This window comes from Eupeodes corollae, chromosome 2 (genome assembly GCF_945859685.1).
Source record: "Eupeodes corollae chromosome 2, idEupCoro1.1, whole genome shotgun sequence".
Lineage (NCBI taxonomy): Eukaryota > Metazoa > Arthropoda > Insecta > Diptera > Syrphidae > Eupeodes > Eupeodes corollae.
Genome location: NC_079148.1, coordinates 156,740,997 through 156,813,085, shown reverse-complemented (window position 1 = coordinate 156,813,085; position 72,089 = coordinate 156,740,997). Strand labels below are relative to the sequence as shown.

At 31.8% G+C, this 72,089-nt stretch overlaps 1 protein-coding gene and 1 long non-coding RNA gene across 7 annotated transcripts in view; both read right to left on the bottom strand.

The window, feature by feature from the left end:
* Window positions 1-29,015: 29,015 nt before the first annotated feature.
* On the bottom strand, window positions 29,016-50,682 carry LOC129948249 (uncharacterized). Of its 6 annotated transcripts, none has more exons than XR_008781850.1 (6): window positions 49,850-50,682; window positions 47,266-47,419; window positions 46,758-46,861; window positions 46,472-46,691; window positions 46,233-46,427; window positions 46,066-46,176 (listed from the first exon to the last, which is right to left on the bottom strand). It is a non-coding gene; the product is annotated as an uncharacterized LOC129948249 (long non-coding RNA). The 6 variants fall into 6 exon arrangements; XR_008781849.1 differs by having other exon boundaries at window positions 47,266-47,367; XR_008781845.1 differs by lacking the exon at window positions 47,266-47,419 and having other exon boundaries at window positions 46,067-46,176.
* A 20,459-nt stretch (window positions 50,683-71,141) lies between these two features.
* LOC129947950 (uncharacterized) overlaps window positions 71,142-72,089 on the bottom strand; it is an 18,964-nt gene continuing 18,016 nt past the window's right edge. The window contains exon 13 of the mRNA XM_056058735.1: window positions 71,142-72,089. This exon is cut by the window's right edge and continues 302 nt beyond it. The gene's annotated coding sequence lies outside the window, so the exon portion shown is untranslated.

Genomic DNA, 72,089 nt, shown 5'->3' with positions numbered 1-72,089 from the left:
TATTTCATTGAAAGAAAAAGTCAGCTCAAGAAATATTTGAAAGAGAGAAGGCTTTTTAATGGCAGGCAAATTACATCTTTCGTAGCAATAGACCTATTAATGATCTGATGGTTAATCCAGCCGAATAGTTAAACAAATCTTTGCATAGTTTTTAAAAAAGTAAAATTATTGACTTAATATTTCAAAAGCATTTGATAGAGTTTGACATAGTTCTCTCTTTTGGAAAATGCATCCCTTCGGGTTTGACGAATCATTCGTTGGATTATAAACCACATTTTAAACCATTAAACACAAAATTGTTTGAACGGATTCAAGTATGCGAAATAAAATAAATTCTGGTGTTCCCCAGGGCTCAGTTCTGTCTCCCACACTCTTTGTCATTTTTAACTTCCCATAGGAAGTTATTGTAATGGGTCCGATTTGTCAAATTGAAAATTTTGACATTTCTCGACGTTTCAAGGTCCCTAGAGTCGAAATAAAAGATTTTTAGAAAGATGTCTGTGCGTGCGTATGTACGTACGTTCGTACATCCGTACGTTTGCGACGTTTTTTTCGTCCTCCATAGCTCAAGAACCAGAAGAGATATCAACTTCAAATAAATTTTGTTAAACAGATAATAAGGCAGAAAGATGCAGAAAGGGCTCTCATGAAAATTGCGTGGGTGGTTTTTTTACCATAGCAGTTTGAAAAAAGGTGAACATTTTGGTTAACCCTAAATATCTTCCGAACCAAAAACGCTAGAGACTTGAATTAAATGTTATATAATATATTGTAACGTGATACCAAACAGGTATATTTTTTGAAAAAAATCAATATAACGGTTTTTTTTATAAATCAATAAAACTAAACAAAAAAATTTTTCACCTCAAAAAATTTTACGACTGAAATATGATTTCATCTCCAAAACAATTTTGTGCAACGAAGAATAATGTTTTTGACATCTGATAAAATTTTGAGAAAAATCTAATTCACAGTTTTTTTTCATAAAAAATAAAAATCTGAAAAAAACATTACTCAAAGTTCGTAAAAATTGAATATCGATACAAATATCTTTTCAAAAACTTGAAATTTAAGTTTCAAGCTTATTTTATCTTAAAAGAAATACTGTTTTCAACATTTGGAAAAATGTTGAGAAAAATCGAATTGACAGTTTTTTTACAAACAATAAAAACCCAAAAAAAAAATGTATAAAAGTTGGTAAAAAATGATTTTCGACTCAAATATCTTTTCAAAACTTTGAGATATTTTCTTTAATTTACTTTTATTTTTCAAAAAATCTTGTTGTCAACATTCAGTTAAAGTTTGAAAAAAAATCAAATCGACAGTTTTTTTTACAAAAACTTAAAAACCGAACAAAAAATTAACAAAAGTTGGTAAAAAATAATTTTCGACTCAAATATCTTTTAAAAACTTTGAGATAATAGCTTCTAACTAATTTTTTCTTATAAGAAATATTGTTTTCAACATTTGGTAAAATTTTAAAAAAATTCGAATTGACAGTTTTTTACAAAAAATAAAACTCTAAAAAAAACAATACTAAATCTTGGTAAAAATTCACTTTCGGCTCAAATAGCTTTTCAAAAATTAAAAATACAGGCTTCAAACTTATTTTATTTCACAGAAAATATTGTGTTCGATATTCAGTAATTTTTATATAAAAATACAACAGTCCGTTTTTTCATAAAAAATAAAATCTACAAAAAATAGGCAAATTTGGTAAAAATTGATACGAGTACATATGGACAAACTTTTAAGCAAGACAAATCGACAGACGGGATGGGAAGTTATCAGTGTTCATATTCGTTTTTAGATTCACAGCTCTGCTCTATGAATGTGGATCTTCAGGGCAATATATGATAAGATCATAACATTCTTACCTAGACAGCATTTTAAAATTGGGAATCAAAAATCAGATAGAATTTAATGACTTCAAAAATCAATGCTGCCTACTGTCGTTAGAAAATACCATACTAGATTAGCCACTTTCTATGAGCTGCAATTGCGTCAATGATAATAAAAAACATTGAAATTGTTAGTATTTGTACCTACAGTTATCTCTTGTGGAAAGATCGCACATGCAATGTCACCAAAAAGCAGCTAGATGTTTGAGTGTCCTAAGGCGAATCAAGAATTTTCAAATATAATACTCAGAAGTCTTATTTAAATGCCCTCGGGATGAACATCGGTCGTTTTGTCAAGAAGAGATATTTGTTCTTTAGCCGGACTACACGAATGTGAAATGTTTAACCCCCAATCATTGCACTTCCTTTTTAATCGTCTCTCATTATGCATATACTGTGTCTAATAAGGTTATAGAAAATCCCCTTTGGTGTGCAAGTATTAACAATAAGAAGTTTTATGTCAATACCTTTATATTTGATCTCAAGACATTCCAGTCAAAAATTAATGTTTCAGAATATTTTGTTTTATTTTTTTATGAATTAACAGACTTTCTTAAAAACGAAAATGAAAAACTATCCAGAAAGTAAAACGATTTGTGATCGAAAAATATTCGAGGTGATAAATATTCAATTTTCTGTTCTAGAAAACATCTCCCCTTCCACTTTCGATTTCTGTTTCAAGTAAATAAAAAAAAACAAACATTGTTTTAGCTAAGCAAGGATGACTATTTTTAGAAATGAATGGAGGTTTCAAAAATACTTACTTTTTTGAAATATGTGCTATGCAAATCTATAGGCTTGTTAAATATAAAATTTCATTGAAACCGACAAACACATTTTTGAAATAAATTCTATAAAAAATGTCAAATCCCAAAATTTCTTCATCAAATCCATTAAGTTAAATAAAATGAAAAAAAAGAAGAAAATATATCTGAAAAAGCCTTAAGGCTCTGGTTACAGACAAACAATGTATACTATAGATAGATTTCTTATCAAAAATATTATATTTACTTGCGATGAAAGTGAAGACAGGTACGACGCGTATTTCGTATACTCGAATATTTGATGATTTGCATTGGTTCAATTTATTATTCAAATATTTATTTATTATTTGAATATTTCAACTGATGTATATTAGAGGCACAGTTGAAGGATGCGACGGGAAGTGTATAAAGAGTAAAAGTTTCCCAAGGTTATTTAAAGATTTCTCAAATATGTGTTATCCATCAATGTGATGATATTCGATATTCATGTCTCAATCTCGAATATACTCATAAAGGTTGTGTGTGTTTTTGAAATTATTTCGAAAGGGAAGGTTTATGTTTACTTTCGATTAAGACACATGGTAAATACTTGTACAGTAATTCTTCAAAGAATGGGTTTAATATGATATGTTCAAAGGTTAGCTTATTAAAAGGATGCCTCTTCAACTTGACATAGTAATTTTTGTGATGCATAAAAGCGTTAAATGGAAATCCTTAAACCATAAGCAGACAATATTTTAGAAAAAACATGAAAAAAAATTGAAAAACTTAATTTTTCGAAATATTTCTAAGGATGTTTAACTGTTTTAACAATGTACACTTTATATCCTTCTTAAGCTTTCATTAAAATAGAGATCTAATAAGACAGCTTTATTGAATACACTTTAAAAATCTTATTTTTCTGACCTTTGGAATTTGAAATTCGAATCACCCTGTTTAGTTAAAAATTATATTTAATCACTTTAAATAAGAGAATTCCATGATAAGTTTACCCTTGCAATAATATGTTTACTTATTTACTCGTGGGTAATGAAAATAATTTCATATCCTGGCACTCAAAATCTCAACAAAAAAAACAAGAAGTCATTTAATTTGATGTTGTGAATATAAGACTCTGACTGGACGACAACGACGACGACGACGACGAATGACAAACGAATGGGTAAACACAAATTTAAATGGCTAGAACTACCAGTTGGAGTCGACGGCAGTCGGCAGTTGGCAGTCATAGTCAGTACTCAGTAAAGGAATGTCAAAAGGAACTGAGCCATGACTTTTACATTTGTAATCTAATATCCTCCATGGAAGAGGAAGACGACTATGAATGACGATGGCAGGACAGAATGAAGTATATTGTTTGTGAAGTCGTGATTATTTTTGACATGATGGCAGTCAGCATAGCCTGGTTAAGGAAAAAAGTAAAGAAAGTAGCATTGTCCTATCTTTTCCTATATAAGTAACAACTATAGAAGCAAACAAACGTGACTTGAAATTTAATTTTTCAAGGCCACTAGTTAATAAAAGATGTCATTTCGATTATTTCTCAGTTGACTATGGCTTTTCGGAGTCATTTATATTTTAGAAATTTCTCATAAATTGTATTATCCTAGAGAATATTGGTTTTGTTGATGTATATGATTGAACCATAAATCCTTTTCAAAATCAAGCTTCAATTCTTCAAAAATCTTAAAAGATTTGAACGAAAATTAAATTTGAAAACACTTTGCAGTCATTTTTCTACAAACCCGTAGAACCCTTAAATTTAAGCATAGAAGAAACCTGAAGAAAACAAAAGGTTCCAAAACATCTGCAAATGACAAACCTATCTTACCTTTATTTGAAAGCCAATAAACTGCTCTAGCCATAACTGTCAATCAATTAATGTCCTTTATTTGGAAGGATTTACTCATTTTTATTTAAAATAAATCGAATGGTTGAGAGAGAGTGAGGTCAAAATTGTTTATCGAATTAAGGACCTCTTTCACAAAAGGACTAGAAAGCTTAAATAAATACGCTCAAGTGTTATATGTGACGGGATGTGTGGGGATCTATTTTTTTGTAGATTGATGAAAATTGATTAGGGTAGGGAATGATGTGTCAATCCATTACAGATATTTATCTTTCGATTGCAGAATTATTGAGATTTATTGAATTTAGTTTTGCATTAGTTTTTTTTTAGTCTACGCATTTGTTTATAGTTTGTCATTAATAATATACAAAATCTACAAAACAGAAGAAGGGAAATAACGTTTTAAAAAATAGCTACGATTTTCACTTAATTTGATGTTTAAAAATTTATTATAAATTAGAAGCTCAAATGCAACCCATTAGTGTCCTATTCTGTATAAAACAATTGTATTATTGAAAAACTTGAAACCATTTTTTGTTTCTTCTTTATAACATATTCGAATTGAAAAACACTTCTAACCAATTTAGTTTTTACAAACAAAAAAGTTCTGGAAATTGAACAATTTTATGTTTAAATGAAACAATTTTGTAGTGCCAGTGCCTTGATTAGTTTTGAAGATAGTTATATTAGCAAACTAGTACTAAAAACCTATCATTTAAGTGTTCCTAAAAATTGAATCAGATGATGAACTTAATTTCCTTCTTTTTCATAACAAAAAACTTAAATTGCGATCGTAAAAAACACCCTCTGCTTATTTTTATCTAAAAGCTTATTCTTTACAGTTTGACTTTATTATCCTTAAGACTAATTTGTTTTGAAATGGATATCTTTATTTTTTCTTGATCTGTGAACTTAGAAAAAAAGTATCAAGTAAAGAAGAATATACCTCTTTCAACCGACCATGAAACATCGAAACATAAAGAAAACTCAACATTTTAAGATTCACAACTCTTGGATCATTGTTAAATCACTAAAACAATGAATACATTTGTATAATAATAAAGTCAAAACAATGAAAAGGAGAACAATAATAAAACTTACAAAGAATCGCGACGGTACAAAGAAGCAAAATGTGTAACCGATCTGATTCCATTTTCTAAAATTGTGTGCTGTACATTTTGAACTTATTACCGCAAAGATTTAATTGTTATATATTCGGTATGTCTACTTTATTTTAGATAAGGACGAAGAAAAAAAAGTATCAAATAAACACATGCATACTTCGACCTTGACACATCGAAACATTAAGATTACTCAACATTTCAAGGCTCACAACTCTACGACTATTAAAAAATTATTAAAATAAAAGGAGAATAATAACAAACCTTACAAGGAAAAGCGACGGAACAAAGAAGACAAATTTGCAACCGATCCTTTTTTCAATAGAAACAATTGAAATTGCGGTAAAAAAAACAACCTCAAATTTTTTTTTCTAAAATTCTATTCTGTACATTTTAATTATCTAATTATCTCTAAAACTTAATTGTTTTGGAATTTGTATCTCTACTCTTTCTTGAAATGTGGAAACAGAAAAACAAAGTATCAAATAAACACAATTATACCTCTTTTCACCGACCTTGACACATCGAAAAATTAAGATTACTCAACATTTTAAGGTTCAAAACTCTTCGATCATTATTAAATCACTAAAACATTGAATGCATTTATATAAAAACAAAGTCAAAAATAAGAAAAGGAGTACAGTATTAAACCTAACTAGGAATTGCGACAGATCAAAGGATCAAAATTTGCAACAGATCCATTTTTGATCAGAAACAATTTAAATTGTGATTGTAAGAAACATTCTCTAATTCTTGTTTATAAAATTTTGTTCTGCACCTTTTGAATTTTTTTTCTCTAAAACTTAATTGTTTTGGAATCTTTATCTCTACTACTTTCTTGAGATGTGGACGAAGAAAAGAAAGTATCAAATAAACACAAGTATACCTTTTTCCACCGACCTTGAAACATCGAAACATTAAGAATACTCAATATTTTAAGGTTTATAACTCTTGGATCATTATTAAATCACTAAAACAATGAATGCATTTGTATAATAATAAAGTCAAAACTAAGAAAAGGAGAACAATAACGAACCTTACAAGGATTCGCGACGGAACAAAGAAGCAAAATTTGCAACCGATCTTTTTTTCATCAAAAAAATGTTCAATCTTCACACACAAACAGCTTTGTGACAGTGCATATGCAACTGAAAAACAAATTATTATTCTTTTAAGGAGTAAAAATTGCTAATAGAATATCCTTTACTTCTTTAAGCCTTTTTTGCTCAGATCCTGTTTTACAATATTCTTGTTTTGTATAATCACCACCAGAAAGATGGAAAATTAATTGCATATTTTTCTTCACTTCACTATAAAAAAAAAAACGGAGGGAAAAACCTCTTTTTTATACATTCTCTTCGTCCACTTGTTTGGCTTTTTGTTTCAGCTATTTTCTTAAGCTATTTTGGTCCAGCAAAGCAGAAAGTGAAATGTTTCCATTTTCATATTTTTTAGTTCTTCTCCAGATTATTCACTCATTTATGCATGCATAAAGGATAAGTTTTCCTTTTTTTATTTGGTTGTTGTTGTGGAAGCTTCTTGTTTTGCAAGATGATGGGTTGAGGCAAATCCTTTATTCAGTAGAAGAGTACTCGCTCTCTACACTTCTTTTGCAACAACAGCTTCCAAAAGAAACAGCAACAAAAGTAATTTCAAAAATCAATTCAAGGATTGCTGCAAATTTAATGCACTACTACAATGTACTGTACTCGGTTCTGTGCATGATGCACTTCTGCTGAATCTTTGATCAAGCAGAAAGAGGATGATGGTGTTCTGTGTTTATTACTGCGTTTAATTAAAAGGATATACGCTGGCTGCTCTGTGTTGATGACACATCATCATATCACTTGTAGAAAACTCTCACATAAAGTACACTTGATTGATTACAGAAATGAAAGTGATATTTCTTTTTTTTAAAAAAAGAGCCCCAGTCCTGGAAAGACCCCAAAGTTATTCAACTAGAACGAAAATATTAAAATGCTTCAGAGAGAGGGTTATTGGACTTGGATACGGCTTCATATATAAAAGTCTTTCTTACGTACCTACAAATGTTGTATTTTTTAAAAGAGGGGAATTCATATTATTTATTTGTAAATTGTCATAAGTGTTTCCGTTTTATTTACTTAAAACACATAGTAAATGCGTTTGTATTTAAAATTATTGATTTCGATAACTTTTTCGAATCCATGGAAATAAGATATTGAGAAAGGGGTAATCGATTCCTCTTTCGTATGCATTAGTTTCGTGAATCTTATAAATCTTAGTGACTCCTTTGAAGAGACCTTTAAGATTCCTTATTTAAATCTCGACCATAAATTACTCCTTTTAATGATGCTTGATACGCATCACAATCATCATCATTAACATCATCAATTCACATACAAATTTTCTTTTTTCTTCTTTTCTTCAAAAAAAAAGAAAAACTTTCATGCAAATTTTATTCACCAAAAACGGGCGTATATATGTATGTACATCCTGTAATGGTGAATAGTTTTGCAAGAAATTGTTACTTCCAGAATCGAAAAATTCAAAAAAAGAAAAAAACCATTGATTTGGTGCCATTTCCGTTGCCTCCTCCAGCACGTCGATGTCGTTTGCGTAATTTGAAAAGTTTTCTTTTCAATTCACAATCCCTTTTCATACTCGCATGTGAATGAGGAATGGCGTCCCGTGCCGATGTCGACGTTTACTTCCGTTTTCAATGCGCCAAATGAAATCGTTTCTGATTGGAATTATTTTTCTTTTTTTCTGTTTGTATTTATAAAGCGTGTTGCAGTAGTAGTGTTGGTAAATTTTTAAACGACCCCAGATGATTGATTTATTCGTGTTACTTTTTTTTAAATTTATTTATAAATTTTTTTTTTATTTTTCAATGTTTATCGATTTAAATACACACTCTACAATAAATCTACTAAATTTATGAAAATTTAATACACTTCCCTACAATAATATTCAAAAGATGGGAAGAACACTGAACACTTCTTTATTTGCCGATGCCGTGCTTGTAAACGGTGATTTTTTAAGAGCTTGAGAACTTTTAAAAAAAAAACGCATAAAATTTGCAAAATCTCATCGATTCTTTATTTGAAACGTTATATTGGTCCATGACATTTATTTTTGAAGATAATTTCATTTAAATGTTGACCACGGCTGCGTCTTAGGTGGTCCATTCGGAAAGTTCAATTTTGGGTAACTTTTTCGAGCATTTCGGCCGGAATAGTCCGAATTTCTTCGGAAATGTTGTCTTCCAAAGCTGGAATAGTTGCTAGCTTATTTGTGTAGACTTTAGACTTGACGTAGCCCCACAAAAAATAGTCTAAAGGCGTCAAATCGCATGATCTTGGTGGCCAACTTACCGGTCCATTCCTTGAGATGAATTGTTCTCCGAAGTTTTCCCTCAAAATGGCCATAGAATCGCGAGCTGTGTGGCATGTAGCGTCATCTTGTTTTAACCACATGTCAACTAAGTTCAGTTCTTCCATTTTTGGCAACAAAAAATTTGTTAGCATTGAACGATAGCGATCGCCATTCACCGTAACGTTGCGTCCAACAGCATCTTTGAAAAAATACGGTCCAATGATTCCACCAGCGTACAAACCACACCAAAGAGTGCATTTTTCGGGATGATTGGGCAGTTCTTGAACGGCTTCTGGTTGCTCTTCACTCCAAATGCGGCAATTTTGCTTATTTACGTAGGCATTCAACCAGAAATGAGCCTCATAGCTGAACAAAATTTGTCGATAAAAAAGCGGATTTCCTGCCAACTTTTCTAGGGCCCATTCACTGAAAATTCGACGTTGTGGCAGATCGTTTGGCTTCAGTTCTTGCACGAGCTGTATTTTATACTGTTTTACACCAAGATCTTTGCGTAAAATCTTCCATGTGGTCGAATAACACAAACCCAATTGCTGCGAACGGCGACGAATCGACATTTCACGGTCTTCAGCAATACTCTCAGAAACAGACGCAATATTCTCTTCTGTACGCACTGTACGCATTCGTGTGGTTGGTTTAATGTCCAATAAAGTAAACTGAGTGCGAAACTTGGTCACAATCGCATTAATTGTTTGTTCACTTGGTCGATTATGTAGACCATAAATCGGACGTAAAGCGCGAAACACATTTCGAACCGAACACTGATTTTGGTAATAAAATTCAATGATTTACAAGCGTTGCTCGTTAGTAAGTCTATTCATGATGAAATGTCAAAGCATACTGAGCATCTTTCTCTTTGACACCTTGTCTGAAATCCCGCGTGATCTGTCAAATACTAATGCATGAAAATCCTAACCTCAAAAAAATCACCCTCTATAAAACATATTGTGGACATTCATGCAAATAAGATCCTTAAATTGCCAAAAATTATAATATTCTGCATAGAATTATGAAAAGGACAAAGTTTACAATTTAATACATTTTTCCTCGGATTCTAAACAACGAAATAAAATAAACTTCGTAACATTTCTTTTAAAGTAAAATCGCAAAAAGGATCAAGGATTTCTTAATTCCATATGTCTTTTGATTTCTTGACATTTACTATCATAGGGTTTATTTGATTTGCTTTTTCTCATGAACTGTCACTGTTTAAAAGTGATCCAACGCACCACTGAAATAAATATGGTTTAAGAAAGTCTTAGAATAATAGTTCGAGGTTTTTTTGGAGAAAAACAAAAAAAAAACATTTTAATGATAAATAAGTAGAACGAACCCGGATTTTCTAAGAAGTTATTTTCGAATTGCCGTCTTTTTAAAATGTTTAATCTTTGGCCTAAAGAGATTTATTTTTAAAGAAGCTCAATTGAAACAAAATATTTTCAACCCCCTTCCAAAAAAGACAATATACGTAAAGAAATAAACTAAACAGCTTTCTAATCTAGAAACATAATCACAAGATATCCTACTAAATAAACCTAACCATCAACAAATAATAAAATCTATCTAAACAACAAAAACAACACCAAAAAATGTGTACCAATGCGTAAACAAAATATTCACTGGGTTCTATTTTACATCAACCGTAAATCCAAAAGCCACTTAAAAGCCTAACACCACACCGATGAAGGATATCGACCCTGACAGTTACACCACGAAATAAATCCACTTAAACTTAAAGGGATTTCAAGGACTTACTTCGCGTAGAGGAGAACAAAAAAAAAAAGGTATGCGAATCTAAAGTTGGTGCAAAGACAAACACAGAGGGGGCTGGAATGGCAATGGTGTTGGCAACGCAGGGAGGTGGGCCAAACAAAATTCTCTCAAAGGACAAGATGTAATCATTTTTGCTTTGTTATGTTAAGCTTAGAAATCCAGGCCAATGTAAATTGATATCGAAATGAAGGATGAAGGTAAGAAGAAAAAGAACAAACAAAAAACTTTATACCACCCCAATTGACTGTACGCTATGTTTGAAAAACAAATCAATTTCTCTTACTTATTTTTTTCTATCACAGGAAGTGAAAGTGATTCTGGTCAAGGGAAAAAGGAACCAAATCCTAACTTAAAGAAATTGATTCTCTGTGATTAGGCACTTAAAAGTATATTGCATTAATCTTTGACTCAAAACCGTGTTGTTTTAAATTAGTTTTTCTTGTTAAAAATGCAAGATTACTTTCTCAGAAGGTCCTTTAAACTCCTATTGTTGCTCAATATTTAACATAATTTAATGCTGTTAAATGCATAGACATTTCCACTTAAAGCCAAAATTGAAGGACTTTCTATAAATTAACCCCCTTTTGTGTGTAACACTACAAATTAGCTAATTCCACTAAAACCGCATAGGCGCACAAATATTTAAATGGCATGGATAATAGAAGGCTTATGTAACCCCCAAAAGTCAGGGACTAGATGGTCGCGAATTAGGATAGCAATTGGTTTTCGAGCAAATAACAAAATTAACTTTAAAGTTATACCTATACTTCAAAACAATTCGGACATTTGACGTAATCGGATCAAATTAGTGGCATGGATTTGATACAGGCATTATCGCCAAAAAGGCCATATTACATGGCTTTTGTGAGCTTTCGCGTTAAACAATATAGGAATTCTCTGGACAAAATGAAGTGGAAAAATATTTGTTGTTGTTTATCGAAAATATATAACTTCAACGATTCAATGTTTAAGTTTAGGCTTTCTCTAATTAATTGAATGAAATGTACCCAAAGCTTTGTGTTCCCATGTTTTTGGATGAATTTTTAGTAAATAAATGATTTGTATATTAGTACATGAATACAAGTTCTGATTTTAAATTCTTTGCAATATTTGAGCCTATTTAAAAATCTGTCAAAGAACTAAGGCACAATTTTTTAAAATTTAATTGACAGACAGAATCAAAAACTTAACGTGAATATTTCTTTTCTTAAGTCAACATTCATTAAACGAAACTTTTTAAGGTCTCCTAGAGCCTATTAGAATTTAAGCACACAATTTGACAATTTTTAAGATTTTTTCTAACTCAGCTCACTATTCTGCAATCCGTATTTTCCTCTTCTATATTTTTTCTAGATTTCTGAAAATAGCCATTGCAAACTTTCTTAATTCCCAGGCATGGCAATGGCTTGGTTTTTTCAGCTTCTTTTTAAACTTGAACTTTTTTAAACTAGTTCTTAAAAAAATTACTTCCTCTTGGAAATTCGATCATTGCATATAATATTTGTTCTACATTTGAGATTTCATTTGTTCAAGGATCAAAATTTAGAAGTTAATTAAATTTGAAAAAAAAATAAAATAGTACGCATACGCCTGAGTGACCTTTATTGTTTTATCATCATTTTAAACAGAAAAATCGTTGATGTGGTCCTGATTATCGATGAATAAAAACCATCGTTTGAAAGAAAATTAGTGAAAATAAAAATTTGTTTTTTCCTGGAATAATTGAAGTAATTTTTCTCATTGACTGAAAGGGTAGCAAAAATTAAAAGAGTGAAATTATAAAATAATTCCAAAAAATTAATGCAACATTCTTTAGAATCATGATAAAACATCATAATTGAAATTGTCGAGTCACAAAAAGAAAAAAAAAGGAACACAAAACAATTTTATCCTATATCTTTTTTTTCAATATCAATCTAAAATAAATATCTCAATCACTTTGCTGTCATTTCCTCTTACCAAAACGGGACTAAACGAAACGATACCTAAAACATCACTTATAGAATAGCCTTTATTGTCGACACTATCAAAACAATCATCGTTTATTTAATGTGCTGACAAAACGACGAGCAACAATAGGTCCGAAAACAATACCATTAACTTTAGCCCCCGAATCGAAGAACGATGCCGTCAAATCCATTAATTATGGCTAACAACACAAAACAACAGCCATCCAGCCAAAGCATACCACTTGATGGAAAGAGATAGAGATACAGAGAGAAAGAGAGTGAGCTATTCGTCCCTAAAATTCCAAAGCTCGCTGAATGTCCTTTTAACGAATTCTTAACGGGTCATTAATTTAATAATAATCAGATCAACAAGAACTTTGACCTATTTGTTAAACACGATTGAATAACATCGTGCTGCCAGAGAGCCATCATCATTGGGTTTGGGTTTGGGTTTGGGCTTGGGCGGCGCTCGGCGGAAATGGAGTTGCGATGGTCGTCCTCATCCTCGTCCTCGGGCCCGGGAGTGGTTCTTTTAATGTTTTCCATTTATGTTATATTTCGAACAAAAAAAAGTAAACAAATCAACACATCTAGATTCTACATATAGCAACACTCTGAATCACTGAAAGACTGAAACACTTTGAACATGAAAATGATAAATGTGGAAGTCTGCGTGAGCGTGAGGCTTTAGCGTCATAGCATAGCGAACAAAATGTATCCGTAGCCTCTTGCTTAATTCCCTTTAGAAGTTTTAAGTTATATATATTTTTTTTAAGGATTTTCGCGCCCTGATACCGTGCACAGTGCACACGTTTGCTTTTATCGCATTGTAGTTTCTTTTTTATAATTTTCTTTTATTTTTCACGATAAAAATCGCAATGACAATCACAAACGTAAAAATGCAAAAAGCGTTGATTCGACGAAATGGAAAGTGCTAAATGAAAGAGGGAAAGCGTTGAGTGTTGGGTCCTTTCGAAATGTCTCTGTGTTTTTTTCTTTGCTTGACTGTGACTGTAACTTCGTTGATCCGGAGGCGATATGCATATGTGGTTCGTGCTGGACGGATGCAGTGGTTTTTACCTACTTCTTTCTTTGTTACCAAACAAAAAAAAATCTGCTATTTAATGGAAATGCAAATGGGAGTCATTTTCGTGATCCTGATTTCTGGGATTCCAGTTACAGTAGAATGGGTATGATAATTGTAAACAAAGGAATATGCAAAAAATAACGTTCTTTTTGGAGTATTCCAGCACCATAAAACTTCAAAATAACGGAATCTTTTTAGAAGCATCGACTTTTAAAACCAAACTGGTCTTAATGAAAAATACAGAGCTTTTTTGAAAAACGTTTTAGAGAGAATTGAGCAGACAGATTTGAACAGTCTTTTTGAAACTGTCGTTTTCTAAAAATATTTAAATTCAAATTGGGTTATATTTACATCTGTTATTTGAACACTTTTTCGAGAGACTCAATATTAACACCCTGTTGTTTGAAAATGACAAAAGCTTAGCAATGCTAGTAACTAAACGTTACACTTCATCCTGCACATGAACAAAGGCTGCTCTCAATTCAGAGGGACTTGTGGTAGGATATTTAATATACAAGGGTGAAACTTCATTAGCAATTATTAGTCTTTTACTTTTAAATAGTTTTTGTACTATCTTGTGCACATTAAATTAATCAATTCAAGAGCACCTCGAATACAGGACCGAGACTTAATTTTTTGGGTCCTAAAAGGCCTTTTTTGGGTTTTCCCTTTTCCGTTTTATTCCACCATTCACTTTTCCAATTGTTGCTAGGGACAGTAAGATTCGCTCCACACCCACTATTCCGTAGATACTCAATTTTAATGACACTTCGAACATAGATTGTCCTGTGGCAAAGCTTTAAATATATTTTGGCTTGCTGCTGCTGGCACGAAGGGATTTCAGACTTGTTTATTCCGCCATCCCGGACCAAGCTAGGAACACAAAACTTGACCATCTGATTATTCTGGGGTTTCTGCCTATAAGTAACTCTTACCAGCCTCTAATCAGCCTCTTACAATCTCCGTTTCCCATTTCCTTGTCCCAGTTAAATACAGGTCTCAATGTTCGTACTTCCGTAAGAACTATATAATAAGATTATAATAAATATCATTCTATTTTATTCTTATAAATAATTTGTATCAGTTTGGAAACTTAGACCCTAAGTTTTTTTGATTTCTTAAAGAATATCCCTCGGCAACCGTGATCAAAAAAGCACCACCATATTTGTATATTTTTATTCTTTTTTTTAAATAAAATTCATACTAAAAAGATTTTGAGGTCAAAGTTATAATAATGCAGAAATTCATGACTTTAAATTCTTCCATCATTACTTTTCTAAAATGCTGAACCTTCTTCTTTGGTTTGACATGGAATATCTTGATACAAGATATCTTAAGCTTCAATTTTTAGATTGTATACTTTTTAAAGTTCAATTTGATTTTAGCAAAAAAATATCGGAAGACAGTTTTTCAGGACACCAATGAAAAGTTTTTAGTGTGGGTGTAGAATTGTTCAGCCTCTTTTATCTTAAACTTACTTACTTACTTAAGGTGGCGCTACAGTCCTGTGTGAACTAGGGCCTTACCCAACAAACTTCTCCATCTAGCTCGGTCCTTGGCTAGATGTCTCCAGTTTCGCCGCGCTCCAAGTTGGGTGAGGTTACTTTTCACTTGTGAGCGCCACCTGATATGCGGTCTTCTTTTACTGCGCTGTCCTGTGGGTGTGGATTCGAAGACTTTCCGGGCCGGAGCATTGATTTTCATGCACTCTACGTGACCCAGTCATCTAAATCGTTGGACTTTCATCCTTCTGGCTAAGTCTACGTCGCTGTACAGCTCGTCGTTCCATCTTCTCCTCCACTCCCCTTTGATGCATACGGGACCGTAGATCACAAGAAGAAACGAAGGATTTTTTTCTCGAACCGACCCACGACTGTTATCTTAAAATTGGCATTAAAAATAGACATTCTTATAAAACCTTAAAAACTTAAAAAGCAGTAAGGCAAGCAAAGTAAAATGTTTTAAATCATGTTTAAAAAAATATCTGTTCTTGGTTTATATGCCAACTTAATTAAATAAAGTCACGATAATCAATTTAAAAAAATACAAATGCAGAAAATTTCCAAAGTCCTTTAGGGTGTATTTTGCTTTATGAAATAATTTCTTAATTAAATTGTAAGAATTTTAAACTAAGAACATTTGTGATTGAAACAAAATATGTGTAAATATGTTGCAACAAGCTTCAAATATATGTCATTCCATGAGGTTTCCTTTTCACAAATTTGTCATAATTTATGCATTAAATATTTTCTTTATTGGTTTTACAAATACATAAATCAAATAACCAACAACCATCAGAAAGTAGTAATTTAAATAACCTTAACCTTTGAAACTTGTTCGTATATTCTATAAAAGTTTAGTATTTTATCATCCTAAATGCAGGTTTTTAACTCTAAAGAAGATTTAATTCAATTTTAGCTCAGAAAAGTATAGTTTTCTAAATATAGAAACAAAGATATTTTTTAATAAAAAAATTCTTGAAATTTGAAGTATTCTTCAATTCTGTTGACCAAATAGAATTCTAGGAAGCATGACTTACAAACTCATGTTAACCAAGTTCTAAGAATTATCCGATAGTTTACCGAAGAGAACTATTTTTCTCTGAATCAAATGTGTATTTTCCTTTCTTTCAGTATATCAGTCTAGATTTTATAATGCACTCCTTACATTGATGTTGACCATATTTGAGTTCTATATGTGTTCTTCTTTTATGAACTAAATCCTATTTTTAAGAAAAAGGAACTTATTTCAAAAAATGCTGTGGGATGCCTTGCAGAATTCTTTTGAATTCAAATTCAAAGTAAACGAAAACTTTGTGGAAAAAAAACTGATGTAAAATATTCAAGGTTGTAAGGGAAAATTTCAAGTTCGATTTTAATTGAGGCCTTTTCCCACTAAGGATTATTAAAAACTACTCAAAACTTTAAAATTAATTTCTAGAAATCGTCTCCAAATGTAACATCGTACATTTTAAATTCTGAGAATGTCGTAAAATAACAAAAATAATCAATTATCTGCTCAAAAAAAAAATAATAAAACATCTTGAAAACGTTTTATGAATGATTTACTATAAGTTCCTTTTCATAAACTTTACTCAAAGTTTCTTAGCTCAGGTAAATCCTCTTTGTGTCCTTAAGCTGACATCTCGCAATCAATTTCAATCATAAAAATGTCTCTTTATAGTTTTCATTTTATCAAACAGTTTTATCTAACATATGATGTGGTATAGGTAAGCCCCGCAGTATTGGACGGAACGTGTCTATTTGTCCATCCAGTTCCAGCAACTATCAAAAGGATCCACTCCACATACGTATGAACTTTTGTACGAATAAGGATGAAACTCAAATTTGTATGCACAAAAAGTTTTGTTACTATAAACATACATAGGGACTTGTATATATAAAATATATAAGAAGGCTTAAAATATACTTTAATAACCAACAGTGTTTCAACATGGAATCATTTTTCATTATGACAGATTGGATTGATGTGAATAATATTGTATGCAAATTGTTTCAGTTTTACCGTACTCTCTTCGTTAAAGGATTTTCTTTTTCTCTTTTTTGCTTTTTTTTTTAAGCTTGATGCGAAGTCAGAGAAGTGCTTTACCTGTGCAGCAGGTTTGGACAAAAAATATGACACATCATTTGTCAATTTATAGTGTGGCCATGGGAAGGAACGGTGGTGGACGCAGGAGCTATAGTGTTGAGGAAAAGGACTTGGTAATGTTATATAATATTGTTGGAATTTAAATGCCTTAATATGTTCGGTGATGAAAGTTCTTTCCTAAGCGGAAAACAATTTGAAATATTCTCTTATGGGAATGGATGGAAAATGTAGTTTTCTCTTCTTTATTTTCTTTATTAAGATTTGATGAATAAAATTATAGTAAATTATTTTTAAGAACATTCTGAAGTTAGTGTCATTTTTAAAATTAAAAAGTTGAAACATAATTTGCTTAAGTTTTTTTTGTTATTTAAACATAAATGAACTATAAATAAAATAACTATTCTTTAATTTTTCTAATTTCTAAATGGATTTTTTTGAACGTATGAAAGAATGATGCAAAAACTGTCTTCAATTTTACATACCAACAAACTGAAGGTAAGATCTTCGAAACCAATCTAGTATTCTTTGAACTGAGGAGTCAAAAAATGGGACTAACTTTTTTTAATTTGTTTGATTTAAAAAGCCTCAAGGAGCTGTTATAGTGTGTGTAAAAAATTGATTGTTTTCAGTTTTTACTTTCAAAAATATCTTATAAATGCAGAAAGGTGGTATCTTCAATAGTTTTTAAACGACAGCTTAATAAAAAGCTCCAAATGGGTCCGATTTGTCAAATTGCTAATGTTGACATTTCTGGACGTTTCAAGGTCCCTAGAGTAGAAATAAAAGATTTTAGAGAGATGTCTGAGCGTGCGTGAATACGTTAGTTCGTACGTCCGAACGTTCGCGACGTTTTTTCGTCATCCATAACTTAAGAACCAGAAGAGATATCGACTTCAAATAAATTTTGTTCTAAAGATAATAATTCAGAAAGATGCAGAAAGGACTCTAAAGGATATTTCATTTGTGGTTTTTTTACCATAGCAGTTTAACAAAAAAGAGTGGACATTTTGGTTATTGTTTTCAATATTCGGTAAAATCTTGAAAAAAAAATTAATTGACAGTTTTTTAAAAGTAGGTAAATATCTTTTTAAATATTTAAGATTATGGCTTCAAAAGTTGGCAAAATTAATTTTCGACTCAAATATTTTTTCATTAATCTGAGATTATGGCTTTAAACTATTTTTTTATAAAAAATATTATTTTTAACATTTGGCAAAATGTTCAGAAATATCAAATTGTCAGTTTTCTTATAATAAATTAAAACTTAAGTGAAAATTTAACAAAAGGTAGTAAAAATGTATTTTCGACACAAATGTCTTTTCAGACATTGTAGATTAGAGCTTCGAACTAATTTTGTTTTATTAAAAATATTGTTTTCAACATTCGGAAAAATTTTGAAAAAAACGAATTGACAGTTTTACAAATAATATAAACCTAAACAATGAATAAAAATTGGAAAAAATTGATTTTCGACTCAAATATCTTTTCAAAACTTTGAGGTATTGGTTTTAAAGTACTTTTATCTTTTTAAGTGTATTTCTGTTAACATATAGCAAAATGTTTAGAAAAATCTAATTGACGGTTTTCTTTTAAAAAAAATAAAAACCTAAAAACAAAAGCAATAAAAAATAAAAGTAAAAATTTACTTTCCAAAAATTTTAAATATTGTTTCCAAACTTTTTTATTTCACACAAAGTATTATTTTCGATATTGAGTAGTTTTGTTTATAAAATTCCAGCCTCTTTTTTCTTATCAGTTTCAACTGTTAATAATGGTTTCTATAATATCTTAACCATGATGGAAGAAATGGGCTTGGTTCCCGCCCCTTATGCGAAAAAATATGGAGTTTAAAGAAATTAACACCAAATTAACACCTTCAATTTTAATAATCTTTTTGATTTGTTTGTTTCAGCTACTCATTCCACCACAATCATATCAGCAGTTCTGTTTTTGTTAGGTAACCCGAAAAACTCTTTTATTTTTCAGTATTTTTGTACAAAAAAATCATAAAATTAATCTAAAAACATACCAACGTATTATGTCCAGAAAATTTTAAAATATAAAATCGAGTACCTTCATTGAAAAATTCCAGAAACAAGTTTAAAGTCAAGGCCTTGAAGAAGCCCAAAAATACATAGAAATACATTTTTGTATCGTTTGTTTGTTAACCTCTTTAAACTTAAATTGCGGTAAGCCTAGTTTGTCATCTTGGATATTTAAAAGTTCAAGTTTCAAGGAATTTGTAAGCAAAACTGGGATAAATAATCCTCAGCTACTCGTTCCACTACAATCATATCAGCAGTTCTGAAACTTTTTTTGTTTCTGTTAAGTTACCCGAATAACTCTGTTATTTTTCAGTATTTTTGTACAAAAAAATCATAAAATTAATCTAAAAACATACCAACGTATTATGTCCAGAAAATTTTAAAATATAAAATCAAGTACCTTCATTGAAAAATTCCAAGTTTAAAGTCAACGCCTTGAAGAAACCCAAAAATACATAGAAATAAATTTTTGTATCATTTGTTTGTTCACCTCCTTTAACTTAAATTGTGGTAAGTCTAGTTTGTCATCTTGGATATTTAAAAGCTCGAGCTTCAAGGATAAATAATCCTTAATTTTCTGCATCACAAGAATTTCAAAATACGATTATAGTGTTTCCAGCTTAATGGCAGACCTCAATAATTTTCAGTGGGATGTTGATAAATGGGAATATATTTGATTCAAAATAATATGTTTTAGATGGACACTTATACATACATTCAAAACAGATTAAATACAAAACCTTAAAAGCGTAACTTTATAAAATAGTTTACAAAAACCCGCTTGAAAGTTGTTTAATCTGTTTTCATTTATGTTGTTAAAATTAGCATCTTTATGTTGAAAACCATAAATCGTGCTAAATTCGTTGCGTGTTTTGTATACTTTTCAAAAAATGCGAATTTAAAAAGCTTAACATGAAAATTTCCTATTAAGCTATTTCAAACCTCCGAAAGAAGTAGAACTAAAGCATGTTTATAGATACAATTTCCGCCCATAAAGTTTTTGTTTCGCTTTTCAAAAGATATCCTCTGTTCTGCTATATGACCAATTCCTCGAAAATTCCTATTAAATCACCACCTGCAACCTAAAACAGCAAATAATTTTTGCATAAACACATAAAGACCGTTTCGGATAGTTTATTAAGCCTTGATGCACACGTTCATGTCCTTGTGGAAACTCAAACTCATTTAAGGATCTTTTTTGCTTTTACATCCAAACAATAAAGAGTATAGAATGTTTTTAAGTTCGTCCTGGAGTTAGCTTGTTTTTCTAGATAATGAACTTTTGGACACACCACCTACAAGCAAAGTACAGAATACATTAAACATGGTGTGGGTACATAATTTGAATGAACAACTTGCAAAATTTTCAGCAAATTTAAGACAGAAAAAATACATTTTGGATAAATAAAGATTTTCATTGGATTTTAAGGAGAAAACTCTTTACAGCTTTTGAAATGTTTTCATTTTCAATTTCATTTCGATGTTAATATTTTTATACTTTCGAGAAAATCCATTAAGTTATTGCATTTTGTTTGCCATGCGAAATAATACTTCTCTCATTGAAACAAAAACAGTGATAAGGTAATAGTTGAATAATTTTGCACTGTTTTTCTTAGAAATCAGTTCAGCACGAACAGAAAAAAACTGAATTGAAAGTGTTTTTCTTGAATTGCTTGAGGAGAAGTTTGTGATAATTGTAAAGTAGATTTGATTAAGTATGTTTTTGTTTCAGAAGAATTTTTGGTTTTTAAAATCAACGTTGTCATGTTTTAACGTAAGCTGAAAATAAGCTAAGGCCAACTATGTACTCTCCAAAGGATTTTGATAATACAGGGTCCGCCAAAAAAAAACTCCCGTATTTTTAAACGTTTATATTTAAAGCTATTTAAAAAATAATTTGGTATTCCGGGTATAGATACGTACCATTTTTATTATTCATAATGGCGTGGCACGGTGAGCATCCCGCATTTGTCGTAGAGAATTATCTCCGTATTTTTTCGAAGAAAATGGGCGAAAACTTACAGTTAATGTGGATCGCTAATGTCACATGATTAAGACCTTCCTCCAAGCAAATTTAAATTAGTTTACTAGGAAATACAAAGAAGTCTGGTTCCAACAAGATGGAGCCACAGCACACACTTCACGGCGTTCACTTTTAAAATATGGGAGATCTTTTTGCCGGACCCTGTATTTCGAAGATTGCATACATGTTTAGAGTTATATTCAGAATTTGTTCTGACACTTGTGTTAACAGTGTAACTTAATTTCTCTAAAAGTTTTAAAAATAACACGCAATCTTATATGTAACCTTTTTTCTATGTCTTTACAAAGCGCTCTCCAATAAGTGGTTTCAATATGAATAGAACTCTATTTGAGCAGCTGTCACTGTTGAATCTGTCATCTTTTGACATTTTATATATAAATCAGAATTGATTTGTATGGTCAGAAGTGGGAATTATTGATGTAGACTATTTTTATTTCTGTCACACAATTTAAGAAACAACTAGCCCACCCTTGTGGGAACCCCTGCAACCAAATATTGTTTTCAAGTGACGTAATTCAAAATTAAATATGTGCACTTTCTCAAGCTTTCTATAGTAAGACTTTGGTTTTTTTCGCGTTTCATAAAGAAAGAAAACCTTTTTTAATGTTTGATCAAAAATTATTCTTGCAAATTCTTTTCCTATCATCATGTTATGTTTCTTTTACATTTCAAGTTTTCTGGTTTCAAGTTGTCGAAAAATTGTATAGTAATTTAGTAATTTGAAATTACCCAGAACCCAAACGGAAACAGGAAAGGTACAAACCATTAATCTTGGTCAACATTGATTACAAGTATGACCTTTCTCTTGGGATGAGTTTTTGCTACCGCTATGAGGTGTACCTAAAGTTATAGCTTAAATGGTTTGCGTTGATACTCATCCGAAATAATATAACAACCCGAAAACCGGAGCAAAACAACTTAACAATGAAATCATTACAAAAAGTTTACTGATCGTTATATTTTTGGAAAAGGTGATCACATCACAATTCAACATCGATATCTGGAGACATACGTTTTTCTTTGGGATTTCGTGAAAGATAAGAGTTATTCCAATGTTCCACAGTCGATTCAAGGCCTTAAAGATGCAATTTGTGAAGTTATCAAGGACATAAATCCGTTGGTAAGCGGATTGTTTATAGAAATAGATAATTTAGTCTGATGTAGATTTTACTCCTTACAATGATAAAGTTTCCATTTATTCGTTTTTTTTTTTTGATTTATCAAAATGAAAACACTTATTGGAAAACCCTATGTATTCACAGCTTTTAACATTTTTTCTTTTGTCATCACAAAAAGCATTGTTAGCTTTCTTTAATCTCAATATGTAATTTGTTCATATACCAAAAATCAAACAGTCTTCAACAAAAATGTCCACACCCCAAGACCATACATCAGCCCTGATTCACCACCCCCCCCCCCCCCCCATCTTCCGCCAATCAAATCGATGACTATTTTTGGAACGCAAAAATACAAAAAAAAACTCACGACAGCAATAGCGGGTCGATGTTCGGAACACATTGCACATGTAAAACATAATGTTTCGAAATAAAGATTACAAATGGCGGAAACGTGCGTTGTTTTTTCATGCACGTCAAAAGGCCATTAGTTCCACTCTATGGAGGTGGAATATCACACAATCATTCTTTCAAAAAACGAAAAAAAAAAAACCGAATAGAATCTCGAACTTTAAACCAGTCAAATTCACCAGCAGTGACATATCGTCAGATGGCACCTTTTCATACGTAGCAGTATCGTATATGATTTCAACCTTAAACCAAACGAAAAAAAAAAGTTATGAGCCCTTAAATTTCACATCACGTGCGTCTTCATCCTGGGTGGATGGATGGATAATATAGGTAGTATATATACTTGTACTCGCTTAGGGTGTATATTAAGCTGAATGAGGAGGCATAGCTCCACTGCCAGTGCCAGTGCCAGTGCCAACACAGATAAAATAAATTACACGAGTTAAATCACCATCACCATACAGAATGATGCTCCACCAAGTTTCATGACAAGTGAAGCAAGGTGATGTCAAATGATGTATAAGGACATCACTTCCTCTCGCCCTCCACCACCCACTTCTCCAAACGGAAAACAAAAAAAAATCAAATCAAAGTATTGCAAAGCACTTAGGGTTTATTGGTCTAAAGATGTGGGTGGGAAATTTCATGTGAATAGGGGGCTATATTGTCCTTACCCACTAACATCGAAGAGATTCCTTTTACGCATCAAGTTCAGTGAAAAATATTTTTAATTTTTTGCGAGTTTTACATTTTGTTTAATTCCAAAAATCACAATGGCTGCTTAACCCTCAGTTAAAAGGTCAGCCTTAGGGCATTCATTTTATTTGATAAATTTTAAAGAGTTTGAAAGAAATTATTCGAAAACGAACCCGTGCAGTGCACTGATGCAAATGACTGACTGCTCAAAGATTTTATTTTTTTTTCTTCCTGTTTTGCATTCTATTAAAAAATAATAAAATTATTTCCACATGGAAAAATAGTGAAAAGACAGTAGTAACCCGGGATAGCATCACAGCAATTTAAGATTCATGGCTAAGAAGGGAAGAGAGATGTGGGATGATGAAATAAAAATGCAATTTCGTAAAAAAAATCGTTTGCTTTGCATATTTGCTCAGCAGAGCGGGAATAAATACAAAACTTATGATTCAATTAAACCTAAGACGACGAAGATGATGTAGTTAGTTTTTTTTTGGGATTTAATGACGAGAAATTTAATCAAGGATGTAAAATTAAGAATCTTATTACATGAATACAAATATATTTTTGCGAAATCTTAAAAATCACTTTAACTCAAATTTGTATTCCAAAAATTCTATTCTAAGAAAAATTAGTCAATGTTTAAAGACAATCATGAGCTCATAAAATTATTTATTTAAATTTAAAAATAAATTCTTCCTACATTTTTCGATTTCCTTACAACCCTAACTTCAACCTTAAAGGTGGAAATAAACCAACAGGCAATAATTTTTCCGAGCTTGCTTTAACATTCCAAAGTTCAGCTAAAAACTTCAAAATTACTCATGAATAATATTACTTCCAACAACTGGTGTCAAATGCATTAACATTTTTTTTCGAATTCAAGAGACCTAGTCTCGCTAAGGTATGCAAGGTCGCCTCTAAAACCAGCCACCTTCAATGCTCCTAGGCATCATACATACAAAAGTATACCTGCCCTTTAAATAGCAAACGTTTTCATAAATTATTATGGATCAACTTCATAGAACTAAGCCGGATGAAATAAGCTCACTACTTGATCTCAGGCCAGGGCAGTGCTAAATTTCAAACCAAATAAAAACAGAAAACTGCTGATGTGAAAGTCTGAAATCAACCTGTCCATGAAAATGAGGTTGAGCGTCGAGATGAACTAAACCATGAGGTGCCACGAACTTCGTAAGAAAATAAAAACCACCTTGATGGTTTGGCACCAAAAAACCAAAAGTCAGTATTCATTTTTTTGGACTTTTTTCATTTTTTATTTTTAATCCTTTCGTGGTTGAAGGTTTTTTTGTTGGTGTTTGTTTCGTTGGATGTGAAAACGTTAACGACCACAACATCATACAAAAATACAAACAAAACAAAGTGAGAAATAAAAAGTGGTTGCAATGTATACGGAAGCTAAAAACTCATTTTGCTCAAGCAGGATAAGAGAACATTTCAAGGACCCCAGAGTATTATTGCCATATAAAACGAGCTCTGCTACAATGGCAATGGCTTGGCTATATGGCCCTTTACCATCAGAAAATAATGTTATTTTGCCAAATAGGTGTTTTCATTCTCTCATGCGAATGTGAATTTTAGAAGCTGAAGGATTGTGTTCATTTTTCAACATAATGGCCAACTTGTTCTCGGGGAAAGGTCAACACGGGATGAATAAGATGACTGTCGAAAAGTGATGAGCCATGGACATTTAGAAGTTATATGCAACATAACACACTTGCAGGTTGTGATGCAGTGGTAAATTTGAAGGTGTTTTCTTTTTTTGAACTATCAACCTTAAAAATGACGAAACAGAATACAAATTGCAACTATTTTCCCTCGGTTCCGATGATGATGATAACTTGATGAATGTTAGCTTTTTATTGGAAAGTGTTTCTTATATTGATTGGCTTTACGATTCGACATAGCATTTAGGAGCCTAACGACTTTTGGGCCATCAAAATTCTCTGATGATTCTAGAACTAGAATTATGTTTCGAAAAAATCTATCAACGGCATTGGAGCACAATTTTAAATAACGTATGGTAAAGGGGTTGCAATTTTACTATTTTTCAATTTTCTAAATAGAAAGCTAGTTACTTGGTACTCTAAAATGTTGACCCTTTGAAAACTAAACTAAAAATAAGTCAGTTGACAATTGTCAAAAACAACAAATCTGAAGAAAGTATTGCCAGTTTGAAAACCACAAGTCTAAAAATATCTGTGCATCTGAACAACACTACAGAGAGGCTAACTAATCTAAATTTACTATAGAGAGGTTTGAATTTGGCAAATTATTAACGGTTCCGTAAAACTATAGTGAAATTTCAAGACACCATGAAAATTCTTTTAAATAAGGAAGAAAATCTTTTGTGTGCTAAAATGTCAATAATATTTTATCAAATAGTTAAAGACTTTATTTTATAAAAATAATTGTGAATTTAAATTTAAAAGAAAAAAGAGGCTGGAATGCGACCCAAACTGATAACTTCCCATCCCTTCTGTCGATTTGTCTTGCTTAAAACTTTGTAGGTTTTCGTGTTTGGTTAAAGAAGTTGTTAGTTAAATTATTCTTAAAATTTTTTAAATAACCAACAATATTTTTCATATAAAAAATAGTTTAGTTCTAAAATCTAGTTTTTTTAAAAAGATTTTTAGTCGAAAACAAATTTTTACCAACTTTTGTTAAATTTTCTTTTGAGTTAATATTTTTTGTAAGAAAACTCTCAATTCGATTTTCTCAAAATGTTGAAAACAAAAGTTTTTAAAAGATAAAATTAGTTTAAAGCCAATGCCTCAAAGTTTTGAAAAGATATTTGAGTTAAAAATCAATTTTTACCAACTTTTGCAAATATTTTTTTTAAGGTTCTTATTTATCGTATCGTAGGTTCTTATTTTCAAAATTTTACCAGACGTTCAGTTAGACAACGGTCACCTATCATCTTAAGAGCTCTCTTTTGAATTCTGTCTAGGAGACTCAAGTAGGTTATAGGAGCACCTGCCCAGATATGGGAATTGTACTAGAGTTTCGGACTAATATAGGCAAATATGTGATCACTCCACAATAAGTGGATTGTAATGCACATACCTAAGACTGAAAGCTCTTCGGTCTCCTCGATGCAAGTACCACTCTTGGATAGTGGCATAGGAAGAAGGTAACGCTTTTTCAACAGTAGGCAGCAGAATCTAGAAACGAATATGAAAAGCTTAGGGTACTGTCATCAGCGAAACAATTAAGTGGGTTAGAAGTTTCAGACAAAAGATTATTTATAAAAATAAGGAAAAGTGTCGGAGACAAAACGGAGCCCTGGGGCACACCAACGTTTATTTTGTGGATATCAGATTTGGACCCGTCCAAGACTAATTGAATTGAACGGTCCGAAAGTATTTTCTAACCCAACGAAGAAGGGATTCATCAATACCAAATGCACGCATCGTCGATAAGAGAGCTTGGTGCCAAACTCTATCAAAAGCCTTTGAAATATCAAGTGCAATAATCTTACTTTATCCAAAACGAAGTAAAGATTTGTTCCACTATTCGGTGAGATAAACCATGAGATCACCAGTGGATCTATTGCAACGAAAGCCATACTGCGGGTCATTAAGAAGCTTCCGTTCTTCAAGATATTTCTTAAACTGAACATTGATCAGTGTTTCCATGACCTTGGACAGAAGGGACGTAAGTGCAATTGGACGATAGTTAGATGGTGACTGGTGAGAAGGATTCGCCTTTTTTAGGGACAGGCTGGACAAATGCAGTTTTCCATCCACTCGGAAAGAGCCCTGTACAATAGGACAGATGGAAAAGCTTACGCAGTGGTTTTGCCAGTGTTGAAGACCAACCTCTTCGGAACAATAACGGGATACTATACGGGCCAGCGGATTTGTGAGTGTCAAGATTTTTAAGTACTTTAGTAACTGAACGAGTGTGTTTACTACCATTGGGACATTATAGTATTTTTTGCCGTAATTTCTGATCATGCAAAAATTACTTTACAGCTCGAATCAAACCATGAGTTTTCTTTGGGTTTGATAGATTTTATCCTATTGGGGATAAAAGTTCTCATTCCAAAAAAAAATCAAGATTGTAATCATATCTGCACTGGAGTCCACGTCACTATCGAGGAAGCATTGTGAACAGTTAAAGTTCCTGTAGAATTCATTGAGACCGCCCCAGTTGGCTTTCTCACATTGCCAAACGGTTCTCGTAGGTGTTCTTACTTTAACTGTTTTTTTTTTGCCGTTAGAAATTTGCAGATATGACACAATGGTCTGATTACCCTAGAGGCGATAATACACTGGCAGTATATTTATTAGGATCAGAAGTAAAAAACAAATCTAGAGTGTCGGTGGATCGTCAACTAACTGAGTCAGGTGGGTTAATTCAGCAAAAATCTCGACATACCTTCCTTCGGATGTTGTCTGAACAGAATAGAGCAGCCACGAAGAATTGTGTTCATTGAAATCGCCTGTAACAACGATATCACTGTGCGGAAAATGGGAAGTCTCTAACGTTTTTGGTTCGTGAGATATTCAGGGTTAACCCAAATGTTCACCTCTAGTTTAAACTGCTATGGTAAAAAACATATGATCAATTTTCTTGAGAGCCCTTCCTGGATCTTTTTGCATTTTAATCTGTATAACAAAATTTATTTGAAGTCGATATCTCTTCTGGTTCTTGAGATATGGATGACGAAAAAGACGTCACGAACGTACGTACACACCACGCACAGACATCTCTCTAAAATCTTTTATTTCGACTCTATGGACCTCGAAAATTCTATAAATGTCAAAATTTTGAATTTGACAAATCGGACTTATTACAATAACTTTCCATTGGAAGTTAAAAATAAATATAAATATAAATATAAATATAAATATAAATATAAATATAAATATAAATATAAATATAAATATAAATATAAATATAAATATAAATATAAATATAAATATAAATATAAATATAAATATAAATATAAATATAAATATAAATATAAATATAAATATAAATATAAATACAAATATAAATAAAAATATTCGAACTCTTCGTTTAATCGTAATTTCCATCGATTCATTGAAAATACGAATTAAATGACAAAACTATTTAAAACTCATACCAATGAAAAAGGTCAATTCCTTATACGAATTTATTAAGTAAATTCAATATTTTGTATTTTAATGAAAATTCTAAATTGGACTGAAAACTTACAAATAGAATAGTTATATTTATTTTAGTTGAAATGTGTCTTTTTAAAACATATTTTCCAGATACATTTTCTGTTCCTTCAATGTTCTTGACACAAAAATATCATATTTTATTGACATAAAGCATTGTCAGTAGTAAGTGAAGCGTTCCACTCCTTTTTAACGAGACACATGTCAAGCTCAGTTAAGCTTTTGGGTAGAACCACTAAAAGAGGAAGTTGTCACTGTTCGTTCTTCTTTTTTTTGACTGGTATAAATTTGTGCATCATCTTAACTGTTTCCTGATGTAAGCTGCAGGAACAATAGGAAAACAGGTATTAAAATGACTTGTTTTTAGTATTTGGTGCACTTCAACTGCTGATGAAAACAAAACACCTATGCATTTGTGTGAATTCAATATTTGTTTTTAAGAAACAAGGAACAGGAGAACTTTTGTTTTAAAAATACAGCATTTATTTTATGCTATATAATTGAATACATTATGCATTCCTTTTTAGAAAGTGTTTTTATTTTGATGATAAAAAATGTTCTTTAATCAATCGTTTAAAATTTTCAAGGCCAGTAAAAATCATTTCTGAAATTTCTATCAATTTCGAAACAAGGTAGGAATTTTTCGCAAGCGATTATCCAAAGCTTGCATTTTCTACTGAAAGTGATTTCAATTTCACTTTTCTGTGTTAATTCTCGTTTAAAAGGAATTCAAGGATAACGAGAAAAATAAATAAAAATTGATTAACACTATATTCTATTTATTGCATAAGGATACCCTGCAGACATTGAAACCAGAACGCTTATCTGTTCCCCTTTCACTTTATCTGCCTGAACTATTTTCATGCTTTCTTTGGCGTTATCGATACTTTTGTGCAATGTCTGTATTCAATTAAATCCGCACTCACAAAGAAATCTACTGACCCGAAATTCAAGAAAAATAAAAAAAAGGAAATACCTATTGCACAAAAATTTCAAGGTTTCGTTTAGATTGTAATGCACTTTGTGAAGTAGTATAAAGATACATAACATTCCTAACTATTTCTTCATATCTCGATACTTTTCCTGAACCAATTATTTATTTCAATTTTGTGAAAAAGCTGAAAATGCAGAAAATACAAGATAATTACTTTTCGTGAATGCCAAAGGAAGGCAAACCAATATCACATCCAAACAGAAATAGAAACACATCATGACCCTTTGAAAATAGATCGAAAGAAAACTGAACAGGCCGCAAGATTTGGTTGTTTGCTGGAAAAACGATATTAGAATTGGAAAATGAAAATTAATTAAAATTACATTGAACAATTTTTGATACATTTTGATTTAACCTTAAGCTTTAGCGTTTATATGGATTCAAGCAATTTTACTTGCACAAATATTGATATCAATTCAGAAATGATGATAGTTAGTAAGCATTCTAAACATGCTCACAAAAAAAGTCTGCTCTGAGCATTTCCTGAACCCTCAACTTTTTTTAAAGATATTGGCGAATTTGAAATACAGGAACTGGCATTTTTGATTTTTAAGGACTAATAAATTTTAGTTTTAAATTAATGATTGTTTAACATAAAGAATTTTATTTTAATGAAACTAAAGGGTGTCCCAAAATGAACGCAAGATTTGAATTAAATAGAAAACGCCGTTCTTAGTCTTTTAATAGTTATATTTTTATTGACTCGTAAAGTACATGGGATAGGGTTATGTATGGAATAACACATCGGACAAATGGCCTCCGCGTCTTTGCATGCACATGCGCACTCTTTTGTTAAAATTTTTCATGACCATTCTGCATAAATGTGGCTGAATTTCGTTGATGCAGCGTTGAATCTCCTCCTTTAATGCACGGGTGGTTGTGGGTTTTTTGACATAGATTTGTGATTTCAAATAACCCCATTAAAAGAAGTCTAATGGTGTTAAATCCTACCATCTAGGGAGACAATTTTGATCACCGAAACGAGAGAGTACCAGACCTGGAAATGTCTCATGCAATAATTGAATTGTTTCACGAGCTGTATGACATGTGGCACCGTCTTGCTGAAACCACATATTGGACACATCAATATCATCCAATTTTGGCAGAAAGAACTGTGTAATCATGTCGCGATATAGAGCACCAGTAACAGTCACTGCTTGACCAGGATCATTTTCAAAAAAATATGGCCCAATTATGACTCCGGCCCAAAATCCACACCATACAGTCACGCGTTGTGGATGCATTTGTTTTTCGACAACCACATTTGTGTTGTTGTGGTCCATTTGTTGATGTTCAATAATCCATTCAACGAACTCTCTTCTCTGTCCATGGTCATTAGGCTTCAATTGTTGTGTTAATTGAATTTTGTAAGCATGAAAACACAGATCTTTGGTGAGTATACGCTGTAGAGAGTTTCTTTTGCAATTCTTGTCCACGGCGTCGAATTGAGGTTCCTGGATTGTCAGCAACACTCTCACGCACTGCTTCGACATTCACATTTGAACGGCTTGTTTTTGGACGACCAGTGTGTTTGGCGTCTCCAACGGATCTAGTCTCCATGATTTTTTTAATTAATCTCTTCACAGTTGACGAAGTTAAAACAGTATTCCGAACATATTTTGTATGAAATTTTCGAACTGCGGCCGCCAAGCTTTCACTATTTTTGAAATATTTTTTAATAAAGAAGATACGTTGTTCCATCGCGTAACGCTCCATTTTTAATAACCTTATACTGTTAGCTGTCAAATTGCTTTTTTTTCAGGGTTGAAAACACTTCACTGCACAAATAGCGGCAAATTCAAATCTTGCGTTAATTTTGGGTCACCCTTTTGTTTAAGTAAGAAGACTTTTGAAATCTGTAATTAAAGGTGTTAAGTAATTGATATCTAAATGTAATTTTAAACTTCTAGTTTTTCACAAATTGCACCTTCTCTGCCGGAATAACCTGCTCTTTCTGCTATTTTTATTGTGTTGATAATTTGTATTCAGCGTTGCATACACAACTAAAAAACTTTACAAAACTTTAGAGCTTCAGAGTTGAAGAAACACAATTTTTAGTATTAGAATGCAGGCTCTGCTGAAAAGCGAAAAAGAAGAAAACATAGTTAAATTCTAAGCGTTTAAGACTAAGACTATTATTTCACAATATTTCAGTATAAATTTTCCGCAGGAATTTTCATGATTGACATTTGTATATATATAAACAAATGAAGTCTTCATTAAAGTCTCAATGAATTGCGTTCAATAGAACTGAAAGTGTAATCAATGAACGCTCAAATGTCATTTTACGAAAACAATACATTATTACATTAGCTCATTTGTCTTAATAACATAAAATGAAGCCTAAATACTCTTTTCGGATGCAATAAACCCTCTTATCTTCATTTTAATGCCACAATTGCCTCCCAAATCCTATCCCAACCTCTTAATCCAACGAACAACTTCGCAAATTGAATAAAATTAATCCTCATTGATAATCCGACAAAATGATTTTCCACTTAACCTTTTAAACACAAAATTCTCTTTTTTTTTTCTCGAAAATATAATCCTCTATATAAGAAAACCTCATGTAAGACATTTTACAAAGCACCATTCTGCTAATTATAAATTTCAAAACTTTTTTGTTTATTTTTAAGTTAAAGTCACCTTAACGTTGACAAGCACTAGGAATACGATGAAGATGAAGATGAAGACGGAAAGTAGATGTCAGATGGAACCTCCATTAGGATGTCTCCATCTCCTGGTGGTGTACACATAGTGGCCCGTTCCCTGCTATAGAACCGCCACTACTACCGCCATTGCCACCGTCACCGTCACCGCCACCTTTGTCACTTTACTCTCAACAACTTTTGCAAACTTTAACCATGTTTTCTTTTCGGTGTCGTGGCAGCAACGTTGTCATTTTTTTTTATTTTTTTGCTGTGTGTTCTTTGAATTTTTAAAAAACCTTGTAACTGCAACTATCTATCTTTATATAGTACATAAGCTACCGCCTTCAAATTTTCCCAACAAACACCAACCAAACCAAGTCCCCAAGTCTGCTCTGTTGTGCTCTAGCTCTTGCTCTTACTCTGTGCTTTAGCCCTCCACATCAACAATTCAACATACTCATAAAAAGTACGCAAGTTTTTATTTTGAGAACGGCAAACTTAACCATCCCTCGCGTATTCCTTTTCTTTCAGTCAGTCTTTCAGTTATTGTGTGCTTTCCTAAGCCCTGTGGCTCACAGTGTGTACTCTATCAAGATACAACTTTCATCCTTTCTTACAACTTCTATAGGTATTCTTTTTTTTCTTCTTATACTTTTGCTTCTTCTTCTTTCAATGTCCTTATTATATGAACTGAACGAAGTCTCAAAAATAAATCAAAAGAATGCACTTTTGCTTCTGACAGAATCAACACATTAAGGACCCATAAACTTGCGTTACATTATATGCTCGGAGTTGTGTGACTCTCTAATAGTCAGCGACAAACTGAATTTTCATTTGTAGTGTAAATTTTTACAACAGTCACCGTTGAAACTTTTCACACAGCTAAACAATTGCGTTAAGAGTTTTTATATAATAGGCTTAGAAGTTATTTCTGAATTCTAAATAAATTCTTCATATTTTTTAGCTTCTTTTTTATTTGATGAAGTTGAAGACAAACTTACAATGGCGACTGTGGACAAAATAAAAAGTAAAGTAAATAAAGCAACTCAATAGAAAACTTCCAAAACTTCGTGCTGGCAACATTATTATACGAAAACTTGGAAGTCTTCACACTTGTTTTTTTTGGTTTTGTAGCACATGTCACATTTTTTTGTGTAAAGCTTTAGTTTTCTTTTTGTTGCATTGCAAAGGAAATTGCATTCACAAAGGACGAAGTATGCTAACGAGTATTCGAGCATTGCACTCTATTCAACTTAATGGAATGCCCTCAAGAAATGTTATCTTTTTTATGATGTTTGTAATATACTTAAAGTTTGGGTTTTAAGGAATTTTAAATTAATTTATGTTTCAGCTGAAATAATAAATCTGATATGATGAAGGTGTGACAGTTATGTTTGTTTTTGAAGTGTGCTAAATGTCCTTAAGTGACGTCACACATTGAAAATAGAGACTTTCATAACACAAAAAAAAAACAAAACAAATCTCCCCTGGGGGAGAGAAAATGAAAAACAAAATACAAAAAATGAAGAAAACCCCTTTTTTTAAATAAAAAAAAAGGAAAATCTGATACCTTGGCGAATGATAAAATGAAATCTACGCCAAGAAAAAAGACAAAGCGAAGAAAATCCACCGACACCGACAGACAGAATCTGCTGCTGATGCTGTTTTGTGGGCTGACAGACCTTAATCTGGTTCGAAAAGAAAAAGAAATTAGGAAAATAAGACACACAAGAGTTTTCCAGCTTTTGTTTCAGCATCAGCAGCCCAAGGTGGCAGTTTTCTTGTTTTTTTTTTTTGCGGCATCGGCAGGTAAAAATCTGGGGTGTGGAAAATTATGTTGATGCTGTTTTTGTTTTGTTTGTTTCGCGTTTTTTTTTGTCTTCTTCAATGCTGTCATTGTTTTTGGCTCAAAAGACAAACGTTTGGGAGGTGAGTTGGGTATAAGAAGAGAAACAGCGGCGGCGTTATGATTTTGTGATTATTATTTGTATGTGTCTTACCCATATTTAAAATGAAAAAAATTCGCAATTTCAATTTGTGTATCCATTTGCATTGTATCGTAAGGATAATATAAAATATCACTGTCAAACGGGCCTAAACAGTTTAAGGATATTCGTTTTGTTTTCTTTTTCCATTTTAAACAGCAAAGCCCATGACCTTTGAAATGTTGTATCTTTTTTTCAATTGTGATGAGAAGAAGCATTTTGTGTTTTATTTTCATTGCACACAAGTGTCAGGGTCTACAAATTAGTCAATCGGGATGTTATGCATTCAAGACTTAACAAAAACAATCATTTCTGATCTTTCCCACTTCTCGGTGAAACCAATCATTTTTTTGAACTTTCTGTACTCACTTTAAGTGTTTCAAATCGACAAATGAATACTTGGATAATTTGCTTCTAATTGTTGTAACAGTGTTGATTTCGAAATTCAATTTTTGTGTTGCTTTTTTTTTAGTTAAAACCAAAATTAAAGGTGTGTTTTTTATAAAGCCTAAGAAAAACAAAGAAATCACTTACTTGAATTTTCTAGAACTAAATTAGTATTATTTAACGGTTAACTAACGAAAAATTAATAAACAATGAATCATTTGAAATACAAAGCACTTAATTATTTTCTGGAACTGCTTAGAAATGTTAACATCAATGTAGTAAAAAGACTACGTAAAACATAGAAAACTTTGCATGATAGACTTGAAATTTCTCCAAACAATTTAGTATTAATTAACGGTTAGTTAAAGTACAATTAACAAACAATAACTTATTACGTATTTGAAGCTCTGGGTGTGCTTTGACCTGTTCACAATAATGTTAAAAGAGACAAAGCATAACATTAAAGCACTTGGATTACGCCGACAATGTTTGCTTACTCTCTCATAGGATCGTGGATCTCCATCAAATGACAACAAGTGTGGAGGGAGAAGCAGAAGTTGTGGGGCTGAAAATTAATTCCGGCAACAAAAATGATCATCCTCTGAACTCGACCATTCTCTCAAATAAATATTTTCTCGCAACCGTTGGAAAAAGTGGAGAGCTTTCAATATCTTGGAAGTATCGTCTCCATTGAAGACGGAACCGAACAAGACGTCGTCTGCCCCATCGACAAAACAAAAGCGGCGTTCGGTATTCTTTCGAAAATTTGGAAGAATAACTCTATCAGCTTAAGAACAAGCTACGACTGTTTTGCACAAGTGTCGAATCTGTGCTTCTTTGTGGGCTCAGCACTGGGAAGGTTACTTCAGCCATTACAAGACATCTGTAAACCTTCGTGAATAGATGTCTTCGTGGCATCCTAAAGATTTTTTGGCCAAGCTGTATATCAAATGAAGTTCCTAAAAGGACAGGGCAGGAACATATAGATTCTATAACACTCAGGCGAAAGTGGCAATGGATTGGACATTAGCCTCGAAAAGGTAACGATTGCATTGCAGGCCAAGCAACGCAATAGAATCCGCTCACACAAGAAGGAAGAAGAGCTGGACGACGAGAAGCACATGGTGCAGGACATTCGAGGAGGAATTCGCGTCACTAGGCAAGGGTTGGAGGGAGCTGAAACACATCTCCGGAAACCGTTCACGATGGCGCGTAAGCGGATTAGACACCCTAGGCCCTTTAAGCCCTTTAAATGATTCCCAATGGACTTAACAGGTCTGAGGACCCAAATAAGTTAGTTAGTATAACATTGCAAGACAGACCTAACATTTTCAAATCTAGAGATAACTAATGGAACATTTTTGGTAGGTAAATTATTCAAGGCAAGAATCTTAAACCAGATTTTAGGTGTATGCTGAGAAACGCAGAACGACAAAATCAAAATTAACTTCAAACTATCGAATTAAAAACTTTTTATAGGTGAATGTGAATTAATTCTCGGGACTTATTTAAGTTTAGAATTCGAAATCATATGGATTTCCTGTAAATATACGAATTTTTGAAATAATGAATTTAATTCAGGAAATATCTATTTTAATTCCGAGTCCGTTTCTTGTGTTTTGTTTTTGAGATTTCGTAACATTTTGCACATTTATTTATTTCGTTTTTATCTTTTTTTTTAAATATGGTCACTCTATAATATTGAAGAGTAAAATATTATGAACTTTAAATTTATCTTAATATTGAATTATTAATATTGTAATAGAAATAGAATCCTAAAAGTGTAATGTTCAAGCTATATTATTCCTTCCTTAATTGATAATTCCAAAGGTCAATTGGATTTATTTGTGTACAACTCTGATGGTTGTTGAATGTTCTTTTAAGGATTTAACCTTCATTTTAACCCTTTTATTTAGTTGTGTCTTTTTCTATTTGAAAATCACTTAAAGATTTATCTCTATCAACTTTTGCTCACTTTCAGTTTTAACCTGATTCCTCGCAAGTACAGAACTCAATATTCAATTATCTTGTTCATCGATATCCAATTAATTTTGCAAATTTCTGGTAAGCGCAAAGGCGAAAGATAATAATCTAAGAGATCAGTAAATTCTAAAGGTTTCATTAAGTTCATAGGTTGGAAGAGGTAAACGACGACGAGTAAGCTGTCATCAACGGACGTTCTTCCTATAGCTCGACGGGTGCAAACAAAAAAAAAAAGAAGAAAAATAAAAGTTAAAGATTCTTGAAAACCACTCAAGAGGAAGCAAGCAACATGGAACATGATTATGACGATTATTTCTCTGTTTTCCGGTATATAGTTCAGAGGATAAGCTTCTGGGAGGTTAGATAGGGATGTTTAATCCGTTATTTTTTTTTTCTTTCAACCTTTTTTTATCTAAAAAGCAAGGTGAAAGTTGCGAAGATAACGTTGCTGGTGACCTCAAAGGAATTCAATTATTATGTTTTCATTATAAACATTAAGAGGAAAGTAATTAAAAATTGAATTAGATACTCCTTTGGGTATAAGTATAAAGCTATACAAGTCTTAAATATCCTTGAAAATATAAGGGGGAAAACTTAAATGAAATTTAGCAAAAATTTTAAATATTTTAATAGGGAAATACATATTTTTGTGAAACTTGTCCTCCTTTCCTGGGATGTACATGTTCAAACCCAGAATACACTTTTAGAAAACTAGTTAATTTTTTAAAAACTTTTGCAGATAACTTGGATTATCAGCTTAACTATTTCATTATTAAAAGTCTTATTCCATTATTTTCTCTGTGTCGAAAAAGGTTCAAAATTTGGTGATTGAGGCATAAATGAATTCTTTTTATTTTACTTAATACTTTGTAGAATCCACATAACAAGAATCCATCAGAATTACTTGTCACAATATTTTACCTACATACCTTTTACACAATTTCGTCTTACCCACATCAAATCAGTTTTTCGGAAATCGATTGCTGACATTTCAACAGGTAATTTTAAATCGAAGAAGTTTTAAAACCATTTCCTTTAAACCGTTGAGCGAAATTCAATTTCCTTTTTTAATGAACTTATTTGTATTGGTATTATGAAAAATATACGTTATCACTATATGTGTGACATATTCACTTATAAAATAATCCTTTTCACTTCTCGCTATATTCAAAAGAAATCACTCATGTCCCAATTTTTACCAGATAGCAATTTTCTATTGAAAATTATTCTCCTTTTTCTCTTTTCTGTTTAATTTTAAATTCCATTAACTTATTTTATAAATGAGGTATTTGGTAGGAATCCTTTCATTCAAATTTTTAATGTGTTCCAGTAAAATGTTAACTTTTTACAATTTAAATGAAAAATGTCAAGAGCACGATAGTTTCACAATAATACTACGAAAAATTAAGTCTTTGGATTCAATTTTATAAAAATACATTTCCTATTTCTCTTACAGAAAGTTTAATAAAAAGCTGACCCTTCTCGAAGTGTCGACCGATCACACAGTGGAAATCTTTAATAGTTGTTTAAAACGTAAAATTATTGAACTTTATGTTTCAAAAACTGTTGAAAGAGTTTGGCATCAGTTTCACCTTCAGTTTTGAAGAATTCCTTATCATTGGTTTAGCAATTACCTTTTAGACCGGTCAATACAAGTACAATTGGATGAATTTAAATCTGAGCAATTTAAAATAAAACCTGGTTTGCCTCAGGGCTCTGTTTTTTCTACAACACACTTTCTTATTTTTATTCATGATCTCCTTTCTAAAAATTCTTATCCATTTTATATTCGTTTTAAGATTCGTAACCTTGATCCTCGGATGTGGATCTTGAACGGAAATGTATGATAAACTTGTATGATAAAATGGGGTATCCAAAATCGAGCAGATTTGAATGCGTTGAATACTTAATTCTGCCTAATGTGGGCGCAATCAGATTATGAGGTTCTATTAAGAAGCTGAGACGTTGGCAGCTCATTATAAAACTCTACTCTCAGCTGATAAAGACCTTCATACCTTTGATTACGCGCTGCCTGATACTAGAGTCAACGAGCTGGATTTAGAATTCTCATTGCCCGAATTGGAAGTAACGCTCAAAAAAATTAAAAATAGCAAAGCTCCTGGCCTAGACGGCATACCAGTCGAGTTTTATAAAAACAGCAATATTGATTTCAAAAACTACCTCATGTCCTTTTATAACAAGTTGTACAATGATGGATGTGTACCTATCAGTTTCAACGAATCTGTAATTTTTGCCATTTTTAAAAAAGGTGATGTTAACGCTGCGGAAAATTATAGAGGTATTTCAATTTTAAATTCAATAAGAAATCCTATATGAAAGGTTCACAAAATGGATTGATAATAACAGTCTTTTGAGCATCTTTCAAGCCGGTTTCCGCCCAGGTTTTTCAACCATGGATCATATCTTTGCCATTTCAAGCATTGCTCAACAATTTATAGATAGAAAAAAGAAACTATACACTTGCTTTGTTGATTTTAAAGATAAGACAATAGACAAGCTTTAATTTACAAACTCTCTTGTTGGTTTGTCACGAAAGTTTCTCCAAGTGTATGCAAGTTTTATTTCGTCAACAAATGCAAGGGTATGGGACGGTATCACTTTTTCAAATCTTTTTGAAACAACTTCAGGTGTTCCTCAAGGTTGTATCCTCAGCCCATTATTATTGGCCCTGTTCATAGATGATGTCGGCGATCTTCTTCCGAGTGGAGTTAATTTTGGTAACATTTTAATCAAAATCCTGTAGCACGCCGATCTAGTTATGCTTGCTGACAATCCTTTCACGCTACAAATGCAAGTCAACCGTCTAAGTTAATTTTGCGAGTCTTGGGGCTTGCAAATTAATACCCAAAAAACTAAGATTGTTGTATTTGAAAAGAGACAATCAAGAAGGCGAGCGGAAGAAAAATGGTCTCTAAATAATGCACATATTGAGGTTGTACAGGACTTTAAATATTTGGATGTCCTCTAGACCTACAATTTAAGCTATCTAAAGAACTCTAAAGAAAAAAGCAGCGAAGCTAAATTAGCACTTAACATAATGTGGCCAAAGTTTTTTTCAAACTAAAATGTTGAATTAATGTCCAAGTACAAAGTTTTCAACGCGACAGTAAAAGCATGCATGGCATATGGCGTTCAAGTCTTCGTATACACACACTTCGAAGCTTTTGAAACTGTACAAAGGAACTTTTTTAAAAGCATATTTCGTTTGCCTAACTCAACACCTAACTACACCATATATCTAAAGTCAGGAATAGTCCCTATATTATATACAAAATTGGAAGGCAAGTGCGAACTTCATTACTAGAGTGATGAACAAAAGTGAAACTTGTCTTCACAAAATCATTCTAAGAAAATTACTTCGAGTGAATGCTTCCCCGTTTAAAGACTGGAACGAACTAGCTTACTCCTACGAAACAAGTTTAAACTTATCAGAAACTAATGTGAACGATTGGCAGGCTCAGTTTGCTGATGTGATTGCTAAGGTGGATCACAAAATGTTTCTGGATAATCTTTCCAGAGCATCTTTATCTACTTCAAGAGCTATTTATAGTCATTTAAACCACCAACTGCCCTCGGAAGTCTTTTACTTTAGTAATGAATTTTCAGCCTCGGTTAAACGTATTATTTTTAGCGCAAGAGTTGAAATTTTAAATTTAAACTTTGTACCTTTGGAAAAACTTTTTGAAATTTTAAATGGAGCAATGGGCTGGCGCAGCCTCTTTAAATATTGCCAACATGCTCTTTCTCACCGTAACAGTTTCACATATTAAACCTAGTCGATTACGATACAAAATTTGATATTATATCTTTTGTGTTTCAAATCACGTTAAAATTGATATCATTGTTTTATATAAATATATTTCTTCATATCTTTTGCTGCTTATTTATTTTTTGTATTTTAAAATGTTTGATCTTTTATTATTTCTCTTATTTTTAAACCATATATGCAATGTCATCTCAGGCAGACGGCAGTATTGCCATGTCCTTATTCTTAAGTATACAAATTTGTAAACTTTGTGATGAAAAAATAAAGAATTTATCTATCTATCTATGTCTCTTCTGTCTAATGTCGTTAAAACCTCTAAATGTTCAGTATGTGTCTCTACAATCACCTCTTTTGGAATAATAACATAAGCAATGTCTCAAAAAATGGTGCTAGATATTTGGGTTTCCTCAAAGCAAAGAGTTTTGTTCCCAATCTGATATATCTGTTATGTGGACTTGTGCTCCTGAAACTAACTTAAATTTCTTAAAATGTCGTAATATTTCTTATTTTACTGTTTTTTATTGCATTCATCTATAGAAGCCCTATTATTTTTGCCTCTAGGAATAATCATCAATACAACCTTAAGTCTAATTGCAGTCGTTTTGTTAAGTACAGAGATTCGTTCTTTAACCGCACTACGCGAATGTGGAATTCTTTAAAACAACCATTTTTCCCCATTCCAATATTCATAATTTCAAAACTTATGCCCACCGAATCTTTTTTAAATCTCTCTCTTGGCATAATAAGGGTTTACGAGATCTCATGGAGCTCGTGCAAATTTATATTAAAAGAAAAAAAAGAATCATTTGAATACCCAAGAAAAAGACACGCAATTAAAGAGTCAGGAAAAAACTGTAACATCATAATTATCTTCAGAGTCGAATTTTCGGAACATATCAGTTCAAAAACCATTACTCAAATTAAGGTCTTAAAAAAACTGCTCCTGAAAATCCTTAATTCAATAGTTAAAATAAATGTAATCAAATCAACTTGAGCTTCGCCCTACGAGTTAAACATTATTTAAAAATCACTCCTTATTTTTCTCCCAGGACCAAAACCTTATATCCGATATATGTATCTCTCCATAAAACGTCCAACACAAATTGTCACTTTAATTTTTAAAAATAAAGTAAAGAATCAAAATGACATAACATACATACAGGATTTCATTAAATTCGTACTAAAAAAAATCCTTTTTCGCGATAAAAAGACAATCACAGACGTAAACGCAAAAAACTGTTGAGTCGTCGAAATGGAAAGTTAAAAAAAAAAGAAGTGAAGTGGAGGAAGTGCCGATGTCGTGTCGTTGTCTTTATTTCACTGTAACTCGGTGAGTACGACACGACACGATACCATATACGAAACGTAGTGCTCTAGATTGCTACGGAGGCCAGTTCACAAATTTACGAATTGTCCACCATCCAGAGATGCCATTTTTAATGTCTTCTTATTTCATTTTCGAACTTTATTTAAATTTTGATATAGACGAGCACCATCCCTTAACAACTCATGTTTTTCGTTAACTATGTGAAAAAATCGTATGTAATAATAAAAGTAATTTATCGAAATAGTTAATAATAGTTCATGTGTGTAGACAGACAGACACCAAGGCCCTATCCCCAACACAATCTTAATGGCAACAGAAGCATAATTATAAATCATTTTTATTGACTTTAGTTAATACCATTACGACATAAATAAATAAACATTTGTGCAAAAATACTGATTTATATTTTAGTAAAAAAGTTAGTAGCTGTGTGGTATTAGCAAAAATGTCAAGCAGCATCACTGGTCTTCTAAAAATGACTCGTTTTTGGACTTTTGGTGTTTATACCTATGAATATACCAAACATAGACGAATTCGGTGTTGGTATTGGAGCATTAAGGTGTCGGTTTATGGGGGTTGAGAATTAGTAACGCTGGCACTGGTTGTTGAAACCATCCCCCAGTTGGTGGTGTTGGACGTAGTTGGGAATGACTGTCGTAATCTTGATTGCTGAAATTCATTTAATGGCATCATCAGAGGGTAGTCACTGGGTGGAAAGATTGGATGAACGCTTTTGTAGGGCTTTTTTCTCGTTCTTGTACTTTTTTTGTATTCCATTTGTTGGATATATTGCGACTATGGCCTGTTAGCTTAAGTGTATTTTGTTAATAGGGTATGACTTCTTTGATTCATTCAAGTTGACACCATCCTTTGAGTATGCATTTTCAAAATACTCACATTGGTGATTTTGATAGAGAATAATGATAATACTTCAAGGAAATTGCTTAATTTTGTTCAAAACATAACATATTAGGTCATTTATCCTCTTTTGACTCAATAACTTATTTCATCAAAATTGTACTCCTTTTTAAAGTGTAGTGTGTCTCGCTATCGTTCATACCAAACTTTAAGTTGGCTGTATGTGTTTTCCTGAGTTTCTTTTAATTGAGATTTTTGCGCTTTAGCTTTTGTTTTCGACGCGTTTTTATGTTTTATTTTTTTTTTACTACAAGACAAGGGCTAAAAAAATCGAAAATCCTATGTACAGGTTTTTGACCAAGCAGCATCACTTCACATAATACTAAGACAGGACTTATATTTCTTTGTAGCAGGTTAATTGGAAGTAGGTTTTATGGAAGTGAGGAATAATTTTTTAAAAGACAATCAGTGTTGATTTTAATTGGGTTTTTTTTCCTGCAGACAATGCGGTTATAATATAACAAAAAGAATCCATTAACTTCATCCCCCACAGACTTTTGATTGTTGATATATTTTGTTTAAATACTGTTTTTTTTTTTCGTACAGAAATGCGGAGAAATCTTTAAAGATCTTTTAACATGTTTTTTAGACGAACTAAGAAAGTTTTTTAAATTCAAATATGTAACTGAGTTTGGAATATTTTATTATACAAGTTCAAACATTATCATCCTCAAAGGGATTTGGAAATAAAAGCCCAAACAAACCTAACATAACAGCACTTCAGAGTGCTGCGAATTCTCATCTCAACAAGTGTGCAATAAATAGTCTGTCAATAATGATTTGGTAATGCGATACACTTGTAACATACGTACAACATATCCGCCACCACTCCATATAAAAATATCTATGAACTGACAGAAAGAGGAAGTGGAAAAAGTATCGCCTCGATTTTATGAAATAAACCGTTTGGGGGAAACGCTTTTGTGGTAAATCATTTCCGGTTAGATCTACACATCAGCCATAGCACCATATCACAGCACCACCCGCTATGCCACAAACACAAAAGGAATGAAGCAACAAAACCAAAAAAAAAGGACGAAAAAACACTCTTTCACAGATGTGGGGGTTTTATTGAATTTCGCATGCCGGATACGGGATGTGTTGGGTTGTTCAAATCCATGGAATTACTATACAATCTACAACACCCACTTATTCACATCCTTTAAGGAGAACAAAAAGAAGGAGGAGTACTTGTCGCTGATGAAGTAGTATAACTATTAGCAGAGTGAATAATATAGAAACGATTAGTTTCATTCACAGTATATTTAGCCTAATGGACTTATGGCACACCCAATGTTTGTCCTACCTAATTAAGTATAGGTACCAATTTATCCTTGCAATGAAAGAATTCAAATTGATAACTTGATTTTCGTCGTACCTGGTATTGAATTAATATTCTGAAGAGACTTTTTTCTAAGAAGAAGTCAAATTGAGGTAAATGCTTGAAATTTTCGAGCTGAAAAATAAGTTTCTTGCAGTTTTCTTTTTGATCAATCCGATTTGTCTAATTTAAATCTTCGATATTTCTAGCCGTTTTAAAAAAGAAAGAAAACATTTAAATTAGCAGCCTTCTGGACATTTATCTGCTTGTGGTGTGGAGCGTTTTAAATGGCATTGCCGGTTTATACATTAACGATGCATTGAAAACCTTTAAAAGACAGAATTCCTCATTAATTATCAAAATTTTCCAGACTTTGCCATTCATTTGGAATAAGAAGAACAAGGCTTAACAAAATCTCATAAACAGCATATCCCCAGAAGATGACGATGTGCATGTCGTCAATTATTTATGCCAAATATCTTAGAACCTTTCTCTTAAGTTCAACACCAAAAGCTTTTGGAAATTTGTTAATACAAAGATAAAATATATAAGTAAATTTTACTTATAAGAAAGATAACCTAGTTATTACTCCAGAAATTTGTTTGTGAATAACTTACATCTATTTATTTACTATTAAATGGTTTTAGTTGAAAAAGTAAGAAATTAACTTATTTAATCGCATTTTTCCACAAGTCAAATAACCAAGTACGCGAATAAGAAATGCACTGTATTTACATTAATTATTGTAAAGATTTCTGCACACTTTTGCGTGCCATCATTTCATTTAAACTAGAGGCAATTGATCATTTGATCAATTGATCCTCAATTCATCACATGTATTTCTTATTAATCTAAAATATGTTTTAGCAAGTTAAATTCAGAAGTTCTTTCTACCACACTTTCATTGTTAAATCAAGAGTACCCCAGGTGAGTCATTTGGGACCATTACTCTTTATCTTAACTATCAATGGTGTACCTCTTTATGTCAACTTAATCAATGAGTAATTCTTCAAAAGCATATGATCTCTAAACGATCAATTGCTACTTCAAAAGGATATTAACAGTTTTGTTAATGTGAACTAAATTTTAATCCGATTAAATATTTCATTGATTATAAAATCAAGAAGCTCCAACCATCGAGGTCATTTGATTTCAATCGTTAGTAAGCCCAACTCATTTTAGGGACTTGTTAAACAATGTTCTAAATCCTTATGTTAATTAACAATTTTTATCAGTGCACTTAATGTTAAAGGCCTTCATTTCAATTTTGGTAAAATGTAAAGATGATACAGAATGAAATTTTATTAAAAGCAGTAGCATTTTTTAAATTGGTTTGTTTTTTTAAATTGTTAGACCTTTTTAAAGTAAATTCTGCACATCTTGATGCGTTTATATGTGAAACAAAATTTATTTGAAGTCAATATCTCTTCCATATTTTTTTTTTTCTTGACAAAATTCTTATTTCATCGATATTTTTGGGAGCTAAAAATGTCTGTCCATTGAAAATTATCTCATACCCGATTTACTTCCTTTAAATAGGCTTCTCCTTAAGACTTAATAATTCACTCAATTTTTCCTGCAATTTTTGCAGGACAAAAACTATAAACTTACTGTGAAATCAAGATATCAATCAAGCTTACTCTAAAAGTCACAAGGTCTCCTGATCTGCTCTATATAAGTTACTTTGCTCTACCAACAGTTTTCAAGTTAGATATTTAAAACTTTTTGAGATTGAATGCGAAGTCCTAAAATAACAAACTCTCCACAATTCCCTTTAGTATCTATATAGTGCAAACCGGTCTGTATAGCATAACTAAACTATAGTAGACTTATTTAAAATACAATTTCATTTACCAAATAGTCACCCAACCGTTGACCCAGGCCAGAAAGAGTGACCCATATGGAACGAACTGTACGCAAAGATACAAAAGTTATATCGTATATGTGTTGGATGAGGTATATTTACCTTTCTATAAACCACACAATTGCATCTACCCCAGGAAAAAGTTGTTACCATATCCTGTGTGACACACATTTTACCTTTATATATAGATACATTTCCCAAAACGAAATCGAATACGAACATCAGAGAAAAATTGAAACCCTAGTTTAAACGTCTATATGGAGAGTAAACCGAAACGAAACCCACATTGGGTTGGGTCTTTGTTCAAAAATAGGTAGATTCCAATAACTACACCTACTTACTTGTTCTGCTTCTGCTTCTGGTTCTGCTACTGATGCTGTGTCCTGTGTGAAAATGTACCTTTTATGCAGGAGAGGACAACCTTTTGGGATATTGCCATAACAGAAACACTTCACCCACACGAAATATACATAACCGGAGCATGGTAAATCTGCATAAAACACCTTAACAACTCTCAAAGTTTATTAAACGTTGCCCACGTCCAGAGATATGTAAACTTATCTGAAAATTGAAAAAAAAATATATGTATACATTTGTTTTAAGGGAAAGGGTTAGTTTTGGACTTACATATGAACGTTTGTAGATACAATGTTGTATTAATGTTAAAACAAAATAGCAGGCTACACAAAATATATAAAAGAGGAAATTAACTTCACAGGAATCTTGTTTTACTTTTAAGAAAAAATAAACAAAAATGCTTTTATTGAATAGTTTTTTATATGTTTTACGTTGACTTAAACAATATTGATTTAACTCAAAATTCTGGAATTCATATTTTTCCTTCTCACTTAAAGTTAACAAAATTATTAGACGCATTTAGGTTAAAAGATACAAAATGCATTCAATTATCATATCCCCAATGTTGTTGCTTGAAAAAAATGTATATAAATGTAACGTAACGACTTCATATAATTTTTTGTAACGAGAAAACGTATTCGAATTCATAAAACATGCATGCAATTATATATACACAGCGCATACACAGGACATACATTACATTTGCAACCCTATGACCACACCATCCCATTTCTGATCCTGATGCATATAAAATTCCACAATACAATCGGTAGCGTACCTCGACTCTAGTGTTTGGGGCAGGAACAGCAGCACCAGCATCAATATCCAGCAGCAGCAGCTTTAGCAGAAGCATCAGCTCTAGCAGCATCTAAAAGCAACACTAGCAAGAATTTGACAATTTTATCACAATGTTGTAGCCAGGTCACGTTCTGCTGGAAATAAATGATTTCATTGCTGCTATCTATTTTATTTTACGGAGCATTTCCGTCGGATATGCTGATCTATAGTCACAGGTTACACATAACATACAATACCTAAACTTGCACTTGCATTGACGGTTTTTTATGCACATATGTACTGTACATATGAAGCTATTGAAAAAAGATCGAATGCTTTTGCAATGAGTTCAGCTTAAATTTGTCTGGCCATTTCTAGGGAATTGAATGGTTTTTTTTGGAAAACATATTTCGAACAATTTGAGCAAACTTTTAATAGACAGTTAATAGCAATTCTTGGGGTAGCCACACTATTAATTGATAGCTGTTAATTATCAAAGTTAAACATTGAACCAGCTCTCATGTATTTATAAGTTTTGATAATTGAAAAAAGTTCAAGGCAGTTGTTAATAAAAACGAAATTTATAATTTCTCAATAAATTAAGTTTTCAAAGGTTGAATTTTAATATTTAGCTGACAGTTCAGCAAAAATCTGTCAGTCCATTTTTGGCAAAAATGAGATATATAAGCGAAATTTAATCAAATAACATAATCTGTATTCTATCAAAATAAAAAATCAGATTAAAGTAATTTAAACAGATTGACGGAGATTTTTTAATTACTTATTTTTCTAATGGTTATTAGTCTACGGATGATTGAAAAATTTGCTCTTAAAATATTAACAAAAAAGGAGAAGTTGAAGACCAATATTTAGTCAAAACTACCTTTGAGAAAGAACAACATTTCAGTCTAATCTTCCCTACATAATATAACGTTAAGAAACCCAGTGGAGGTTATCATCCTTTTTAACTAAGCCATATTTCTCAAAATAGTATTGTATAACGGTTAGTTAAGTTAATGTTAAAGATAGAACAGTACACATTTAGGCGAGTTTAATGGCTAATTGTGATACCACATGAAGCTTGAGGCTTCCTCCAAAGCTCAATGAAACCAGACTTAATTTAAGTCGTACAGAGTACACACCTCCATCAACCCATTCTTTTATTTTTAAATTCATCTGTATAAAAATGAATTGACTCGTCTTCCAGGAGTGCCCTATCCTCCCAGTAAGATCTGAAAGGTATAGAAATCTGAAAGTTTCTGTGGAATCGCAGTTGGGGGATAGTGTAGTCTGTGTGCTTTAGAATTGATTCAAAATACCTAAAAATTACGGAGTGGCCAATGTTGTTGTTAATCCACTGCGACGAAGCTTTGAGGCGAATAGCAGAGCTTGCAGCTATTTGTTTGCTAAATATATCAAGAGGTGTTAGGAAGTGTAAAGTGTCCAGTGCCGTAGATGGGGTCGTGCGAAATGATCCGCTCATACAGAGGCAAGCTAAACGTTGGACTTTTTTAAATTAGTTGCGGCTAATAGCTTTCTCTAACCCCGTACATTAAAATTGGTCTTATTACCGATGTGTTTAGCCAATGCGTGATTCTGGATTGTAAGCCCCATTTATTACCAATAGCTTTTTTGCAAGAAAAGCGAGCTACAGTAGCTTTTTTGACTCTTTCCTGTACATTGTTTAGTTTTGTTATCTAAAATAAAACCCAGGTACTTAGCCTCGTCTGAGAATTTTAATTGGATTCCTTTAATATAGGGAGGGCTGACAAATGGAATTTCGTATTTCCTCGAAAATAAGACTAAATCGGTTTTTTTAGGGTCAACATCCAGTCCAGTCGCAGTGTTCAACGCACTCACCTTGAGTTTCAAAGTCCATATCTAAACGCATAAGCAAGATTCAATCACCTGTTTGGTTCATTCTTCACAGAGCTTTCTGTCAAACTACTTCATCTCAAGTCAAAACCCAAATAAACGGAGCTGTCCGGATTGGGTTTGGTAAGCAGTCGCACTTGTGTTAAAGCAGTAGACATCATATCACATTAGTTTAGCAGCATTCCGACTTAGCAACTTTACAACAATGCATGGCTTAATTTTTAAGTGACTGTCAGGGCCTTTTCCGGTTCGGCTCTTTCATGTTTCAAAGATTATGAATTAGCCGATTCTGATAGTTTCATAAATCATCCATAAGTAATAACTAATACATTGAAACCAATGTGAAAACTTCGACGAACAGAATTAACAATAAGTAACTCGTAGCCACTGCAAGTTTATGCCAGAAATTATATTAAACAAATAAATACCATTAAATTACTTAAAAGATTTTAATAATGCAAAATTAATTTGAGCAGTATTTTCGTCTCTTGTTTTTGTTTAAAATGTTCAAGCTTAAATAGTGTGTGTTTGTGTCCTTAACATTATTTGAAATATTGTCAATTAATTCATTTAAAATAAAAACATGTCCGGTAATTGCTTCTCGTCTACAGAGAATCCCACAACACAACATCCTCCAAATATAATCAATCTCAATATATCAAAATGAAGCTTCAGCTTAGACATTAAAAAATAAAGAATAAATTACTTACGAATGGGATATTATTATAGCGGTGAAAGTATTCCCACACGCAATTAAAACTTCAACTTCCAACTTTCTATTCAACTCTCCATGTTTATTTAAAAATGTGGTTTTCTGCCGTTTTCAGTTGTTTTCATTTTTTTATTTTTTGTTTTACAAACAAAAGAGTGCCAGAAACCATGCCTTAGTCCGAACCCGAAGATAACTGCCAAAGGGACAATCTCCCTCGGTGTTGAAAAATAGAACCCCTGGGGATGGATGGAAAGATAATAATAACTTTGTTTGACCAGCCGGCGCGGCGGCCGCGGCCGGCAGTAGTGGCAAATGTGGCAACTGAGTTTGAAGCACATTCATGCCACACAATTGTTTTAACCCAATTTTTGAAATGACTTTTTCACATTCACTTTTATATTTTTTTTCCTTATTTTTTTTTTTTTTTTTTGAGAAGTCAAGCCGAGTCGAGCAGAGATCGATTTAAAATGTCAGTCAAAGCTGTTTCACGGTTTTTGATTTAGATAGAGTTTAGGATCTCTTTTTCTTGTTGAATATTAAATTTGACGCAATAATCATTATGAATTTAAATAAATATTAAATGTGACACATTGACAAGCTGAAATATTTGCATGTTGTTGTTATGCGATAATTTAAATAAATTATCATCAATGTCATCTTTATTTTCATACACTTAGTTCGGAGATATTAAAATTTAAGTGCCTCAAGTGAATAGGTATCATATCCTAGGGACGACATCGACGCACGACGGGACAGATATTAAAATTCCATCAGTTGACATTGACATAAAATCGATAGCACTGTGTTTTTAGTGCTTAAAAGGAATAAGGAAGTCTGACCGAACCAATACTGAAACTCCAATGCATGTCCAACAATTGAGTGCTGATTCTTCGATATTTTTGTGTTTTTTTTTGATAATTTAAATCTTCTTTTAAGTTTCAAGAAATATTTCATATTTTCGTGAAAATTCTAAAACTAGTTCTAAGGTATATTCGTTGCTCTTTACTTCTTTGAGGGTACTTTAAGCTTCACTACTTTCGGAAATATTGCTATAACTCCAACCCATCTTATTACTCCAGGGACTCATTAACTTAACAAGCTCATCTATAAAAACAAAGAAATAGTAAATAAAAGAAAAAAACTTCTGAACCATCCTTCAAAGCCTTGTTTATGTTAAAGAAGAAACAAAAAATAAAACAACTTCCCTCTGAGTATAGCATTTAAATTTCCATAATTGTGTCAAAGCACGCTCTTAAGACATTCTTATCGTTGGAGTTTTAAAATTCTTATCTTATGTGAGTGAACTCTTGTCGTTGATGCTTAGTGGATTTTTTAGTTATGTTGTTCAGTCTATTCGGGCTTACATCCCCCTTAAACAAGCTAGCAACCAACAAGCGACTACACACAAAGAAGACCGACAAACTTCTTCAACTTTTCAGACACTAAAACTTTTGCTATTAAAAATGAAGTATAATAAAAATAATATACAACAAAAATATTTCCAAAGGATGCATAAATAAATCACAATAGGAACTCATGTCTCTTATCAAGCTATACGGAGCAATGGCGAGCACTATACAACACAGCTTCTACATGAGAATTTGATGATACTATCTCAATGGTACATTGTGGGGAAACTTAAGGCTATAGATTGTAGACAAGTTCCTAGATACCTTAAAAGTAAGGCCTTGTTTTTTTTTCCCAAAGAAAATTGATGGAAAAACAAGTTTCTTTCGTACATAAAATATCTCAATCTTGCATTTTCAAATTTAATAAGCCTTATGTTTTAGTTTCAAACGAAATATTTCGAATGGAATTTGTTAAGTTATGAACGAAATATTATTTAGAAAATAAGCGTTGTTAGCCTTTGAAAAACGTGGAACTTCGAACGAAAATCGATCACTTTCCGTTGAACGACCAATACTGTCGAAGAGACTTAGACTTAGCTGCAGGAACACTAGAACAGAGATGGGATATATATTCAAGTTTTCGAAATATGAAAGTCCTAAAAATCACAGTAGGATCAGAGAGGAGAACAACTTTTTTTTTCAACCCAAGACTTTCTTAAAGGAACAACATTTTTGTCGATTTGTTGTTTCATCAAAATTAAAACTTTTATACTTTTAAGTATCAATAAGGCTTAATATTTGACAATAGTTAAGACAGTTTTTAAAATTTTAAAAATGTTAAGGTGACTAATGTTTATGAATTAGAATAATATTCACGTTAATTTATCTCGAAAAAGGGAAACAGTGTGTATTTGATTTCTTTCCGTTAATTTCCTTTTTCCATCTTAGATTGAATTAAACAACAATTTAGCACACCGCCCCTCCCCTCCCCCTTCTAGCAAATTGCGTTCCATTTCCCATCTCTCGCATTTCTGAAGCTATGTCTACTACTCTAATGCATATTCAACAAAATTTCGGAGGAAAAAATCCATAACATTTGCTTAAATATGATATTACGCTGCTAAAACACGTTCACCCTTCGCTCACTTACGCTAATATACACCAGTACTGTTAACTGAGAGTGTGTAATTAACTATGGCCCATAAACATTTACATTTAATTAAGTTATTTTATGAAGTCAGCAATCTCCGAAAGGATACAAATCTTTTGACAACACTACGAGACTAAAATAATTTCTTAGGAAGTTAACTTTAACTATGAGTACGTAGGTTAAGGTACACTTTAGTCTGCTTTATTCCGGTACACAGCACAGGTATGAGCTTTTCGTCATCGGTACTGTACTGTACGGTACGGTACGGTGGTGGAATATTATATAAGGAGGTTGGGAAAGTGTTTAAGATTCTGCGAATTATTATGGAATCATCTTTATTGCATTGAGATAAGATGAACAAAAAAGTTCAAGAAGAAGAAGTAGAAGTTTATGTGCGATATCCTGCACACATAATATTTTCTGACAAAATATGAATAAAGTACAGGTAGAGTACATATCTGGATCGTATGGTTCTACTGTATATAGTGTATAGGGGTAGCTGTCAAGTAGAAATGCCTGAAACTGATCGCTCAGTCTTTCACACTCAAACCCCTTGCCTTCCATGCTAGACTCTTATTTATTTATAGGGACGTATTTTTCCCTGACTATAGGGGCCAATATAAAGTTACTGTTTCTCATACTTTTTCTGCCGCACAGAACAGAAACAGAAAGCTGCATGCATACTAATCCTATAGGTCCAGGTAGCTTTTATCCACTCAAAATGGATACCTTATCTTATATCAACCGCGTTTGTACCTATACAACACTTATAATAGAAGTATCATGGATAAAATTCTAGGAACGACATGACATGACGACACAAGGACGACAACGAACAACGACGACGACGCGACGCACGTTAGAAAGGGGATGGCAATGGTATACCTATAAAAAAGATATTTTTCTACTTATAAAGTTTTGCTATCAAGAAGAACTCAATGAACAAGTCTAATCAGGCAAGAAAGCATATATTCTTGGGTAGGTTAAGGTACGAGCATAATCTTTATGTATGGGATTTAAAATTTTTAGTGTTTATTGTGTTACTTGTAAGTTGAGTACTTACCTACAAACACAAGGTAAGTCATTAATTGTTAACTTCGAAATCAAAAATATCAAGGGAAATGGTAAAATTTTTAAAAACAAACTTTTATTATTTTTACTGAACATTTATTCATTATCACTTTGGTATTTTTGTGTTTTAACATTTTTGGATATTCAAAAGAATGTTAGTATGTTCTTTTCTTATCGATTTTATATAATCTTCTTCAATCTTATGGTATTTTTTCCAAGAATATTCTAAAGTGTTGAACTTTTTTGTGATATATTTGTAGGTTAGGTTTATGGTTTTCGTAAAAAATCTATCAACTGTTTTTACTTGCGACTTATAGAAGCTGCTTGGAAAGTATTCCATTTGTAAGAAAAATTCCAACTCGATATTTTAATCAAACATGACCTAACGATGTTAGGGAAGTCGAAAAGACGGGCCTAGGAGCCCAAACCATTGGGTCGATTGAGTTCAAACTTGAAAATTCTAATTCCTTTTAAGTTCTAATCAGAATCGCATTAAGCATTTTTTTTTCATTTGATTGCAAATTTGTTAGCCAAAAATCGAAAATTCGAATTTTTTCAAATAATGTTTTTAAATTTTTTTAGGAACTCATGAAGCAACTTTAACAATTTTTTTTTCTGCACAAGCTCTTATGTTATCTAAATTATATATCATGATGAAAAATATCATAAACATTAGATTTTTTTAGAATTCGATATTTCGAAAACGGGTTAAAATTTTAACACGAAAATCAAATGTAAAATATATGTTAATATGTTATTATAAACAGCATACTAAAAATATTTTTTAACAAAAATTGAAACATTTTATATACACTTTAAAAACAAAAAATCGGTTTTGAGAAGTCAAACTGTGTTTAAATTTTCGTAAAGGCAAACTGATTCTGCAGGTATATTTGTAAATATTAATTTATAGGTACTATTTGTAAACAGACTTCTTCGATACAGGAGGAATTTTGTGCAATCAAGTCATGCATTTTATAAGTTACAATTAGTTAAAAGCCATAATCTCAATTTTTTGAAAAGGTATTTGAGTCGAAAATCAATTTTTATCAACTTTTGTTAATTTTTCTTTAAACTTTTTTGTTTTTTTGTAAAAAACTTTCAATTCGATTTTTTTTTTCAAAATGTTAATAAATGTTGAAAACAATTGTCTTTATAAGTTGAAATTAGACGGGAGCCATTATCTTAAATTTTTGAAAAGATATTTGAGCCGATATTGAATTTTTACCAACTTTAAGCAGGTAATTTCTCTCAAAATTTACCCAGTTGATAAAAACGTTACTTTTCGTAGCACAAAATTGTTTATCAGATAAAATCATCATTGTATTCGTAAAATTTTCGAAGTGAAAATTTTTTTTCAGTTTTTTTGATTTATAAAAAAACTATTGATTGGATTTTTTTCAAAAAATATAATTGTTTGGTACACGCTACAATATATTATAAAATAAATAAATTAGGGGGCGTAAAAGTCCGTAGTGAACTAGGGCCTATTGACTTATAACTCTCAACCATTCCTGTGTGCGAGTAATTGAAGGGATGGAGGGGACCTACAGTTTTTATGCCCAATCCGTACGGCTAATTTGAGAAAGCACTTTTTCATGACAAGAATTACTCTTGAAGGATTTGTCAATTCCTCGCAAGAGGCAGTACGGTGATAAGAATCTTACAATTATATTTTTGTGGGAAAAACTTAAATTTCCAACATAAACCTTCAATTTGTTGACTATATCATAGAAGAGCGTGTCAACCTTCAATCCGTAAAGTAGGTTTTTCTTTTCTTTAGACAGTCAATTCTTAAATCGATTTACACAGACTCTGCCCGTCAAAAGTAACGTGTTTATTTCTTTTTTCTAAGAGCTTTTTACTTACAAATATGTGTGACACTATACGAGTAGGAAGATTCCATACATATAAGAAAACAAGTACACCGAGCGTGATACTTCAAAGAGACGTTAGACGAGTGAGACGAGAACTCTGCGGCGGGACTGCTAATTCGGTAGTATAAGCCCGACACATTCCAGATTTCACAACAACAAAAGAAAACAGTCAACAGAGTTTTGCACTTGAGTTGTAGAGAATTGTTTATCGTGACAAATGCACCTTAACAAAAGTGCATATAAATAAAGCGGTGGTATACAGTACATATAGAGTCAGGCTCGGGTTCCTTGGAAATCCTTAAAGGATGGCGAGCGAGAGGGTGCGATTGCGATGGGCTTTGGTTTTTCCGATGTTGTTTTCTTTTATATTTTCACTTAGTACGACGACGACGAAAAGCGGCGAGCGACGACGACTACGACGATGACGCCAACGTTATAGTATAGTACACCCTCCTTAAGGGATAGAGTATTGAGATTGAGAGAAAGACTAGCAATCCGCTACTGCTACTGCTACTCGTACTGAACGTGACTGCATCTCAAGGATATTTTATTAAATATTCTTCGTCTTGTGCTTTTATAGTTATATCCACAATATCGCCCTCTGTTTGTCTTCTTGCTGAGAATGATATGGATTTTTCTTATCCGCCATGGCTCAGTTGTTTAAACCATTAAATTGTAATATATTCTGAGTGTTTGTTTGTAGCTTATGGTGAGCTCTATTGTCTCTGGTTTCATTTTTAGTATTGTTCTCTACCCCCATCCAGGGGTGTACTCATATAACGAACTGTATAAATATACATCAGACGTGCAGATAGCACTGCATTTCTTGTAATAATATGAGAGTTTGTCTTTATTTTCTTTCTATTGTACTCTAGATATAAGCTTTGAGAGGAAAAAATTATTTTTTGTCATTGTTTTGAGTGAAAATATTGATTTTATTTTTATTTTTTTTATTTTTTGGTTATTGTTTTGAAAATCATCAATTTAATTGGATTTTTAATCGAATGTATTTATGGATTGTTCTAAGTCTGCTTTTTGACAAATTAATAATAGTGATTTTATGTCAAGAAGATAAATAGGTACAATCTAAATGTATGTGATTTATCGGACATTTAAATATTTAGAAAACAATTTAATATAATTTCATAATTGATAAATAACTTTTTTGTCCATACATGCATAGTTCAAATAACTTTGAAGAACTTTCCTTATAATTTTTTAGATTTATTTTACTCTTCATATCAATAAAATGTTACTTTTCTCCGCATCCTGACTTCTCAAATAAGAATGTTTCCATTCATGATGTGAAAGCAACTGCATCTGAGTTTGATCTCTCGTAATTGACATCGATTATGTTGGATTTCATGAAGATGTAATTCATGGCACGTTTCACTTTTAAAGTTTTTCAAGCTCTTATAAAAGATGCTGGAGACTATTGGTTGATAAATTTTCAAGAACAAAATAATTTAATGAAAAAAATAAAAATAAAAGCAAAAACTAGTTTAAATAATAAAATGCGTTTCTTTTAAGTTACCTACTTATACAAAAAATATGTTGAAAGGCTTTTTAAATTTACTATATTTTCGTTAAAATATTTTAAAGCCTTCATTATTTGACCTTGGATGAAATTGAAAAGGTTTAAGCATAGTATATGTACATACCTATATAAATACAAGGACTTGAGAAGTATGTATTTTTAGGAAGAAATGACAACAGATGTTTCAGTTTCAAACATATAGTCTGGAAATTTAAGTTGAAAATACAGTTTACAAAATTCTAAGACGATGTTCACATTATACTCATTTTGACATTGCATACATTGAATATCTATTTATCTCGCTCCAAAAAATAAATTAATGGTTTCTTCCCTTTCTACTTTTTCTATAATTTTATTAAAATAAATTTGTTCCACAAAATGAGTAGATACTTCTAAAAGTTTAAACAAAAATTTAACTCGAGTAAGTATATAAAAAGTTCAAAATTGTCTTTGAATTTGGTAGACAAAATTACTTTTTTTCTAAATTCGAATCTTGTCACAGTCGAAGAAGCTGACGAGTATAGATCTGTCACTGAAGAACTGACCAAACACCAAATACAATGGCATTCATATGAGAACAAAGCTACAAGGTCAATAAAAGTAGTAGCCAGAGGTCTTTATTCCTCATGCTCTCCCGAGATCTTGTACAAAAAGGCTTCCAAGCCCTTGATGCAGTCAATCTATTTAAGAATGATACAATTAAAAACTTTTCTGGAGAAACGATGACAAGTAAGAGGTTAGTACCTTTATTCATGATTACTTTTGACAGCAAACAAAGTCTCGAGGAGATTTATAAAGTAAGATCCATCTTGGGCATAGCTTAAATCTAAAGTTTTTCCGCAGTGCAAACTTTGCCAAGCTTTTGGTCATACCCAAAAATACTGCAAATGAGAGCTTGCTTGTGTAAAGTGCTAAGGGAAACATGCAACTAAAAATTGTCCTATGAGGAAAGATCAGAAAGCAAAATGTGTGAACTGCCAGGGTAATCACCCGGCAAGCTTTAGAGGCTGCCCAGTTGCAAAATAAATACATCTGCTAGAGACAAACGCAGAAACACAGTAAATACGGATTCAACTGCTGAAAACAATACTAAGAAGGAAGAGCCTAAAAAAGCTGTTCAAAGTAAAAGCGATGAAAATAAAGCCTATTCTTAGATTGTTAAAAATGCTACAACTTATTCTTCAAAGGATTGATAAACAGGATTTGAATATTAAACAGCTAAGTGAAAAAGTCGCTCTTAAAAACCAATGATGGACAGAACACTTAAAATTTCTAAAAATCTTTTAAGATCTAGAACATATCGATATTTGCCTGGTGTCCGTTACTCATTTCTCCGATGGGCAAAGTCTAGATAATGTAATAGAAAACTATTCATGTTACCACGCTCCACATCCAGCGGACAAGGCAAGAGATGGATTGGCGATTCTTATAAAAGAAAGCTTAAAACATTATGAAGTAAACAAGTTTACTAGTGAAAATATGCAAGTAACAACTGTTAGTATTGGTATGAAAAAGAAAGAGTTTGAGATAGCAGCTATATCCTGCCCACCAAGCACTCCCCGACAGAAGATGACTATACAGATCTATTTAATCTTCTTGGGCATAACTTTCTTGTTGGTGGAGACTTTAATGCGAAACACACCTATTGGCGTTCAAGACTTATATCAAGAAAAAGCAAACCACTTTTCCAAGCAGGAAGTGAATACAATTGCGAATTCTATTCCTCTGGCCTTCCGATACTAACAAAATACCAGACCTTATTGACTTTTTTGTAGCTAAAGGAATCAAACGAAATAACATAAGTGTCGAAGGTAATTATGACCTGTCATAAAGATCATACTCCAGTGATTCTATCACTAAGTGAATCGGAAGTACTACGGAAAAAAAACCAGAGCTTGTAAATAAGAAAACAAACTTTAATGATTTTAGAGAAAGGCTTGTAAGTTTTATAAATTTAAGATCTCTCATGGATACAATCGAGCAAATTGACCATGAAGTGGAACAATTTATTGCTGATGTGCAACAGGCCGGTGAAGAAAGTACTCCAATATTTTCTAATAGAAGACAAAATGAAATAAAATATTATTTAGAGATAAGAGAGTTGATAATAGAGAAAAGAAGGGCTCGAAGAAAATGGCAAAATACTAGATTTCCATATGATAAAGCAACGTTTAACCGTATAAGCAACAATCTTAAAAAAACAAATTTACAAATTCAAAAATGATTCACTAAGTACATTCCTTAGGAATTTATTGACTGCCAAGCGCCTGAAAAGACCGCAGTTACAAAACTCGCCCTTGAAATCTCAAGATCGGTAACCCGAAAGAAAAAGCTAACTTTTTCGCTAAACATCTGCGAATGTTTAGCCATACTCATCAAACGCGGCTGAAAATAGCAGTTTGTTGATAAGATAGATAAAAGTGAAATACCAATTGTAAGACTTAAAGAAATAAAAAGTATGTGTTTACATCAACTATTAAATAAAAAATCACCAAGTTACTATCTAATTACTGCTCAAGTTATGAAAGAAATGCCATTCACAAAACTCCAATATATAATAAATGCATGCCTTAAGCACCGGTATGTCCCGCAACATTTTAAAATTGCTGAAGTAATTGTCATACCAAAGCAAGGTAAACCATCTACTGAAGTGACGGCGTAGAGACCAATATCGCCTATAACAATTATGGCAAACGTTTTTGAAAAACTGCTTCTGAAGAGACTTAGCAAATTCATAGAAGAAAGAAGGTTAATCCCAAACCATCAGTTTGGCTTTAGAAATAAACATTCCACGATAGACCAAGTTCATAGAATATCGGATGTAAAACAAAAAGCATTAAAAGAAAAACAAGTATGTTCAGCTATTCTCTTAGACGTTGCTCAAGCTTTTGACAAGGTTTGGCATGACGGACAAACTGCAAAGGGATCTTCCCAGGCAGTACTTTGAAATATTAAAATAGTACATCTCAGAACGATTTTTTACGATCAAGAATACTCGGAATTGAAGAAAATAGAAGCCGGTGTACCACAAGGAAGTTTGCTAGGTCCTACCCTGTATTTACTATACGTAAGGGATATTCCAGTTGGTAATCGCACCATAATGGCTACTTTTGCAGATGATACCGCAATTTTGGTACCCGACAAATGTGTCTCTAAGGCAGCAGTAAAACTACAAAATGCCGTCGATATAGTGAGATCTTGGACCGAAAAATGGCGTATCAAACTCATTGAAACAAAATCTTCACATATAAACTTTACAAATAAAAAGATAAACAATATTTCAATAATCATTAATAATCAACCTTACGCCAATACAGCCAAATACCTTGGAATGACTTTGGATGCAAAGCTAAATTGGAAAGAGCACATCAAAAAGAAAAGAGAAGCACTAAACTTGAAATATAGAAAAATGTACTGGTTACTTGGTAACAACTCTGATTTATCAATCCAAAACAAAATAATGCTGTATAATCAAGTACTAAAGCCTATTTGGACCTATGAAATCCAATACAGTACAGCCCCATAGTACAAAGAAAACAAATACCGAAATCATCCAAAAATTCCATAACAAAGTCGTTCGTGGAATAGTTTATGCACCTTGGTACATAAGAAATACCGATCTACACCGTGACTTACAAATAGAAATGGATACAGAAGTTGCTAATAAATACGCTGTATCGCACAACTAGAGACTGCAAAGTCATACTAATTCTGAAATGGAGTCCGTCTTAAATATAAGAAACCATATTCAGAGATTAAGAAGGATCAAGCCTCATGAGCTTATCGTCTTAAAACCATGGGAAAGTATTAAAAGTTTAAATTTCCCCTAAAGTGATTGTACAAAGTTAAGAAAAAAAAATCGGAAGTCGATCCTTCAAGATTGGTCCTGATGAAGAAATGGTTTTAGTGGTTAAAAGTCCCACACTACTTGGTGTCGAATACTGCCAAGTGTCTTTTGAAGATTTCCTCATGTCAAAAAAAAAATCTTACCTTTACATTTTTCTAGTACATTATATTTTTAAAAAATATATCATTCCAAATCTTGAATGTAATTCCTTTAATTTTTCAAAATTTGCTCTAAAGTGGGTTTTTACTGCTGTTTCAGAATCCAAACTCCGATTTTAGCTGTATGTGTTCAAACTCAGAAATACCAGTTTTCATCCTTATTTTTATATTTTTTCAATAACTTCCAAAAACTTTATGTTTCTTTACCGTTTTTCATGTTTCTGCTTATAATCGTATAATTGCTTCAACATTTTTTAAATAATATATGGTAGGAGAAGATTTACAAGTAATAAGGATTTTTCAAAAAATTATTAAAATACTGAACATTTTTAAACGGAATATTGAAGTTGGGGATTGTAGATATGAAAAATCATTATGTATTTTATTGCAAAGAAACTACTTCATGAACTTACATAGCCTAAAAGAGTTCAATACCAATAAAGGGTTGTATCTCAATAACTTGACGTGTTAGATTGATTTTGAACTAAAGCAACCAAAAGAAGTTCAAGGCAATTAAAAATCGAAGTTTAAACTATTTTCTGTCGCAATAATCGTGTTGTTAAAGCAGTTCCACAAGTATTTGTGTTAATACTTTAATTTTGCAAAAAAAAAAATGTTTATTTTTATGAAAAGATGACAACAGTATTTTGCATGAGATGAAATAAGTTTGCTGTTACTTTGTATTCAAAAGATTTGAGTCAAAAAACAGTTTTTACCACTTTCTTGCAATTTGTTACTATTTGTAAAAAAATGATTCAGTTGGATTCTTTAAATTATTATGTTTCTAAAATAATCTATATATTTAAAAATAATATTCCAATTTCAATTGTTACCTTTTTTAATTAGTTTTTTCTTTTTAATTTTACTAAGTGTCAAGAACATTTTGGCTGGAAAACATTTGTTTTTCGGTTATTTTGAATTTTAAATACAATAATTTAAATTGATATGTTGGATTTATGTCGGCTGAAACCTTAACTCTGTTACTCAGTGTTCAGTGTTTTTATTTTTCAAGTTTTAATAAAAAGTTTGTTTTTTGTCTACAGCTTATAAGATTATTTAACTTTTTCAAAAAACGGCCAGTGACAGTCCAATTCCCAGACTATTAAGTGGCAATTAACAGTGTATATCGGAAAAGAGGAAGTAGAATAGTTTTGGAAACTTTTTCATGTTCAACCTTATTTGCATACAAATTACGTAAAGAAATAGACAAAGTTTATCGTGTTAAGGCGACTCTATACAAATATACAAGTCCCTAGGGCTATATTCACTCCTCTTAGTATAGTGTTGTTTTGTTTAATTGTTTTAAGTTTTTTTTTACACTTTTAGGGTGACAAAGATTAGAAAAAAAATCAAACAGAGATTGTTGTTTTTAGAAGGCTAAGTGGGAGTTGAAGTATTTGTTTTTTAGTAAAATGATTAAATCAATTGCTACTAATTGGTTAGCTTTCTAAAATATTATTATAATCGGCAGAAACCAAAAAATTTTACGCAATAGAACTATTACAGATATATTTAATTAAAGAATGCCCATCATTTCACCTTTGGAATTTATTTCTGACTTACGTTCAAGTATTGAGATTCTTTTCTTAACCAAACATCAAGAATGTGAAACACTTACCCAACTCTGATTTTTCCTCTCAATTCGATCTTCAATACTTTAAGATCATTTTGAACTGATATTGCCTCTTAAATTCTTCAATACTTTATTATAGCTCACATTGTGTTTAAAACAAACAAAAGTATTTAAAAATAATACAATTAATTCCTTCACTTTCTTCTAATTGACTGAGTCATTCCTCCGAATGATTTTATTACTGTTCTTCTCTAATTTGAGTATAGTATGGGTTTTCGTTTTTTTTTTAAACTTCTATAGATTAATGAGAACTAAAGATACTATGTTAAATTGTAACATACAACAAACTACGTAACGAATACGAAAATCTTAGTCCATAAGTTATTGTTATTTTTTAGGTAAGGCATTGTAGTTTAAAAATAAGCTGATCTGTTAATATTTCCTTAACAAAGAAAAACATTTAAAAACTAATAACAAACTAAAAAACTTAGTTTTATGTTTTCCATTTCCAAAAAAAAAATTACAAAACACTTTTCGATAGCAGTTTCTCGTTTACATAAAGTCATATACATGCTGTAAACCATGTTGTAGATAGGTAACTATACTCTATGTTGTAGAATGTAAAATGTACAAGGATTGGTATAAACGTATCATTTTCCATCCTTTAAACCTTGCTGCATGTTTTTTGTATAACTTTGCGATATGCAAATTGTTGATTCCATCCTATATTCTGAATGCTGCCCACTAATGCCTCTGCTCCCGCTTCTGCCACCCATCCATCCATCTACCACTTGACTCAAAGTAAACAAGGAACTTTTTAATAAAGCCCGAAAAAATTGCAAAAACAGTCCATTTGTTATGATGTCGGGTGAAGAAGGATGCTGAAAATCCCAGGTAAAATAGAAGGTCGGCAAGTACCTCCTACTTGAAAGACCGGCGAAAGAGTGAAAGAGAGATAGATAAAGAGGAAGGGGGAGAAAAAAATAGTGTATACAGTGTACTAGCAGCACCCGTAACAAGTTATACATTCCCAAATTGTGTTTCTGCTTTTTTATGTTTGTTTTGTTTCTTTTTTATCCCATCTTTTTGTGTGTGTTGATATTCCGTGTGTCTGCTCGACTATAACCTTACGTCAATATAGATACAGTATTTTCAGAGGCGAATATCGAACAGTGTATACGATGTCTTGTACAAACACCGAACGTGAAGTGCTCGAATATTGAAAATGTTCAAAAGTTTTTTTAAGTCTACATCCCATACCCACTATACCCAGTACCCCTACTATACGTTGTCGTACATATGGCTATGGAAAGGATATGCGAAGATGATGGGAGCATGTGGAAAAATTGGAGTTATAAAGTGAAAAGTTCGAATGAAGCTACTTTAGACCAATCGTCTATCTTAAAATATATCCATTAAGCTGATAAACAAATTTTCTCTGGGTATTAATTAAAAATCTATATCAATGATGTTAAAGATTCTTTTCGTATTTTCTAAATGAGGGTAGAAATATTTATAACCAACAAACTTTTCGTGGGAAATTAATTTTTCATTTAAAAAGTCAAAGTTTTACTAACAACGTAATGTTAAACAGTCAGTTGGAAGAACAGGTTAAACAAATCTCGAAAATCTATTGATTCCTAGAACGACTTTTAAAAAAAGGAAGGTTTTAAATTAGAAGAGAAGTAGTTTCGAAGAATTAAGTAGTTGAAGTAACATTAAAATTTAAATGAAAGTTTTCAACCCAACAAAAACCTTTTTGTGATTATTAACAATACGTTGGAAAGACTAAAATATTTCAAAATCCTATATGATATTTTTTGACAATACGGCTGCTTCTTTTTCTCAAAACGTTTTGTCCTTTAAAATTGCAATTTTCTTGGTTGCGTCCTTTTACAATTTTTTCTTAAAATGCCTTTAAAATTGTTAATCAAAAAAGAAGAGAGGCTTAGATTCGAACAATACTAATAACAATACTAATAACAATACTAATTGGTACCCTTTAAAATAATTATTTTTCAACAAGCCAAATTTTCATTTGAAGAACTTCGAAGAATATAAAATCAATAATTGAAGAATATAAAATGTTATCGGTGGCATGATGGCTTGTGCGTTGGACAGTCATGCTAGAGGTCTTGGGTTCGATCCCTGCCAATGCCATCTAAAGTTTTTTTCACGGGTACTGCCTCTAGCAAAGTATTGACAAATTCTCCAGGATTAATTCTTGTCATAATAAGTGCTTTCTCAAATTACCTGTTCGGATTCGGCTTAAAATAGTAGGTCACCTCCCTGACAATAATATACTCGCACACATGAATGGTTGAGAGATGTAAGTCACCAAACCCTAGTTTCCAATTTATTTATTTATAAGAAAAATTAACGATCATTTTATTAATTAATTTCAACTTTCTTTTTAATTACAAGAAAAATGTACATTTCAATTACTTTTAATTTTAATTACAAAAATAAGCCTTATTCAAGTACAGGAACATACACAAAAGCATTAAGGAATTTAGTATATTTTAGGAAACTATTCTCTAATTAATTGTCAAAAATAATATTTAATACAATTTTTGTGCAATGATTAGGTAAGTAATAATTTTGCGTTTTTGTAATTTAATTGGAAGTAATTGACGCTTTTCAATTACTTGTAATTAGTATTTGCAATTACAAGTAATTGATGCTTTCCAACTACATGTAATTAGTAATTGAAGAGTTTTGAAGTAATTGAAAAAGTGTACGATGACTGTTTTTGATTTGCTTATAATAATTTGTTCCCAACTCTTCTTCGTTTGTTCTCAAGATATTCAGATATTCGAAACGTTTACAATAACTTCCGAAGGAAAATTAAAAAAAGGATTCTGATAATTTGAAAAACATTGTTGTATAATCCTCAAAAATAGACATGTTTTTCTAGAAATGAATTTAATTTAAATAGAAAATTCGAAAACCCCCAAAAACGTAATTATGATTTTTAAACCATTTTGTCAACATACAACAAACTTAAGGAAAATCAATTTAACCTTTGACTCTTTTTTCATATAACACGTAATCCCCTAAAATAAGCCAGCATCACCCAAAGGCTTATCACTTGTACAAACTCTCATAACTCTAGTGTGCAAAGCAAACAAACGCATTTAGGATTTTCTTTTCAAAACTACCATAGACTACATAAAGATATAGTAGTAGATATACCATACCACAATTCTATGCTTATGTTATCTCTTGAGAAATTTTCTTCGCCTTTCGTCGCCTTCGTTTTTCGGCGTCTTGAGCTGCTTCAGCTTTTGCACATAGTGTATAGAGCATCATCATAGAGTGCACCTCTTCGGCTCTTTGGAGTTATGGGGGGTTTGAGTAGCTTATAAGAGTGCCAAAGTGTAGCTGCAAAAAGATATAGAACATAGAAATGTTTATTTTTGCAACAGCCAGTGTTCAAATATACTTTTGCCTCCGTTTTGTCAGCAGAAGCAGAACCGCATACCTGTGTGTGATAATGGTTTGAGAATGTTTGCAGTATTTGTTTGGTTTCGTCTAAACGAAAATATGTAAGAATGAAGGCGTAGCGGGTTGTAGGTTTCATGGTTCGTAGAGTCCTATGGATTTTAAATGTTTGTGTAGCCCCTTCCCTACTCATAAACGTATTTCTATAAATTTTAGTTTTTATTCCGTGTTTTAATTATTTAGATGAATGTTGACTTTTCAACATACTCGAAGGTATAACGTAAGTACACTTAAGTCCTTTTGTTGACTACGTGAATTTTGTATATGTTAAACAGGATTCATTTTTGAAAAATGATTTTCTTAGGTGATGTTGTTTTACAAATTCTTTTATTAAAATTGGTTAAACTTTTTAGAAACAATAATATGTTTTTTTTTCAAGAATAACACTTTGGTAACAATTTAAAAGAGCCAAAGTTCAAGACCCAGATTTCCGCATATTATTTGTAACTTAAATTAAACAACTTCCTCTACAACACATTAGAAAAATAGGTTAAGCTTTAAGAAAAGAAACGGTCTTAAAATTCTGGATTTAAAAAAATTGATGGGAACACTGAGTTCAGTGAAGCACTACACATTCTTGATGTGCGGCTGAAAAAATAATTTCCAAACCTGTCAATACTTTCAAATTTAACTCAAAGGCTAACTGATGTAGGCATGTCTGGAAACTCAGTAGGTAGGAGAGAATTGTTTTAGGAATTCAACTGACTATTTTATCAAAACGTGGTTTAAGACAGCAAATATATTTTTGTAATTATTGTTGATCTCCTAATTTACAAGAGTAAACCCTTAAAATTGCATTTTATTGTTGTAAAAAGTCCTAACCAATGCATATTAAAAGTGTGTATTTAAAAAAATTTGAATTCTATATAGTTTCCTTACCCATTTCTTGTTTTTTTTTCAAGTTAAACCTTCTGGCAAAAACACTTGATCCCACAACAAAGTATACCGACGTTTGATGAAAAGTCAAAGTTATGTAAACAAAAACAGAGCGGTGAATGGCAAGTTGGGTTGGGCTATATCTTGGTGACTGGGGAATGGAACAGGGAGGTTGAATTCCTTTTTTCTCTTACATTATACCAAAGTTGTCGCTGGCATTCATTATAACTTCCATATACAAAATATATACACACATACAACCCCCAGAGCTCATACCCCCATCTCAAACCCTATGTAGCTTGGATATGCTAACTGCAAACAACACTTAACCGACGATGTATTTAGAACAGGCACTAAGTGGAACGAGAGCGAGTAGACAATTTTCCAGCCAACACGTCATGAGCAAACACAAAGTAAAGTAAACTTTAAAAATGAAACTGTGAGTGAAGTTTGCGGCATATTCCACAAGGAACAAAAGAAATTAAATGCACCGGGAAAAAGGACGAATAGCTATGTACATATAGCCGTATTATATACGACTATTTGAGTACAAGAACGACGACAAGGACGATAACGATGACGGCTTATCTTTGTACTATAGGTAGTTAAACAAGTTGTCGGAAATAGCCCATTGAGATAAAAGTCTTTAACTAAAAAAGTGATAAGTTAAATGAGATTAATTTAAAGTTTTGGTTTTTCCTTTTTTTTGTATTGCATTGTGTGGCTATCAAGTAATGCGTTTAGCTGCCACATCAACTCTTGGAAGGGAAGGACAATTTTTCTTTACAAAATGAGCTGAGACTGAAAAAAAATATAAGAAGGACAGTTTATTAAGACGTTTTCAAACAATGGCTTTTTGTTTGTTACAAGATAGACTTAATATAAGACTGTGGAGACTTTAAACGGTTTTCATGCTCTTTAACAGTAAACAAATTTAAAATGAAAAATAAGTTTAGTTACATTTTGAACATTTTCAATATTTATTGGCTGCAAGTTATAAACACCCAAAATACAACAATTTTTTAACCCAAAACAAAACTGTTTAACCAATTTGGATTTTTTATAAATAGCATAATAGAAATAGGCTTTGTCTTCTAAAATATTGTACAAACAAAATATGATAGTAATGGAATAATTTTATCCAAGTAAAAATAAAGTTTTTGACGTTTAGTTAAATTTTTTGTTTAAACTTTAGAATTGACAGTTTGACTTTACAGAAACCAAAAACTAAAATACTTAAAACTACTTCTATTACAAATTGTTAAAAATTAATGTTTGATTTAAATATCTTAAAAACAAATAAATTCATTGACCTCTGACTCTTTTTTAAACAAAATTAGTAAACGGTGTTTTTTTAAGAGCTTGAGAACTTTAACAAAAAAAAACGCATACAATTTGCAAAATCTCATCGATTCTTTATTTGAAACGTTAGATTGGTCCATGACATTTACTTTTTGAAGATAATTTCATTTAAATGTTGACCACGGCTGCGTTTTAGGTGTCCATTCGGAAAGTCCAATTTTGGGTAACTTTTTCGAGCATTTCGGCCGGAATAGCCCGAATTTCTTCGGAAATGTTGTCTTCCAAAGCTGGAATAGTTGCTGACTTATTTGTGTAGACTTTAGACTTGACGTAGCCCCACAAAAAATAGTCTAAAGGCGTCAAATCGCATGATCTTGGTGGCCAACTTACCGGTCCATTCCTTGAAATGAATTGTTCTCCGAAGTTTTCCCTCTAAATGGCCATACAATCGCGAGCTGTGTGGCATGTAGCGCCATCTTGTTGAAACCACATGTCAACCAAGTTCAGTTCTTCCATTTTTGGCAACAAAAAGTTTGTTAGCATTGAACGATAGCGATCGCCATTCACCGTAACGTTGCGTCCAACAGCATCTTTGAAAAAATACGGTCCAATGATTCCACCAGCGTACAAACCACACCAAACAGTGCATTTTTCGGTATGCATGGGCAGTTCTTGAACGGCTTCTGGTTGCTCTTCACTCCAAATGCGGCAATTTTGCTTATTTACGTAGCCATTCAACCAGAAATGAGCCTCATCGCTGAACAAAATTTGTGGATAAACACATTTCGAACCGAACACTGATTTTGATAATAAAATTCAATGATTTGCAAGCGTTGCTCGTTAGTAAGTCTATTCATGATAAAATATCAAAGCATACTGAGCATCTTTCTCTTTGACACCATGTCTGAAATCCAGCGTGATCTGTCAAATACTAATGCATGAAAATCCTAACCTCCAAGAAATCACCCTTTACATTCTTCAAAAAAATTAATTCAACTGTTTTCTTGTAAAAATAAAAATCTACAAAAATTGCTGCTGAAAACAGGTAAACAATTATTTTGAATTAGAATATACTGAGAACATATTAAAAAGTTGACTTGTCACTAATTTTTGGTGATATTAAAAATCAATTAACAATTAAGAAAAAAATACAGTCTTTCGAAAAATTTAAAATGCTTTTCGGAACTTTTTAAATCGCAATTTTTATTATTGAAAAACCATAGTTTTTAAGGGAACGTGTCTTTATCTTCCTAAATAAAAATCTTCAGCATACTTTTTAAAAGTTCATTTATAATATACAATTTTACTTATTTTGAAATCTATTTTAATTCGAAATCTTTTTTGATATTTCTGAACTCTAAAATAAATTGTACATCTTTTCCTCAATGTATGAAATACGATGAAATTACATCCAATGATATTCAGTTCTTGTGACCTATTCGCTCGATTCCTTCAAACTTATTATAATTGTGATATTTTAACAAATAATAGTAGCTTGTATCCTGATATAACTCCTTTGACTGATTTTAAACTACAGAGTTTTTCAGAACAATATGCTCTGGATAGCTTAAAAGAAATTGATGGGTCAAAAAAACCTGGCTTTGATATGACTCCTCCTATTCTTTTGTGTTTTAACCCTTATTTTTAATAAAATTTTACAAACCGGTGCTTTTCTTAATGAATGGAAAATATCTTATATAGATCCCATTTATAAGAGTGGTCTTAAGCACTTAGTGTAGAACTATAGACCAATATCAAAAGTTTCAGTTTTTCCCAAAATTTTTTAAAAAAATGGTCACCCAAAGACTTTATTTTGCTGTCAGAATTTCTGGACTCAACAACATGGTTTTGTAAAGCGTATATCAACGTGTACTAATTTAAGTCTATTTGCAAATTATTGTTATAATCATGTTGAAAAGTGTAGACAAGTTAATGTCCTGTATACTGATTTTGTTAAATCCTTTGACCGCGTGCATCATGGTCTTCTCCTACAAAAGCTTAAGATGTTAGGATTGAATTCTTCATTTTTAAAGTGGTTAGATTCGTACCTCTCTGATGGAAAACAAGCTGTTAAAATAGATTGTTGTGTTTCAAATCTTATAGACGTGGTGTCGGGTCTTCCACAAGGCAGTCATTTGGGTCCACTTATTTTTATAATCTTTATTCGTAAATGATTTACCTTCTGTTTTTAAATTTGATGTTGTAAAAGTTTTCATAGCAGCATCTTCACTTGAAGATTGCTTATTAATGCAGCTGGATATAAACAATTTTCTTAATTGGTGCAACTCCAATCATCTTCAGCTGAATTACTCGAAGTGTAAAATTTTAAGTGTATCTAAGTCTTCGTCCCTTATTGACTTTGAATATAAATTCTATGATGTTAGTCTTCTGAGGGTAATTGAATTAAATGATCTTGGGGTGATTCTTGATTCAAAGTTTGACTTATGTTGATTGCATAGTATCTAAAGGAAATTCACTTTTTCACAGGTTTCTTGAAGCGGAACTCCAAAGATTTTAAGGATCCCTATACTTTGAAGACCTAATTTATGTCTATAGTTATACCTGTTTTAGAATATTGTTGTATCGTCTAGGTTGGGTTTTTACGAGATTATAAATCAAGGTGCGATCTTATTGCCTTAAAAACGCTTAAATGTCGGAGACAAGTCCAAAGTGTTTCGATTATTAAGGATATATTGATAACAGAATAAATTCTTGTGATTTGCTTTCACTAATTCCATTCCATGTTCCATCACGAGTTTTTCGCAACAAAAATGTATTATTTTATCCTTCTCTTCATAGGACTAATTATGGGCTAAATGAACCAATAACGCGTTCTCTGTGTCCATTTTTATAATGAAATTGACCTATGTATGAATAGAGATTGTTTTAAGAACAAAATTCTTGAAATATATAGTTGATTAATTAATTAAATTTAATCTTAAATTCCTTTTAAATGTGTATATATCTTATCAGCTTTATTATTTTGTAGTAATTTTGTAACCAGCAGATCTTCTATCAATTGATGAAATAAATAAATATCGTTCAATCTTTTCTTTTCAGCGTATTTATTCATAACAATATGTACCTGCATGGCCTGGACATTAGAGTGATTTAATATACAATTCTGGTGAGTTATACAAATTTTAATTTATAAATAAATATTCAATAACTTAAGCAGGTAAACTTTAAGGAAACTTGGTTACTAAAAACTTTTGAACAGTCGTATTTCAACTTTTAAAAATTAGAAATATTCTAAATATTCAGCAATTCCTTTCTTAACCAATAAGTGCGAACTTGTTAAATAATATTCTACTTTTATTGAAAACGATTTAACTGAATTCGATAGTGAACTTTGATGATAACAAAAAAAAAAACAAAATAAGAACTAAAAATTCTGGAAATGCAGAGACTCAAAATGCCTTAAAAACTTACTTATATTTAAAGTACTCCTTTATTGATTCTTACCATGGTAACATTTTAAGAGATATTAAGTTCCTAAAATCGTTATAAATTTGCAAACTCATTATTTTAGCTAAGTAAGTTATTTATTTTAAGAAATCGTTTAAGATTGTAAGCTTTCATCTTCTGCCAAATTTTTCAACCCGTCATTTTGTAAATTATTAAAACCTACTTAAGTAATCAATAACACATACCCTCTCAACACATATCACATAAACTTCTTTTGTTCGGCTAGGACGTGTATGTCATTTAAAAACCTAGCCTCTCCATTAATTCTCCAAAATATTACATAACCAAATTACATAAATTTGTCATTATATCAAAGTATAAATTCCCGCAACATCTTCAATATTGTTTACCTAAACGTCAAAGCCTTTAGACAAACATAAAGCAAAATTTATTTGTACATTTTATTTGTTTCAAAAAAGCAACAACTCAATCAAATACAATACTACACATATAAATCACCGCAACCCCAAAACATTTCAATGATGTCAACTGCAATTTTCTTTTGGAACCAAGTTTTGGAAGCCAA